This window comes from Lethenteron reissneri, chromosome 45, assembly GCF_015708825.2.
Source record: "Lethenteron reissneri isolate LAM-NWPU_2019-01 chromosome 45, ASM1570882v1, whole genome shotgun sequence".
NCBI lineage: Eukaryota > Metazoa > Chordata > Hyperoartia > Petromyzontiformes > Petromyzontidae > Lethenteron > Lethenteron reissneri.
The window spans coordinates 2,887,580-2,953,715 of NC_083823.1; the positions used below are offsets into that span (position 1 = coordinate 2,887,580).

At 48.9% G+C, this 66,136-nt stretch overlaps 1 protein-coding gene across 2 annotated transcripts; it reads left to right on the forward strand.

The window, feature by feature from the left end:
* Window positions 1-15,959: 15,959 nt before the first annotated feature.
* LOC133353848 (transcription factor Sox-1-like) lies at window positions 15,960-56,207 on the forward strand. 2 transcript variants are annotated; one of them, XM_061570289.1, is made up of 3 exons: window positions 15,960-16,368; window positions 20,549-21,747; window positions 55,373-56,207. In XM_061570289.1, the coding sequence occupies exon 2, from the start codon at window positions 20,736-20,738 to the stop codon at window positions 21,738-21,740; it is 1,005 nt and encodes a 334-aa protein (XP_061426273.1). In that variant the 5' UTR covers window positions 15,960-16,368; window positions 20,549-20,735; the 3' UTR covers window positions 21,741-21,747; window positions 55,373-56,207. The 2 variants fall into 2 exon arrangements, with proteins under 2 accessions (XP_061426273.1, XP_061426272.1); XM_061570288.1 differs by lacking the exon at window positions 55,373-56,207 and having other exon boundaries at window positions 20,549-22,361.
* The last annotated feature ends 9,929 nt before the right edge of the window (window positions 56,208-66,136 follow it).

A 66,136-nucleotide genomic window follows, 5' to 3' on the forward strand; every position in this document is an offset into this window, starting at 1 on the left:
GAGAGAGACAGAGGCGGCGACTCAGAGAGGACGACTCAGAGAGAGAGAGGACGACTTGGGGAGAGAGAGGACGACTCAGAGAGAGAGAGGAAGACTCACACAGAGAGAGAGGCCGACTCGGAGATAGGGGACGACTCAGATAGAGAGGACGACTCAGAGATAGGGGACGACTCACACAGAGAGAGAGGACGACTCAGAGAGAGAGGACGACTCACACAGAGACAGAGGACGACTCAGAGAGAGGAGACGACTCAGAGAGGGGACGACTCAGAGGGAGGACGACTCAAATAGAGAGGACGACTCAGATAGAGAGGACGACTCAGAGAGAGAGAGAGAGAGAGGGAGGACGACTTGGAGAGAGAGGACGACTTGGAGAGAGAGAGGACGACTCAGAGAGAGAGGACGACTCAGAGAGAGAGAGGACGACTCAGAGAGAGAGAGGACGACTCACACAGAGATAGGGGACGACTCAGAGATAGGGGACGACTCAGAGAGGACGACTCAGAGAGGGCGACTCAGATAGAGAGAGAGGATGACTCAGAGAGGACGACTCAGAGAGACGGGACGACTCAGAGTGAGAGAGAGGACGACTCAGAGAGGACGACTCAGAGAGAGGACGACTCAGAGAGAGAGAGGACGACTCAGAGAGAGGAGACGAATCATCTATATAAAATAAAATTTCTGACAATCAATGAGTGCTTACCTTACATGTTGGCAGGGAACCGAAGTAATCGGACAAAAGCCACGCGTGCGAGGGCGAAACACTCGATCCCTTCTCCTGGCTAACCAGGCTACGGCTCCTCCTCGACCCCCACGGGCAAAGGGAGTTTCACGCAACACGCACGGTGTGCGAAAGAAGTTCAACGCACATGCAACATCTGTGCGGTGACACACCAGCCCCTCGCTTGCCGCCTACACACAGCGCCCGGTTACAGGCAGCCGCGTGCGACACAGCCACCAACACCCGCCGAAACAATTCAAGAGGCCGAACTCCTGTCGATTACAACGTTGACAGCGCTGTTCATTGCTGGCCGCTTGGACGTTTTCTCTCGATGCAACTGTTCAAAAATAAATCACCATCAGCATCATCGCAATCATCAGTGACATCATCATCACCACCCTCTGCTTGTCCATCGTCATGATCGTCATCATCATCGTGAACGCCATCACGCATCGCCAGTGATCTCTTGACGTAGAGTTGGCAAAGGCGCAGCCCTGCAACTGCCCGTTCACGCCACTGCCGGCGAAAGGGTTTCCACTCGAGGCCGCTCGAGAGAGAGTCCACTCAAATGGCGTGTTGCTGGACCACTCTTTCACGCTGCATGGCCAAGCGTCTTGCAATATCCGTGTGTGTGTGTGTGTCTATACAGACTGCTAGTGTGTGTGTGTATGTCGGGGTGTGTTCGTGTGGACGTGGGGAGAGGTTGTGCAGCGACGACCCCAGGACGATTCCCGCTAACGGCCAACACCAGCGACGATTATCTGAACCGGTCCCGGGCCTCCCCTAGGTCGATTCAGCCTCAAATGAGTACCTGGCGCGGTGTGCAAACATCAACACCGAGGAGACAAAGGCGGCCGGGCGTGGTGTCGGCCCAACCGCCCGTCCACCCCGCGATGTGCCGTGCCAGCCTACTCTCGAACAGCACTTGCCCGTATAGCCTATACGGGGATCTTTGTTTTGTGTTTGTGTAGGCAGCACCTACATGTGTGAGTGTGCCCGCGCGCGTGTGTGTTGTTGTTATCCCCCCCCCATCCTCCACCTCCCCTGCACCCCCCTCCCCGCACTCTCTGCTTGTCTCCCCTGCGTTCCCCTTAAATCGCTCGGAGCGATGTCACCCGATTCCCCAAAACTACACGCGACACGGGCTATGAGCTACCACAGAGGCACGCGATAGAGGGATAGTGGCGCGCGTGTGTGTGTACCTGTGTGTGTGTACCTGTGTGTACCTGTGTGTATCTGTGTGTGTACCTGTGTGTGTGTACCTGCGTGTGTGTCTGTGTATACCTGTGTGTGTCTGTGTTTACCTGTGCGTGTACTTGTGTGTGTCTGTGTGTACCTGTGCGTGTACCTGTGTGTGTACCTGTGTGTATCTGTGTGTGTACCTGTGTGTGTCTGTGTGTACCTGTGTGTATCTGTGTGTGTACCTGTGTGTGTACCTGTGTGTGTCTTTGTTGTGGGGAGCGGTGGTGTAGCGGTTAGCGCGCAACGGCTACAAACCCGGCGACACGAGTTTGATTCCCGCTCACAGCCAACACCAAGTGACGATTATCTGAACCGGTCCCGGGCCTCCACTAGGTCGACTCAGCCTCAAATGAGTACCTGGTGCGGTGTGTAAACATCGCCACTAGGGAGACAAAGGCGGTCGGATGTGGTGCTGGCCACCCACCCCCTCGTGTACCGTTCCGGCCTTCATAGGTGCTCGCTAACAGCACTTTCCCCTACAATCTGTTAAGGCTACACGGGGGATCTTTGTCTTTGTCTGTGTACCTGGGGAGCCGTGGTGTAGCGGTTTGCGCGCTAGAGGAGGAACGACGCTCACAACAACGAGCAGAGCGCCGGGCAGATAAAACGCAGCCAGGTGGCACATTGGGGGGTACAGCTCGTGCATCTGCCAGTCAATCTCAGTCAGTCGATCCATGGCACCTGCGTGCGTCTATCCCAGCGAGCCTTCGACGCTTTACAAGGCCTCAAAGTGCACCTAGCTTGGCACGATAGCTATGGTTTCGTCACCGCCACTCTATTGGCGAAAGTCTGCTGTTGTTGTAGTATCTGTGTGTACCTGTTTGTGTACCTGTGTGTACCTGTTTGTGTACCTGTGTGTACCTGTGTGTATCTGTGTGTGTACCTGTTTGTGTGCCTGTGTGTGTACCTGTTTGTGTACCTGTGTGTACCTGTTTGTGTACCTGTGTGTACCTGTTTGTGTACCTGTGTGTACCTGTGTGTACCTGTTTGTGTACCTGTGTGTACCTGTTTGTGTACCTGTGTGTACCTGTTTGTGTGCCTGTGTGTGTACCTGTTTGTGTACCTGTGTGTACCTGTGTGTACCTGTTTGTGTACCTGTGTGTACCTGTTTGTGTACCTGTGTGTACCTGTGTGTGTACCTGTGCGTGCGAGTGTGGTGATCAGCGCATCGCGCCGTGAAACCGAGCGAGGCCGAAGCTGGGCCTCCCTCCCCTAGGTCGACTCAGCCTCAACTGAGTACCCGTGTCCCAACACGGTCCCTCGGCAGCGGTATGTTTTGTATATGTCGCTTGCATTGTGTACTGCAATGGTGCACTAACACAAGTCTACACACGTTAGTCCTTTCAAAATACAACCCCCACCTAGACCTTAATAATACCCCACAATTATGAATGCACTTATATCATTAACCCTCTGGAATTTCAGAGAGAGAGAAAAACATGCACACGCGCGCGCGCGAATGCACGCACACGTGCACACGTGCACACGTGCGCACACATGTACACACACACATGACCATAATGAGCGCCCACCCGCCCCACTATAGCCTGTAACAGACTGTAGGGGCAAGTGCTGTTAGCGAGCACCTATGAAAGCCGGCACGGTACACGAGGGGGTGGGTGGCCAGCACCACGCCCGACCGCCTTTGTCTCCCCAGTGGCGATGTTTACACATCGCATCAGATACTCATTTGAGGCTGAGTCGACCTAGGGGAGGCCCTGGTCGCGAGCGTTAACCGCTGCACTTCGACTCCCCCCCCACACACCACGTAACACACACACAGACGCATTGTATACAGACTGTCGCTTTTCTCGTGTTCCATCTGTGAGCGCATGTGCACGAGTGCGCAAGTCGCAGCGCGCTAACCACAGTGCCACCGCTCCAACTCATGCCCGCAGAACTGAAATCAATTCCACACACATACATACACACACATATACACACACATATACACACACACATACACACATACATGCACACACACATATACACACACATATACACACACACATACACACATACATACACACATACACAGATACACACACATACACACATACTCACACATACACACATACTCACACACATACACAGACACACACACATACACACACATACACATACACACACACATACACACACATATACACACACATACACAACAACAACAACAACCGCCATTCGCCACTAAGTGGCGGTGACGTCACCACGACGCTTGTGCCAGGCCAAGTGCACCTTTGTGCACACATACATACACACACACATACACACACACATACACACACACATACACACACACATACACACATACACATACAAGATCAATTCCAAACATACACACACGTACAAAATCAATTACACACACACACACATACAAAAGGCAAATGCAAAGGTCCCCCAGCCCAGGACCGGTTCAGATAATCGTCACCGGTGATGGCCGTGAGCGGTAACTCAACTCGGGTCGCCGTTTTCGTAGCGCAGCAGCGCGCTCACCGCTGCACCAACACACACACACATACACAAAGACAAAGATCCCCGTACAGCCTCAACAGACTGTTGGGGCAAGTGCCGTGAGCGAGCACCTACGAATTAGGTTCCTGCGCGGCACGAGAGAGGGTGGGGGAGAGGGCGGATGGACGCTCGCTCGCTCGCTCGACACCAGCGACACCTCAGCACACAAGAGAGACGCTCCCTGCGGAGGGCATGAACACCATCGCTCCAGTGTAACTTGCGCAACACTTGAGCAAGGTGGGGGGCGGCGGTGGGGTGGGGGTGGATTACATAATCCTCACGGAACCTCAAGGCAGAGGAGACCGTCAGTCAGCCATCCCAGCGCTCACGCCTAAACTTGTTATGCCAGTCCTGCCCAGTAGCACCCCCACCACGAACTGAGTCACGGCGGTAGCGATGCGCTGTGCTGTCTGCGTCGTCAGGCTACGTGGGACGAGGAATCCGTTTGGAATTCGGGGCAGCAGTGATGATGACGAGTGATAATAACAGTCATGATGATGAGGGCGATGATGATGAGTGACGATGACAGTGATGATGACGAGGATGATGATGATGTTGGTGCTGCTGTTGACGCGGCTATGTTTTCGGTGTAGCCCCCTCCACGCAGTGTAACGATCGTCACAGCACTACACTACTACACTACACTATACACTACACTATACACTACTATACCACTACACTATTACACTACACTATACACTACTATACACTACACTATACACTACACTATACACTACACTATACACTACTATACACTACTATACCACTACACTACTACACTATACACTAGTGCTGTACTAGTACAATATACTATACACTACACTATACACTACTATACACTACACTATACACTACACTATACACTACACTACTACACTACACTATACACTACTATACACTACTATACCAATACACTACTACACTATACACTAGTGCTGTACTAGTACAATACACTATACACTACACTATACACTAATATACACTACACTATACACTACTATACCAATACACTACTACACTACAGAACGAGCCCTGCCCTGAGCGGCGATTTGGCAACGGTTCACGAACCCGGCGGCCGGCAGAAGTTCGATTTCGCGACGAGCTTCGATGAAGGCGAACGCCGTTCCCCCCCCCCTCCTCTCTCGACCCCTACCCTACCGCTCCCCCATCCCCACCTTGAGATCACGAATATTTGTAAGTTTGTTGATATTCGCCGGAGACAATTTGTGGAATAAAATCCTTATTCTTGGTTCTTTCGGTAAAGTCACGTAGAAAGGAAATAATAAAATAATCGAGCATTTGTGGCCGGGTTCTTGCTGTGGATTTCACACCTGATGATGGTTGCTTGTGTTGCAGTCGAAACGTCGTGAGAATTTTTATTGTTTTTATAAATATTATTTTATTATTTCCCTTCTACGTGACTTTACCCAAAGAACCAAGAATATAAATCCCTGCAGTTACGAAAGCTTTAAATCGAAATAAAATGCTTGTTTCTGGGTGGAGCCGTCGCTGGGGAGACAAAGGCGGTCGGGCGTGGTGCTGGCCACCCACCCCCTCGTGTGCCGTACCGGCTTTCATAGGTGCTTGCTAACAGCAGGTTGGCTGCGTACGGTGCGAAAGAAGTTAAACATACCCTGCATACACATGGGAAGGGGAGTAGAGTTAGACAAACTCTTAGGTTTTTTTGGTAAAGTCACGTCGGTAAAAAATATAAATAATAATAGAAAGAAAAAAATTAAATTTATTATTATTTTTTTACCTACGTGACTTTACCGAAAAAAACCTAAGAGTATGAATCCTTGCAGTCACGAAAGCTTCAAATCTAGAATCAAAGAGTCATTCCTGCAGTCACGAAAGCTTCAAATCTAGAATCAAAGAGTCATTCCTGCAGTCACGAAAGCTTCAAATCTAGAGTCAGACACGCAACGGGGTCGACGGGTCAAGAGGACAGGGTGGCAGTCTTGTGCCGAGCATGGGCACGGCTCAAGACGAGCAGCAAGGAGGAGGATGAATGACCGGGACAAGATGTCTGGGATGAGAGGGTGCTGGTGGTGACGACGATGGTAGGAGAGGGACGCGAGGAAGGAGAGAGAATGAACGAGGATTTCGCGAGCAACGTCTCGTCTCACAGCGGCCGAGTGGGCACGAATGGGGAGGGCACACAGAAGACACGTGAGTTAGGGGAGGCTTGAGCTGATTCATATTAATAGATGATGTTTTATAGATGGTGTTTCATGTATTATTATTAATATTATTACAACTAATATTATTAATAATAATGTAGGGCCATATCTAACAAGCGCAACCTTGATTTAAAGCTTTCGTGACTGCAGGGACCTCTCTTTCACGCGAGCACGAGGCGACTATTCGCCGGCAGCCGGCGGTAGAGCAGCCGTACTTAATTTGGAGCTTTCGTGACTGCAGGGATTCATATGCTTGGTTCTTTACCGAAAGAACCAAGATTCTTTACCGACAGAACCAAGATTATGGTCCAACTTTGTGATGCATCAACAATTAGGCGAGTTTCAGGGTCTGTCCGTCACACAATTTGACGACTTGGTTCGTCATTTAGATTTTCAATTAACTTAGTTTTTGTTTGCGATTAATATAATTTACACGTGGCGTGAATCTGGAACACATACCGCTGTTCACGAATCATACTATTCAATAGAATAATCGATTCAAAGCAACTCAACTTAAAAAAAACTTTATTTGGAGCTTTCGTGACTGCAGGAATTACTCTTTGATTCTTTCGGTAAAGTCACGTATAAAGAGAAAATAATAAATGAAATACTAGCATACGACGTTTCGATTGCAACACAAGCAATCATCATCAGGTATAAATGAAATAGAAACACAAATCTAGTATACTTAGAAATGTAATGTAATACAACAGAGAGTCGGATAACATAACGGTCAACACCCTACCTGGTTGATTTCGTTCTTCCTGAGAATGCTAAATTTGAGAGAGAGATAAAAACACAGAACCAGAGACATATAGACAGACATATAAGCAGAGACAGATATCACAGATAGAGAGAGACACATACATAAATAAAATAGAAACACAAATCTAGTATACTCAGAAATGTAATGTAATACAACAGAGAGTCGGATAACTTAACAGTCAACACCCTACCTGGTTGATTACGTTCTTCCTGAGAATGCTAAATTTGACTTTACCGAAAGAACCAAAGAGTCAGTCATACCTAGCCACCGACCAAGGCCCACGATTACCATCCCTTGTGGGATGGCGCTGCTTCTGCTACTTCTGCTGCTGTCACCCATCCTGGAATCTCACCTAGGTCGGGAAGGACCCTGCTACTGCCGCTGCTGCTGCTGCTGCTGTGTGAACAGAGTGGCACGTGTGCATGTGCATGTGCGTTCAACTTCTTTCGCAGCATACGTAGCCAACCTGTGCTAATCGGAGGTGCAGGGGATATAATTCGTTCGGAATAAACACCTGCTCATTCCTACTCCTCCTCCTCCTGGAAGACACTGCATTGTGCGAGGAGTAACCGTATCAGAGCATCGACAGAAGAAAGACGACGAGCGCGCCTCATTCGTGAATGTAAAGCTAAAGGCACGAGCCACAGCAGCGAGCCTGGTGTCCATGCAGCCCCAGACGATGCACTGCCGTACGGTAAACGCAGAGACAGAGCGAGAGAGAGAGACTCAATGGGGAATCGAACTCGGGTCGCCGGATTCGGAGCGCAGCGCTGCGCTAACCGCTGCGCCACCGCTCCCCACACGCGCTCACACCGTAGAGGCGCGCACAACGACCGGGCAAGGCGGTCGCGTTCCATCTTCAAAGTGCCTGGCCACGACATCGCGCCGGACGTTGGCTTATTGCCAGGGGATGATGGCAGTACAGCAAGTGAGTTTATTTCCATCTTTATTGTGTACGGGGATTGAGAGTTAGCTCTCTGTCCCTCCTCACAACGGAGGGGGGGGGGGGGTTATCCGGGTATGTATGCACATACAAATATAGGAGCACAGAGCTTGGATATAATTGTTGGCGCCGGTTCTGGGCTGCCTTCCCGCTTGTCTGTGCGTTTCCCTGCGCCTCTGAATCATTATCCCCCCCCCTCTCTCTCTCTCTAAGAGTGAATAAACACTAAGTGGTTATTATATATTTGTGTTTTATTCAAACGCAGCGGTTTAGACTGCATTGTAGTCTCAGGCGTCCGGGCGTGAATGTTAGCAACAGAGTCGTGTGCCGTGACGGACCTTAATAGGTGGTCGCTAGCAACACTTGTCAGCAACGGCCCCGTTGGAGGTTACACGGAAGGGCCTAGGTCTTTTGTTCTCTCACGTGCGCGTGTGTGTGTGTGCGTGTGTGCGTGTGTGTGCATGTGTGTGCGTGTGTTCGTGTGTGCGTGTGTGTGTACGTGCGTGTGTGTGAGTGTATGCGTGCGTGCGCGTGTAATTGTGGGGAGCGGTAGTGTAGCAGTTTGCACTACGAACCCGGCGATCCGAGTTCGATTCCCGCTCACGGCCAACACCGGTGACGATTACCTGAACCGGTCCGGGGTCGACTCAGCCTCAAGTGAGTACCTGGTGCGGTGTGTAAACATCGCGATGGGGAGACAAAGGCGGCCGGGCGTGGTGCTGGCCACCCATCCCCCTCGTGCGCCGTGCCGGCCTTCATAGGTGCTCGCTAACAGCACTTGCTCTAAAAGTCTGGTAAGGCTACACGGGGGATCTTTGTATGTGTGCACTAGAGGGCAGCCCGTCCTGCAGCCGTGTCGACATGACACTCACCTTTCCTCTACCAGACACTCGCGATTACCAAAGACACAGATCCCCCGTGTAGCCTTAACAGAGTGTTGTGGCAAGTGCTGTTAGCGAGCACCTTTGAGTGAAGGCCGGCACGGCACACGATAGGGGTGGGTGGTGGCCAAACCTACGCCCGGCCGCCTTTGTCTCCCCAGCGCTGATGTTTATACACGGCGCCAGGTACAAATTTAAGGCTGAGTCGACCGATGGGAGGCCAGTGACCGGTTCGTATATTCTCTTATTGGTCGTAAGCGGGAATCGAACTCGGCTCGCTGGGTTCGTAGCGCAGCGCGCTGACCACTGCGCCACCGCTCCCCACAAGTGACACTCACCACGCACCCAAAGGCTCACAACTAATAACTCACCACCGCTCACCATGCAAACCAATGATGTTCATGTCTGGCCAATGAATGAACGCGAGGCAATAGGCGCTTTACTAACAGCAGGGCGCGCGCCAGCCATTGCGATGAGACTGCAGGACAGAGGTTTGATTTTTATTTATTTTCGAGGTCATAGGTCGAACATGACTCGAATGTAACAACGTCAGTCGCTGCATTCTGCTGGTCAGTAGGAGCCCCTACTGGGATCTGTAAGGACACAAATACGAGTCAAGTAAACACTGTGACTGACAGGACAGGTCACGTCCCACATTTGTTGTGTCATGTGCAGGTGGAGGCAGGTGCCCTTCAACGACAACGGAGGGCGGGAGGAGCTACGCTCACAACAAGGAGCGGTGCGCCGGGCGGATAAAGCTCAGAGATTTGGCGCAATGGGTGGTGGGGGGGGCATCGGTGGTGCCTCTGTCGGCTATCTCAGTCAGGCGACCCATGGCACCAGGGCCGTGTTACCCAATAGGCCGCAGTAGGCACTGTGTGCCTAGGGCCGACGAAAACTGAGAGGGCCTTGGAACAAAAAATGTTTGACACGTGTTTTTGTTTGTTTGTTTGTATGATAAAACAAATTTAACCCGTGATATCTTCTTGAATAAATATATTCATATAGCATGGATAGGCGCAGTGTTTATACAAAAAGGCAGAGTCATGTCAATCGGGTTTTTTTATAAGGTGACAGTGAGAAATTTACACCGGAGATGGTTTTTTCGAGATTTTCTCATTGCAAAAATTAGCAAATAACATCTTCAAATGGTATTTTTCGCCCAATCTCATTCTCAATAGAAAAGTCGTGCAAGGGAAGACAAGCGTTATCCTATGGTTGATCGGAGACAGTTTTTGTAAAAAAAATCAGTTTAAGCGAGTGGCAGCAGCAGTGGCAACTGTAGCAGTTGATCAATGAGGGCCTAGGAAACAGAAATGTTTGAGGCCTACAAGAGCCTTACTCCTGGCCCTGCCATAGGACCTGGGTGATTATGACCTGCGACCTACTGCACCAAGCCTGGCACAGCAGTCAACCCATAACACCTGGATCTGTCCCTCCCTCACAGCAGCGAACCGTCTTCCACACGTGATAGCCTCAAAGTGCACCTAGCCTGGCACAAGCTGCTGACGTCACTCAGTGGCGAATGGAGGTCGCTGATGTCAATGTGTCGATGTGAATTTAAAAACGATGGGCTGTATTCTGAGTGATGTACAAGCAGACGTTTTCATTACTCGGCACATCTGGCAGTATCACTTGTACCTTACAACAAACATATAGCTGGTTGACGTTTCGGGCTATGCCCCTAATTCAGAGCAGAGCGAAAATAAGATACATCGGCTGTGTTGAGAATAATGAACCGTTTGGGATTCACTATTAGACGTTCCAGACAGAGCGCACCCCAAACGCATGCTATGTGTCAAGATTACAAGACTCAGCCCCATCACAGGACGAAAGTTCGTCTTAATAATCTGGAATATACCGTGTGAGTGGACATTGAGTATACATCTTGACTTAAAGCTTTCGTGACTGCAGGAATTCATGTTCTTTGGGTCTTTCGGTAAAGCCACGTAAATATAATAAAAATTTAATAATGACAGTATCACGACGTTTCGATAGCAACACAAGCAATCGTCATCAGGTGAGCGCTGCTGAAGCTGGAAATAATATCTGTCGGGAGCGCTGCTCAGGCAGGAAGTTATAAAGGTTTGAGTTGGGTGTAACCCAAGGGTCATTGGGCGGGGAGAGAGATTCAATTTGCATGTAAATGTAAGATCGGATAAATCTTGACAAACGAAGCTGTGGGGGTGGCGATTGTATTGCGAGAGATTTGCATGTCAATGTAAGACATTTGTTTGTGAATGTAAGCTCGGAGAGAGCTTGGAAATAGACATCTCCAAGTGGAGGTGGACAAGGATGGCAGGTCGCCATTCACTAACACAGCGAACGGTGGCTGTGTTAGTGAATGCAACTCAGAGAGTCGAAAATAACTACTCAGATGGGTAGGTTTGCAAACCCACTGGCTATCAGCAAAGATTCGTCCATGAAGCCATCCAGATATTTAAACACAGACACAATTTCAACCGAGAAGATCGATACAAACTGAGCAATCATTGGAAGGACGTTATTAAGCAGTTTAGGTCATAACTGGCTGTGTTATTCCCTTCCTACCTACCGATGTTAGCAGTTATTTTAGACTCTCTGAGTTACATTCACTAAACGACGTGATACTGTCGTTATTATTATGTTTATTAAAAAAATTCTATCTACGTGGCTTTACAGAAAGACCCAAAGAATTGAGTTTACATCACTGAAACTGCGCACACTGAAATGCTGCATCTGGTCAATTTTGCTGTACGGAGTAGAGACGTGGACACTGACAACAACAGCAACAAAAAGGCTCGAAGCTTTCGAGATGTGGCTGTATCGAAGAATGCTGAAAATCCCATGGACAGCCAAAACCACCAATACACAAGGTATGCAAGATATGGGCACTGACAGGCAACTGCTGAAGACCATCATTAGCAGGAAGTGTTACTACCTAGGCCACATTGCCCGAAACGACCACCAATACCAGCTATTAAAGCAAATCCTGGAAGGAAAAATCGAAGGGAAAAAACGACCAGGACGGCCAAAAACGACATGGCTCAGTAACTTCAAAACATGGCTACAATTAACAACAGCACAAACTCTACACGCCGTGCTAGACCGGGACCAATATCATCGTGAAGTCGCACACGCCGTTAGGCAGCACTAAAGAAGAAGAATGACAAACACCACAAGTAGATATACAAACACATATATATATAAAACAATATATATTAACGTATGAATGTCTTTGCACGTGAGTGTGATTGGAGAGTGAGATTGACACGCGCCTGTAATCAGAATGTTTGAAATGGGCGTTAATTGTGCGTCAATTTGTAAGGAGCAGTGGCGCAGTGATTAGCGCAAACTACTTATTTGTTTTAATTCTCGGTCACGGTTAACATTCTTGGCAACGAGTATTCTCGGCCTTGATTGAGGACATCGTGCGGTTGTGTCAAAACGTCAGCACGAAGATGACGAACAGGGCCGGGCGTTGTTGATAGTCAAACCACCCCCTGTGTGCCTTAATAGGTGCTCGCTCACATAACTTTCCCCGAGAAAAAATATCTGCAGCTTGCAAATATTTTTTTTTTATTGACCGTGCGAGTGAAACTACGATACATTACATGAAACGTATCGGGCTATGTAACGCGTAAAAAAGACAAAGATCCCCTGTACAGCCCGTAGGGCAAGTGCTGTTAGCGAGCACCTATGAAGGCCGCTACAGCACAACACGACTTATTTGAGGCTGAGTCGACCTAGGGGAGGCCCAGGATCGGTTCGGATAATCGCTATAACTGGTGTTGGTCGTGAGCGGGAACCGAACCTCGGTCGCCGGATTCGTAGTGCAGCGCGCTAACCATTACCCCACCGCACCCCATATGCAATGCATCAACACACATGGCTACGTACATAGCAACACACACTAGCGTTGTAAGTGTGTTCAACTTATTTCGCACATAGCCAACCGTGCTAATCGGAGTTAGAGTTCAGTATTCGTACACAAAGACAAAGATTACCCCCCCCCCATAGCCTGTAACAGAACGTGAGTGCTGTTAGCGAGCACCTATTAAGGTCGGCACGGCAAAAGAGGAGCTGTGTGGGCAACATCACGCCCGGCCGCCTTTGTCTCCCAGTGCTGATCTTTACACAATGCACCAGGTACTCGTTTGAGGCTGAGGCGACCTAGGGGCGGTCTAGGAAAGGTTAACATATGGTCGTGAGCGGGAATTCAACTCGGGTTGCTGGATTCGTAGCGCAGTGTGCAAACCACTGTGCCACCGCTCACCATAACATACACGTACAGTCAGGATTCACACACACTCCGACACATGCTCACACATACACAGGATAGCACATATCAACACGCGCATACGCTTTAAACACTCACATAGCGACACACAAAGACAACGTTCTCCGTGTAACCTTCATTTATTTCTTTCGTACGAGACAGAATCCAGAACGTTTTTTTTATATTGGAGGAATGTGATGAGCGATAAAGCTCTTTTTTATAGATGTCCAGTAGGGGCAAAAAAATGAAATTAAAATTAATAAAACATTTAATAAGAATATATATATTTTTTTATTTCATTTTTTTTACCTACGTGACTTTACCGAAAAAACTAAGAGCATGAATCCTTGCAGTCACGAAAGCTTCAAATCTAGAATCCGGTAGGGGCGTCTTGGAGACGTCTTTATCCAGCAGTGGATTGAGCATGGCGCGTGTGGCTTTACTGCCAACAGAGCCATCATTTGCCTCCGTGTACACATGCCCTGGGTAAAGGAGCAGCCCTGAACACAACAATAATCGCCGAGCTCACGAAGACGCCGTTGGCAGGACGCTTGGCCTCCTCTAACCACGCTGTTCATCCCCACAGTCAGTGCCGGATGATCCCGGTAGCACAAGTAGCTACACACGATGCTACCGTCCCCGCACTTGCAAGGGCCACGCGCTAAATGCTTTCAAGCTATCAATTCCGGCTCAGTGATTTTGCACTTGCTCTATTACTATAGTACTATACCGCCTTCAGCTTTTACGAACGACTGGGTGTTTCAGATTAGCGATTTGTCGTATTATCTGGCTGTATAGCAAATGAAAAAAATACAATTACTTTACTATGCAAGTAAAATATTGTGTTTTAATATTTATGTTTGTGTGTTTAAAAAAACTAAATTTAGGGCCCCTTTAAAACATCATTGTAACAGGCCCCGCACTAACTTAGTCCGGCTCTGACCCACCGGCGGTACAGCGACCTGGCGACCTCAGTCGTCACTTCACTGTTGGCCGACGGTCCGAGCACCATGCCAACAGAGGCAAAGGCGGCGGCGGCGGTGGGACGAGGAGGTGGGGGGAGAGGTTCGTGAAACGCGCGTTCGATATTCCGCGCGAACGGCAGCAGCGAGCTGGAGGGCTCCACTCCGGCCGCTATTTACTGCTTTCGCCGTCACACTCCGCGCGAATCCAAATAAAAAAAGATCTCTCAGCACCGCGATGCCCACAGCCCCCCGAAGTCGGCGGAATTCCCTTCGCGAACTACATCGGCCCGACGGGGCGACTCCAAACAAAAACAAAAATGAACAAAAACAACCCCACGTGCAACCTTGGTTCGAACGCAAAGCCAACAACAACTGAATTTAACGCGCGCTCAGAAAGTTGTGCAGCCCTTTGTCGATCCACTACTGGATGAGACACGGGGGGGAACCGGACGTGCTTTTGGCCAAATCGCCCTCGTGGCGAGCCCCGTGACGAACCTTCAATGTAGCCGCCCGCTCGCTGCACTTGCCCGGGCAGTGCCGCGCAGAGGAGACCCCCGTGATCGTGTGCGGGTGAGGACGCGTGGGAGCACGAGGGAGGAGGGGAGAGCGGCAGGTTTGAAGATGTACGAAGAGGAGCGATGCAGAGGTAGGATAAGGTGGGAGCAGCAGAGAGGTAGGAGTCAGGTGCAGGGGGTACGTGGAGGGAGATTTAGTTACAATGAAAAACTGAACGCATTCGGACTTGAATAACCCCCCCCCTCCCACTATATAATAGGCGACGTTTCGGGCAATGGCCCTTTTTCGTGCTCTGCAGGAAACGTCGCCAATTGTGCAGGTTCCACTTTGACTGGCAACGCGGTGGCGATTGAGGGATGTGTCGACGTTGGTTGCTCGTTGTGCGCCACTGCCGACTCAGCAGCGGCACCCAACAACAAACGCCATTCACAGACAGATGAAGGTGGGAGGTTGGGACCAGGAGGGAGCAGCGGGTGAAGCGATAGAGGTGCAGGAGCCAGGGGAAGCATTCATCTGGAGGGAGGAGAAGGGGGGAGGAGGAGGGGGGAGGAGGAGGGAGGGAGGAAGAGGAGGGAGATAGGAGGAGGAGGAGGAGGAGGTAGGAGGATGAGGTAGGAAGAGGAGGGAGGTAGGAGAAGGGGGAAGGAGGATGGAGGAAGGAGATAGGAGGTGGAGGGGGTAGGAGGGGGAAGGAGGAGGAGGTAGGAGGGTGGAGGTAGGAGGAGGAGGAGGAACGCCCCAGTAATTATGGGAGGTGTTCTCGGTGCGAGGAGGCGTGCCCGCTGGGTTGTATCAACAGCACTGCGAGACGGAGGTAGGAGGGAGGAGACGAGAGGGAGGGAGGGAGGGAGGTAGGAGGGAGGGAGGAGAGAGGGAGGGAGGGAAACATACTCGTGTGAGTCTGGGTCCGCCAGAGACGTCGAGACGAGCAGTCGCGACGTCGCTCTCGCATCTACTCGCTGCCCCCCACCACCCTCAGCTCCTTGCTCAAGGTTTCTCTACACCGCCCCCCCTCTCTAGCCCCACGTGGTCGCTGGAAGAAGAAGGACATCGAGACTCATCAAGGACTAAGAGAGAGAGCGACCGTTCCTTCCTCGTGGCAGAGAAGTGACAACATCAGAAGGTTGCCATTTAGTTACAAAGAGGACAAGGGTCGTCACGGCTTGGCCGCGTTACCTGCTCACTGCGTGCCCTGGGAATCTCATCCCGCTGAGTTCCAATCCGACTCCGGGCAGCGGAGAGGGGGAGCGCTCGAGAAGGAGGAGGAGACGCGGCTGGTGGAGTGCGATTTGACGCGGAGTTTCCTGGCTCTCTGTTGTTGTCGCCGTCGCTACGAAGAGACGCGCACGGGAACGGCGCTGAGAGAGAGACACACTAAAAAAGTGAGTTGGTGAGCGAGTAAGTGGGTGGAGGAGTGAGAGAGGATGTGTGGGTGAGTGTCGAGCGAGTGAGTCGTAGGTGGGTGAGTGAGTTGGTGGGTGGATGGTCGAACGGGTGAGTGAATGAGTGAGCGGGTGAATGAGTGAGTGGGCGGCCGAGTGAATGAGTGAGTCAGTGGCTTTGCGAGTGAACAAGGGGTTGTTGCGTGGACGGGGGTGCGATTGGACGGGTGTGTAATTTGGTAGGGGAAGTGAGTGGGCCGAGCGACACGTACAAGGTGGAGTCCGTGACTGTTGGGTGGAGAAACGGAGACTGTGAAACGCAGCCAGCGAGCGCAGTGAGTCGACTACGAAGACAGCGAACGCGTGGGGAGCTGAGCGAGTCATTAGGGTCACTGGCGAGTTTGGTTTGTGGGTAGACGATTGGATGCAGATCCACGTAGACATAGCGGACGGATCGCGCGGGTGACAGAGAGACACGGCAAGGCAGAGGGAGGGAGACACGGCATCAGCTGCAGAGAGACAGAGAGAGAGAGAGACGCAGACGCACGCACACACGGGAACTAACTGTAGACACAACGGCCATGCAGAGAGACACGTGGAATATTCAATGACAGGGGGGATGTAAGATAGGCACAGAGGGAGAGATACATGCGCAGACGTTTGGGACCACATAGACACCTTCGATTCGGACAACGAGGCGGAGAGACACGAGTGAGACACGAGTGAGACACATTTGAGACACATTTGAGAGACAGACATCGGTATGGATACAGGGGGGGAGGACAGACAGACGTTCAGACGTAACTACACAGGGCGCTGGAGAACAACAGAAAACGTAACGAACACGCAGACGCATGAACAGACACAAGGACATATATCTGTATAGAGGGACACACACACACACGCTACAAAGATAAATACAAAGATCCCCCGTGTAGCCTTAACAGACTGTATGGGCAAGTGCTGTTAGCGAGCATCTATAACGGCCGGCACGGCACACGAGGGGGTGGGTGGCCAGCACCACGCCCGGCCGCCTTTGTCTCTCTAGCGGCGATGTTTACACACCGCACCAGGTACTCCTTTGAGACCGAGTCCACCTAGGGGAGGCCCAGGACCGAGTCTGATAATCATCACCGGTGTTGGCCGTGAGCGGGGAATCGAACCCGGGTCGCCAGGTATCTTAGCACAGCGCGATAACCACTACACCACCGCTCCCCACCCACACACACACACGCTGACCAGCTCACACACCACAGTGAACACAGCAAAACAATGCGTGTTAATATATCTATTTAAATTAACATTAGTAAAACAAATACAAAAGCGACATCACTGATCCTACACGCACACATAGATATACATACATACACACAGGCGTACAAACACTCGGACACACAAATGCGAGTCACTTAACACAGGGACAAATAAGACGCATGCGGATACTCGCACAAAGACAAAGGTTCCCCGTGTAGCCTGTAACGGACTTTTGGGGCAAGTGCTGTTAGCGAGCACCCTATGTCTGTACGTGTGTGTGTGCGCAGATGCAGTTAGCGCGCTGTTCCACCGACCGGTCTACCCGAGTTGGTATCCCACTCAGGGCAAACACCGGCGACGATTATATCCGAACCGGTCCTGGGCTACACACACGTCGCCTCAGCCTCAAATCGAGCACCCGCCGCAAAGTGCAGTAAACGTCAGCACTCGGGGAGACAAAGGCGGCCGGGCGTGGTGCTGGCCACCCACCCCCTCGTGTTGCCCGTACCGGCCTTCATAGGTGCTGCTCGCTAACGGCACTTGCCCCAACAGTCTGTTGAGGCTGTACGGGGGATCTTTGTCTTTGTTTGTGTGCGCGTGCGGTGAGCGGTGGTGCAGCGGTTAGCGCGCTGCGCCACGGAACCCCGAACCCCGAGTTCGTATCCCATTTACGGCCAATGCCAGTGACGATTATTCGAACCGGTGCTGTACGTCTCCTAAGTCGACTCAGCCTTAAATTAGTACCTGGTGCCTTTTGTCAATAACAGAATCGGGGAGACAAAGGCGGCCCGCCGAGGTGCCTGCCTTCATAGGTGGTGGTGCTCGCAAAACGGCACTTGCCCCAACAGTCAGCCAAGGCTATACAGGGGATCTTTGTCTTTTATATGTATGTATGAGTGTCGGTATGTGACTGTAAGACGATATATGGAATATTTGTTTTGTTTTTTTGTCTGTGAGTGAGAGTTGGGTGTCTTTGTGTATGAGTGTGTGAGTGTGTGTTTGCGAGTATTTGTGTGTGTGTGAGTGTGTGATTGTGAGTCTTTGTGTGTGTGATTGTAAGTGCGTGTCTTTGTGTGTGTGTATGAGTGTTTGTGATTGTGAGTCTTTGTGTGTGTATGAGTGTGTGTGATTGTGAGTCTTTGTGTGTGTATGAGTGTGTGTGTGGTTGTGAGTGCGTGTCTTTGTGTGTGTGTATGAGTGTGTGTGTGATCGTGAGTCTTTGTGTGTGTATGAGTGTGTGTGTTATTGTGAGTTGCGTGTCCTTGTGTGTGTGTATGAGTGTGTGTTTGATTGTAAGTGCGTGTCTTTGTGTGTGTGTATGAGTGTGTGTGTGATTGTGTATGAGTGTGTGTGTTTGTGTGTGTGTGTATGAGTGTGTGTGTGATTGTGAGTTGCGTGTCTTTGTGTGTGTATGTATGAGTGTGTGTGTGATTGTGAGTCTTTGTGTGTGTATGAGTGTGTGTGTGGTTGTGTGTGTGTGTGTGATTGTGTATGAGTGTGTGTTTGATTGTGAGTGCGTGTCTTTGTGTGTGTATGAGTGTGTGTGTGATTATGTATGAGTGTGTGTGTGATTGTGAGTGCGTATCTTTGTGTGTGTGTATGAGTGTGTGTGTGATTGTGAGTGCGTATCTTTGTGTGTATATGAGTGTGTGTGTGATTGTGAGTGCGTATCTTTGTGTGTATATGAGTGTGTGTGTGATTGTGAGTGCGTATCTTTGTGTGAATATGAGTGTGTGTGTGATTGTGAGTCTTTGTGTGTGTGTGAGTGTGTGTGTATGAGTGTGTGTTTGATTGTGAGTGCGTATCTTTGTGTGTATATGAGTGTGTGTGTGTGATTGTGAGTCTTTGTGTGTGTGTGAGTGTGTGTTTGATGGTGAGTGCGTGTCTTTGTGTGTGTGTGAGTGTGTATGTGATTGTGAGTTGCGTGTCTTTGTGTGTGTATGAGTGTGTGTGTGGTTGTGAGTGCGTGTCTTTGTGTGTGTATGAGTGTGTGTGATTGTGTATGAGTGTGTGTGATTGTGAGTCTTTGTGTGTGTGTGATTGTGAGTGCGTGTCTTTGTGTGTGTATGAGTGTGTGTGTGATAGTGAGTGTGTGTGTGATTGTGTACGAGTGTGTGTGTGATCGTGAGTTGCGTGTCTTTGTGTGTGTGTATGAGTGTGTGTGAGTCTTTGTGTGTGTATGAGTGTGTGTGTGATTGTGAGTGCGTGTCTTTGTGTGTGTGTGTATGAGTGTGTGTGTGTATGAGTGTGTGTGTGTATGAGTGTGTGTGTTTGTGAGTGCCTGTCTCTCTGTACGCGTGTGTTATGCACGTGTGTCACTACGTGTGCGTGTTTATGTGTGTCTCGGTGTGCATGTGTATCTGTACATACATATAATGTTACGTGTATGTTTGAGTGTATGCCCGCGTGTGTGTGCGCGTTGTTGAGTGTGTGTCTTTACGTCTGTGTGTTTGTGAATTAATCCGCATCTGCGTGTCTGTGTGTATACTGCTATATCTGTGTGTTCACGTGCGTGTGAACATCTCTCTGTGTGAGTATATATATGGACATCTGTATGTGTGATTATATATATGTGTGTGTTAATATCCGTGAGTGTATATACAGTATACGTGTGGGGAGCGGTGAGCGCGTAGCGCTACGAATCCAGCGACCCGAGTTCGATTCTCGCTCACGGCCACCAACAGCAGTTGACGATTATCTGAACCGGTCCTGGGCCTCCCCTATGTCGACTCAGCTGTGTAAACATCGTCACAGGGGAGACAAAAAGGCGACCGGACCACCCCCTCGTGTGCTGCGCCGGCCTTCATAAGTGCTGCTCGCTAACAGCACTTGCCCCAACAGTCTTTTGAGGGTGTACGGGGGATCTTTGTATTTTTTTTAAATCTCTCCGTTAAAACACACACACCCCGCCTTTCTCCTCCCCCAGTGACCATCTCATCGACTGTCTGAGCCCCTACTCAGAGAGTTCGCAATCGGCACCAAGCCATCAAGAAGCCACCAACCCAAACACAACCGCACCGTGGCTGACATCTACCTCCATCACCCCACCCAGCACCACGACCACCACCACCAACCACGACCACCACCATCAACCACGACCAGAACTCCCGGCGATGACCACCAAACCAGGCGGGGCCACGGCAGTCCTGGGCGACGCTCACGTGAAGCGCCCCATGAACGCGTTCATGGTTTGGTCGAAGGGCGAACGCCGCAAGTTGGCTCAGGACAACCCCAAGATGCACAACTCGGAGATCTCCAAGCGTCTCGGCGCCGAGTGGAAGCTCCTCACCGAGGCCGAGAAGAGGCCCTTCATCGACGAGGCGAAGCGACTGCGTGCCCAGCACATGAAGGAACACCCCGACTACAAGTACCGGCCGCGCCGCAAGCCCAAGTCCATGCTGGCGCTCAAGAAGGACCGCTTCGCTTTCCCTTTCCCTTACTTCGCGGCCGACGCTGACCACGTGGCCAAGTTGCATCACCAGCACCAGCAGCACCAGCAGCATCAGCAGCATCATCAGCAGCACCATCAGCAGCAGCAGCAGCAGGCGGCAGCGGCGGCGATCCTTTGTCCGAGGTCGCCCTCCGGAGCGGACCACCCTCTGCAGCAGTGTCTGCAGGGCATGGACGATCACCACAAGATTCGCGCGCTGCTGCCCCACTACTCACTGCTGCCCCGCGGCGTCGCGGACCTCTCCCCTGCGCCGCCTGGATCCGGGGCAGCGGGAGGAGCAGCAGGAGGCGGTGGCGGTGGTGGAGCTGCAACTGCAACTGCTGCGGCCGCAGCAGCAGCAGCAGCGTTCGCCTACCAGCATCACTTCGGACATCACCATCATCAGCAGCAGCAGCAAGAGCAGCAGCAGCAGCAGCACCACGTGCTGGCGGGACATGCCCACTCGCCTCACCACCACCCCCACCACCCTCACCACCCTCACCACCACGTCCCCGCTCCCCCCGGGTACCTCGTGCCTTACAGTTGGGCAGCAGCAGCAGCGATGGCCGGGGGAGCGGCGATGCAAAACAGCCCCCACCTCGCCTACCTCCTCTTCCCACCGGCGCCGCCGGCGAGCCTGGCTAAGCCCACCGCCATCGAGCCTCTCCGGGCCTCCCCCTACCCGTGACGTGCCGGTGCGTTCCCCGCGCGCGCCGCGCTGTGAGGTTGCGTGGTCTGTGCGTACGCGTGTCGGGGCATTCTGTGGCACAGGTGCGGGGGCTCAGCCGGTGCTAGATCGGAGGTGCGGGGAAAGGGAAAGCGGGCTAAGGACAAAGACGGCGGTTCTAAAGAAATGCGTTTGTCAATCTGGATGACGATTTGAAACGCTGCACAGCTCCGGTTGCTTGCTAACATCGGAAGGAAGAGCGTTCCAGACGGCCGCGGAAGCGCATCCGAAAGCGCGCGACGATGCGGGCAAACAAAGTAAGATGGGCCAGCCAAAAGACGCTGCTGCTGCTGTTGCGATGATGATGGCCCGAGTTCACGTGGTGGTTTTGTGCCCCTTGACGAGATCAGCGAGATTGGCGCGGGGATTGTTAGGGTCAGGCGAGAGCCAGCGGGGTCACGGGCAGGAGCTGTCCAGGGTACTGACCTCCGCAATGTCCACTCAATTGATTCTGAGTGGACTGCAAATCGTCAAGCCCCGTGGGGCTGCTGATGCGTTGCGAAGTCGCCGCTGTGCGTGTATGGTTGGTGGTTTGTTCGTGTTGATTGATGATTTGTTTCGGACGGAGTTGTCCTGGGTAGAGTTGCGGAAAAAAATATTTCCCTGTCATCGGCGGGAGGGAGGGAGGGCGGGGGGAGCAGAGACGTTGTTTTGTGGGACTCAGGTGGTCCGTAAATATTTCGCGAGAAATCCTCCGGCCCTGGAGAAGTGGGGGGGGGGGGGTTAGCGATGTGCCTGAGAGTTCGTGTCCTGTGCCACGAGAGCGAAGAACTAAACTATTTACTTAATTTGTTTAATTTACCACGTAAGGCCCCCCGCTGAGCTGTGTAGCCCTTTATCGGAAGTGGTTCATCATCATTGTGTGGGAATGTATAGCAGCCGCCAATTACTCTAAACGCGTGATGTTGATTGTAAACATGGAGGGAAACACCGGGGGACCCGGAGACAAATCCACGAGACCACGAGGGGAGAGAAAGAGAGAAAGAAACAGAGAGAGAGAGAGAGAGAGGAGAGACACGCAAACTACAAATATTCGGCAGGCGTCAGGGTCGGGATCGCCGTGCGGGCCACGGCAGCGTGGAGTTTGATTCAACAAACCGTACGACCACAGCGACACCACGAGGGATGACCAGTACAGGGGTTAGGCGAAGGTGGAGAGCATAGACCTGACGTGGGCACGCGTAGCAGTGCAGCACATCCGTGGATATTGCTGCACCTCGCTGTTCATTACGTGCCGTCCTCCACGCCGCAGTCACCCATTGTGCATCATGGTCACACAATACAAAGACTAAGATCCCCTGTGCAGCCGTAACATACTGTTTGGGGCAAGTGGTGTTGCTAGCGAGCGCCTATGAAGGCCGGCACGCAACACGAGGGGGTGGGTGGCCAGCGCCACGCCATAGCGATATTGACACACCGCATCGGGTACTCGTTTGAGGCTGAGTCGACCTAGGGGAGGACCCAGGTCCGGTTAAGATAATCGCCACGGATGTTGCTGGCCGCGAGCTGGAATCGAACTCGTGTCGCCGGTCTTCGTAGCGCTGTGCGCGATCCGTTGCACCGTCCTCTCCCCACGCACACGCAGACGTTTGTCTGGGCTAACAGAGATTCTCATCGTCAGCCATCATCATCATCTTCTTCTTCAGCCATGATCTATCCGCTGCTGAATTAATCCGCCTTCACATTCCTCGCGGTCTCGCGATGCCAACGATCCACCCGGATTGTGTAATAGGATCCGATTTTGGGGCTCCATCTCTACCAGGGATGTGTTTACCTGCCCCTCTCCTGATTTAAAATAAGTAAATATTTACATGAGCGAGCGGTGGTGGTGCTGTGGGGAACGCTTATTGCGCCACGAACCCAAGTTCGATTCCCGGCCACGTCTCACATCAGTGGTGAGTTACCTGTGAACCACTCATTAGTCGCTGCCCCCCCCCACCCCCCACTCCCCGCTTTCTACCAACCCGCACCGCCCAGCGTGGTGAAGTATGGTCAAACGACCCCAGTAAACGACGGCGCAGTGCGGGGAGATATGTCATGCGGTCGTGGATTGACAAATATCAGAGAATTATTTTATATTTGATCGATAACTACTATAAGCTATGGAAATCTAAGGGCAACGCGTGTTGTGAAAGCTTCGTCAATGAGATGAATCACGAAAGAAGAAATACTTTGAAGGGACTTACACGAGCGCTCCAGTGAGGCCACCGCCGTCAAACTTTGCTGAACGCGAAGCGACGTCACTGGAGGGTGGTGGAAGAAATTAAACTCCTTAAAATTGTATTTTTATAAACAACGGTTTTATTCACAACTTTGTTTAACTCACCCTCGAGAAGTACGTCAATGATGCGGCAACTGCTCCCACATCAACGCTTACTTGAAATAATTGGTTATTTTATAAATGAATCTTCAATGTACAAGTTGTTTTGTTTGCGCGAGGCGATTTCACAGTTTAGGGACCGCGTCGTTTTTTTGACCGACACAAAAATATATCATTAATAAGCCGTCCATACTAAAATTGTAATTGCATGGCATTGTCACCGGATCTGAGCACGTGGGCAAAATGTCGAATTGATTACACAATAGGAAGTAGACAACATTTTTGATTACAAGATTTGACCACGACAAACAGGGGTCAAGTTAAATTAAACCATTCTAGATTTGAAGCTTTCGTGACCGCAAGGATTCATACATTTTTCGGTAAAGTCACGTAGGTAAAAATAAATAATAATAAATAAATAATAGAAATAATAATAGAAATAAAATAATAAATCACGACGCTTCGGGCGCTAAAGAGCTCTTTTTCCAACTTCAGCAATTGTTTCTTGCTGTAGTTGTCCCACCTGATGACGGACGCTTGTGTTGCGCCCGAAACGTCGTGATTTATTCTATTATTTCTATTATTATTTATATAAATAGTACTATTTATTTATTATTATTTATTTTACCTACGTGACTTTACCGAAAAAACCTAAGAGTTTAAATAAAACCGTTGAAGAAAATCGGAGCCGATCTTCTGAAAGTGCCACCCCTTCTTACAGGAAGCGTCGCACACCCCCCCCCCCGCCTCCACCCGCGTGCGTGGCGGGTCGAGGCGCGTGTCTGTCTCTCGCCAAGCGGGGCTCCACCACCGGGGTGACAATCGGAGATCCGATCCATGTGGTTCTCTCTGTAAATCAGCCCGAGCCTTACCGTAAATGACGCGAATTCGCAGAGCCAGTGCGACCCTTCACGTCATAGAAAACAGCCCGCGGAAGTGGCTATCACAGAATTACGCCTTAGATCCTCGCTCTCACCTCCACCCCCCGCCGCCCGTATAGCCTCAACCGACTGTTGGGGCAAGTGCTGTGAACGAGCAGATTGTTAAAGCCAACTCGGTACACGCGGGGTCGGGTGGCCAACACCACGCCCGGCCGCCTTTGTCTCCCCAATGCTGCCGTTTACACACTTGCTCGTTTGAGGCTGAATCAACCTAGGGGAGGCTCAGGACCGGTTCAAATATTCGCTGTCACTTTTTTGTTGGTGAGAGGGATTCCAACTCGGCAGGCCGGGTTCGTGACTACCGGTGCGCTAACCACTACGCCACTGTTCCCCGTACGTACAAATAAAATAATTACATATATGTGTCTGTAGAACTCCATTCTGTGTATCTGCATATCAATAAAATCGACGTATTTGTTAAACTTCTTTGGCACCGTACGTGGCCAATTGTGATAATCGCAGCTTGCGGATTATTTCAAATACATTTAGTAACGGAATATAAGACGCTCCCAAAATACTTGCTTAGAAATATGAGAGAAAAGTGCGTCTTATAATCCGGTGTATACGGGATATTGTAGTGTACATTTGCCACTTTGTTTCAATTGCATGTATCGAGAAAAAATAGGAATTGGAAATATTTATCCTGGTAATGAATTCGATAATTTGTTTAAAAAATACAATTTTAGAACGACGTTTTTGATTTTTGATTTTATGTTATCCGGGCGGAGCATTTTATGCTAACTTTTAAATCATCGACTTATCTGCACTTATTCGAGCAAAAACCTGGGTAATTGGAAACCCAGTGACTTTGAACTTTAAACAAAAAACAGATCAATGAAAGGATGGAACTCACGTGTGTGCATGTCGAGGCGCAGTGGTTAGGGTTACGCTGCACTATGAACCTGGCGACCCGAGTTCGATTCTCGGTCACGGCCAACACCGCCAGTCCTGGGCCTCCCCTAGGTCGACTCAGCCTCAAATGAGTATCTGCTGCGGTGTGTAAACATCGCCATTGGGGAGACAAAGGCGGCCACCCACCCCCTCGTGTGCCGTGTCGGCCTTCATAGCTACTCGTTAAACAGCACTTGCCTCAACAGTCCGTTAAAGGCTATACGGGGGATCTTTGCCTTTGTGTCTGTTAAAAAAAACTCTCATGCCCAACTGAAAAGCAATGTCAACTCAAAGTTGTCTCATTAACTTGAATATGGGTGAACTTGACTTCGTTGTGAACTTATAACCTTACAACATCTCGGCTGTGTATTACTATTATTTAATTGCGTACACACATAAAAAACAAAGTGAAACTTGACGAAGTGGTAATAGCTCAGCACATTCCGTCAACAGCACTGTGGCACCTAAAAAAAACTGAAATATATCACAGGCAACGTCTCGAGCAGTAACCCTCCTTCATCACAGCGCAACACGGGTCATGCAGATAACGCATAACAAGGGGAAATGTTCCATCGTGTTGGCTATTACACACACACACACGTATTTACATATGTCTCTGTGTGTGTGTGTGTGATCTTCATAGGGCCACGGTTTTATTGACAGCTGTGTTGAGTGTAGCGGTTAGTGGTGGTGTAGCGGTGAAAGCGCTGCGCTACGAACCTGGCCACCCTGGTTCGATTCCCGCTCACGGCCGACACCAGTGACGAATATCTGAACCGGTTCTGGGCCTCCCCTAGGTCGACTCGGCCTCAAATGCGTACCTGTTGCGGTGTGTAAAGACATCGCCACTAGGGAGACAAAGGCGGCCTGGCATGGTGCTGGCCACCCACCCCCTCGTGTGCCGTCCTGGTGCTCGCTAACAGCACTTGCCCCAACAGTCTGTTAAGGCTATACGGGGGATCTTTGTCTTTTTATCTTTGATCCGTATCGAGCCGCGGTTTTATTGACGGCTGTGTTGAGTTTTCGTATTTGTGTAAATGCGCCACTGCCAACGCGGTATGGCAACGCTGTTTGTTTATATAACAGCTCTCGCAAAAAGGCACTAACTACTACTACTACAACCGCTCACATCGCACATGTATTTTTAAAAAATATAAAATACGTGAAAAAAAATCAGAAGTCTGTCCTATCGGAAACACATCGTGAAAAATATATTTACGTCCATCCACAAACGACAGTAGACGTATCCTGGTGCTAATGCCTGCACGCGGGATTGGGTCGACTGAACAAAGTCGACTTTGGAGCGGTTTGTGACTTTTGTTGGGCTCGTAAGCGCAGTGTGTTGGTCATTGAAATAAATGCGGCTGATGTACATTGTTTATTGTTCGTGCGCGTGTGTGGTAGACATTGTCCAGGATATTGTGCGTGTCTGTGATGTACATTATGCGTGTGATATGCATTGTATATTCTGCGTGTGTGATGTACATTGTGTATGCGTGATGTACATTGTGTGTGCGTGTCTGTGATGTACATTATGCGTGTGATATGCATTGTATATTCTGCATGTGTGATGTACATTGTGCGTGTGTGATGTACATTGTATGTGTGTGATGTACATTGCATATTGTGCGTGTGATGTACATTGTGTGTACGTGTGTGATGTACATTGTGCGTGTGTGATGTACATTGTATGTGTGTGATGTACATTGCATATTGTGCGTGTGTGTGATGTACATTGTGCGTGTGTGATGTACATTGTGCGTGTGTGATGTACATTGTGCGTGTGTGTGATGTACATTGTGCGTGTGTGATGTACATTGTATATTATATGTATGCGTAATGCGCATTGTATGTTGTGCGTGTGTGATATACATCGCATGTTGTGCGTTGCGCTTATGCGATGTAAATTACGACTGTGATAACAAAATATATATATGTAAATGTGAACACGTGCTTGGTCGATTGATTCTTTGCTGTAACAAATAATTGGGCGAGACAAGAAACGTGCAGAGCACCTCTCTTGGTAGCCACGCGAGCCGCGTCAAAGTGTCACGAAACGAGAAATCCAGTCGGGACATCTGCGAATGGAGCAGCAGCAGCAGTAGCAGCAGTAGCAGCAGCAGGAGCAGTAGCAGTAGTAGCAGCAGTAGCAGCAGTAGCAGCAGCAGTAGCAGCAACAGCAGCAGTAGTAGCAGTAGCAGCAGCAGTAGCAGCAGTAGCAGCAGCAGTAGCAGCAGCAGTAGCAGCAGTAGCTGCAGCAGCAGTATCAGCAGCAGTAGCAGCAGCAGTAGCAGCAGTAGCAGTAGCAGCAGCAGTAGCAGCAGCAGTAGCAGCAGTAGCAGCAGTAGCTGCAGCAGCAGTATCAGCAGCAGTAGCAGCAGCAGTAGCAGCAGTAGCAGCAGCAGTAGCAGCAGCAGTAGCAGCAGTAGCAGCAGTAGCTGCAGCAGCAGTAGCAGCAGCAGTAGCAGCAGCAGCAGTAGCAGCAGCAGCAGTAGCAGCAGCAGTAGCAGTAGCAGCAGCAGCAGTAGCAGCAGCAGTAGCAGCAGCAGCAGCAGTAGCAGCAGCAGCAGTAGCAGCAGCAGCAGCAGTAGCAGCAGCAGCAGTAGCAGCAGCAGTAGAGCAGCAGCAGCAGTAGCAGCAGCAGTAGCAGCAGCAGCAGTAGCAGCAGCAGCAGTAGCAGCAGTAGCAGTAGTAGCAGCAGTAGCAGTAGCAGCAGTAGCAGCAGTAGCAGCAGTAGCAGCAGCAGTAGCAGCAGCAGTAGCAGCAGCAGTAGCAGCAGCAGTAGCAGCAGTAGCAGCAGTAGCTGCAGCAGCAGTAGCAGCAGTACAGCAGCAGCAGTAGCAGCAGTAGCAGCAGTAGCTGCAGCAGCAGTAGCAGCAGCAGTAGCAGCAGCAGCAGTAGCAGTAGCAGCAGTAGCAGCAGTAGTAGCAGTAGTAGCAGCAGCAGTAGCAGCAGCAGCAGCAGCAGCAGTAGCAGCAGCAGTAGCAGTAGCAGCACGTGGTGGGTTCCTCGTGTCAGGAGGGCGGCAATAGACGAGAATCAGAGAGAGATATTTAATGGAGAACTTCTCCAGCAATAATCCAACAAGTGGCATCCCCGTTCCTTTACATCGTAGGAGGAGGGGGGGGGGGCGCGCACATACCCGCAAACCCTGATAAGAGATTATTTTTTCGTAGGACAGCCAGCGAGTATGTTACACATTTTGTGTGCTCGAATTTGGCAAGAATTTAATCAAAAGCCGCGTTTAATGTGGTGGGATTTGTCGTCATGTGCAGATGTCAATCACCGGTGCTGATCCGATCAACGCGTTACAATTGAGAGCCCCGGTTCAATCGCGGGGCGGGTGAAACCTGAATTCGAACCCAGGTCCTCGAAGTTTCTGGCCCAGTGTCTCTGACCCTTGAGCCAACGCGGCGATATGAAAGAACAACAACAACAAACACGCGCACACACAACACCAACTTTAACTGGACGTCCCGGGACGTCCCAATGAAGACAGAGTGGATGTGCCCTGCCATTAACTTATTCTTAGGTTTTTTCGGTAAAGTCACGTAGGTAAAAAATTAAAATTAATAAAAGTAAAATAAAATAAAAATAAAATAAAAATCACGACGTTTCGGAGGCAACACAAGCTTCCGTCTTCAGGTGGAACCGTCACAGCTAACTTTCTCAACATAGCTAACTTTCTCAATTTAACAACACACCAACGATGCCACAGCAACTGCACGTGCACTATGACCAAAGCTCTCACTCAGCCTTGTGCAAACCACCAGGCTCGACAGAACTGCATTGTGCTCATACTTGGGTCTCAGAGCGCCAACTGAAAAAATAAAAATGCCACGTACAAGCGGAACGCTTTACAGATTTAAAATCGCCGAAGCACCGGTGACGTTTTTTTTATTATTGGTTCTTTCGGTAAAGTCACGTAGAAGGGAAATAATAAAATAATAAAAATAAAACATAATATTATTTTATTATTTTTTATTTGTATTATTTCATTTTTTATTCTTTTATTATTTCCATTCTACGTGACTTTACCGAAAGAACCAAGAAGATGAATCCCTGCGGTCACGAAAGCTTTAAGTCGAAAGTTACTGAAGTGCTTTGGGCCGACGATGCAATTTTTAAAAAGTCACTTCTTGAAGTATATTTTTTAAATATTCTGGTTAATTACAAAAATATCGCGTGGGACATCATGAATATATTTCCGATTGCCCGAATAGTGATCACGGTGTATCTCTGTCCACGGGTTTATGGTTAGCTATAGTTGTTAGTGTTTGGGATAGGGTTGTATGGGTGATGCCAGGGGTTATCTTAGTGTTCCTGAGGGTGTTTGGGGTACGGTTAGTAGGGTTAATGTTAGGTGTAGGATTAGTGTAGGGAGTAGGATTCGTGTTAATGTTGGTGGTTGTGGTTAATTTTGGGGGTAGAGTTTGGGGTATAGTTAGTATTGGGGCTAGTGTGTGGTGTATGGTTAGTATTGGGGGCAGTGTTTTGGGTATGATTGGTGTTGGGTGTAGTGTTTGGGGTAGGGGTAGTATTAGGGGGTAGTATTTGGGGTAGGAGTTGTATTGGGGTATTTTTTGGGTAGTATTAGGGGGTAGTATTAGGGGTAGGGTTGGAGTCGGGCAAGGACTTTAGCGCCAGGGATGGTATTGTGGGTAGAAGTGGTGTGGGCGTTAGTCGTGTTAGGGGTATATTGTTAGTGCCTGGCGTTAGTAGCGTTAACCACTGGACCTATGGATAGGAGTTGGAAGTGATCGTTTGATTCATCGGTTAATTGGTTAGGGGGCAGCAGGAGGTTAACGTGAACGCATTGACGTTTGATCGGATGGATTTGGGCAAAACCACAAATTTACATTTTGATGTGAAACGGATCGAGCTGTAATAATGTACTGTAACTATAATATCACGGCACAATGAATACACACACAGGCACCATGCACGCACAGACCCTACACCCAAATACACACACGCAGGCGTGAAGCAAAAGACAAAGATGCCCTGGGAATCATACTCGGTTCTGGGAGTTCGTACCGCAGTGCGCTAACCACTGCGCCACCGCTCCCCTTGCACACGTACAAAACAAAGACCCCCCGTATAGCCTTAACAGACTGTTGGGGAAATTGTTGTTAGCGAGCAACTATGAAGGCTGGCACGGCACACGAGAAAGTTGGTGGCCAACACCACGCCCGGCCGCCTTTGTCTCCCTAGTGACGATGTTTATACACTGCACCAGGTGCTCATTTGAGGCTGAGTCGACCTAAGGGAGGCCCGGGACCGGTTCAGATAATCGTCACTGGTGTTGGCCGTGAGCGGGAATCGAACCCGGGTCGCCAGGTTCGTAGCGCAGTGTAGCGCTAACCACTACACCACCGATCCCCCCACACACACATACACACATACATACACACTCATACACTCATATACACATACACACACACACCGTACACACACACGTACACACACACGTACACACACGTACAACAAAGACAAAGATCCCCATATAGCCTTAACAGACTGTAGGGGCAAGTGCTGTTAGCGAGCACCTATGAAGGCCGGAACGGTACACGAGGGGGTGGGTGAGGCCAGCACCACGCCCGACCGCCTTTGTCTCCCTAGTGGCAATGTTTACACACCGCACCAGGTACTCATTTGAGGCTGAGTCGACCTAGGGGAGGCCCAGGACCGGTTCAGATAATCGTCACTGGGTGTTGGCCGTGAGCGGGAATCGAACTCGGGTCGCCGGGTTCATAGCGCAGCGCGCTGACCGCTACACTGTCGCTCCCGTCACACACGTACACACACATACAGACACACATACACACATACACACACACACGCAGAAACGTGCGCACGAATCCACCCATGTACGCATGTAGACTTGCTCAAGTGTACGTGTGTGTACTGTGTCGTGTGTATACTGTGTACTATATATACTGGTGCTTGCTAACAACACTTGCACCAAAGAGTCTGTGCAGCCTACACGGGGGACCTTTGTCAAACGCTGCGTGTATGCTGATGCCGACACACGCACACAAAGACAAAGATCCCCCGCATAGCCTTAACAGACTGTTGGGGCAAGTGCTGTTAGCGAGTAGCACCCGTGAAGGTCGGCACGGCAACACGGGGGGGGGGGGTGCCTAGCGCCAGTGGCGATGTTTGTACACATCGCCCGAGGGACTTATTTGAGGTTGAGTCGACCTAGTGGAAGCCCAGGACTGGCTGATACAATCGTGACCGAAGTTGGCCGTTAGCGGGAATCGAACTCGGGTCGCGGGCTTCGTAGCGCTAACCGCTGCACCACCGCTCCCCCCACACACGCACACACAGGCCACGTAACACACACAGAGACGCATTGTATATAGACTGTCGATTTTCTCGTGTTATATCCGTGCGCAGCGCGCTAACCACAGTGCCACCGCTCCAACTCATGCCCGGTAGAACTTAAATCAATTCCACACACACATACATACACACACCACATACACACATACACAAAGACAAAGATCCCCCGTATAGCCTTAACAGACTGTAGGGGCACACACACATACACAAAGACAAATACAAAGATCGCCCCCCACCCGTATAGCCTCAACAGACTCTTGTGGCAAGTGCATTTAGCGAGTTCACCTGAAGGACGGCAGTGCACACGAGGGGGGTGACCCCCACCTCACGCCGAGCCGCCTTTGTCTCCCCAATGCCTATGTTTACACACCACGCCAGGCACTCATTTAATGCTGAGTGGACGTAAATTTCGCACACGAGAATATGAAACTCTCCACAGCCTAAGCAAATGGCCTGCACGTATAGCAACAACAATAATTTAACAAAATGTTTCTTAAAATAATTACGGCCATAACTCATTGAAACATTTCAAAGCGCATTTGTTCAGCCTAGGGGACTGCCTAGAGGCAGCTTGTCTTGCAGACAGATCCACACGTCCTAGCTGTCAGTCGGATACCAGTTTGAATGGTCGGTATTCACACAAAAAATTATTTCGGTTTTGTTCATGAACCTTTGAAAGTGTAAGGGGAGGCATCGCAGAGAGAGAGAGACGGCGTTGTTTGAGCGACGCAGACTCAGGGGCTCGAGTTAGCATCGTGGAGGAGGGAGAGGGGGGGGGCATTGCTGCTCACCTCCCGCACGAAGTGGTACCTGTTTTATCGACCACCCCCAACTCTCTCCCTTGTGGAGGGAGGTGGGGGGGGGGGTGGTCCACCTTCACCCGACCGGGATTTGAACTCGTAACCTTTCGAGTACGGATCGTTCCCTTTACCACTGGGCCACCTGGGCCGGATGCAGAGAGGCATTGGGTTCACAATTGTGCCAACAACAACAAAAAAACACCATGCCAATTGAAGATAACTGCACTGTACTCTCTATATATATTGCGTGTCGGAATCTTACAAGCGACCGATTGATCAATGCGTAAATGGTAACGTCGTTCTATATTAGGATATACGCGTAAGGCTCCAACAAACTTACAGACACACCTATATTTATGTAAATGCCGGCACGCGTTTATATATATACAAAGATCCCCCCTATAGCCTTTAACAGACTGTTGGGGCAAGTGCTGTTAGCGAGTGGCACCTATGAAGGACGGCACGGCACCCGGCCGCCTTCGTCTCCCCGGTGGTGATGTTTTAAACACACCGCGTAAGCTACTCATTTGAGGCTGAGTCGACCTAGGGGATGCCCAGGACAGGTTCATATACAATATTTGCTACTGATGTTGGCCGTGAGACTGCATAGGCTGTTGGAGCAAGTGCTATGAGCTACTCGCACACGCTGCACAAACACACGCTTATGCACTGATTGCGGTCAATATTTACGTGAATTAAATTAACGTTGAACACTTAAACACTGGTATGTACGTTTAACTTCTTTTGCACCGTACGTAGCCAACCGTGTTAGTCGGAGGTGCGCTCAATTAGTCCCCGATATGACGTTCAAATAAACGTTTTTGGCTTTAGATCGCGTTATTTATAAATGTGTCGTTACCCTCCACCACCCGACACGGCCAATCAGCAAAAAAGTGTCACGTTGACAAAAGACAAAATAGTTCATTACTTTAGCCCACCGGTGTGTTGATATGACGTTCCAATAAAGCGACCGATTCAACTTGTGTGCTTACACGTGTGTACGTATCTGTGTGTACGTGTGTGTGTATGTCAGTGTGTATGTGTGTGTGTTGGGGAGCGGTGGTGCAGCGGTTAGCGCTACGAACTCGGCGACCCGAGTTCGATTCCCGCTCACGGCCACCAACACCCAGTGACGAGGACCAGTTGGGGAGACAAAGGCAGCTGGGCGTGGTACCGACCCATATGTACTCGCTAAAAGTACTGGCTCACAACAGATCGCGTGTGTGTGTGCATGAACATGTGTCAATGATTATTATCCGAACCGATTATCTGAAACGGTCATGGGCCTCCCCTAGGTCCATTCAGCCTCAAATGAGTACCTGGTGCGGTGTGTAAACATCGCTACTAGGGAGACAAAGGCGGTCGGGCGTGGTGCTTGGCACCAATCCCCTCGTGTGCCGTGCCGGCCTTCAGAAGTGCTCGCTAACAGCACTTGCCTCCAACAGTCTGCTAAGGCTACACGGGGGATCTTTGTCTTTGTCTTTGTCTTTGTGTATTGTCTCTCTGCGTTTCCACGTGATCGCGTCTCGGTGTGTCGAAATCTCTGACCTCTTGTCATAGCGTGCAGACCCTGACATTGTCATTTGCTGTGATCATTCACAAGAGCAGACTCATTTCTCTTTGTGTCTGCGTGTCTTTATTTTGTTTCTTGTTGTTTAAATCTGCGTCTCATTGTCTCCCTTGTGTGTGTTTCTCTGTTTCCGTGTCTGTCTGTCTGTCTCCCTCGGCAATCATAGCAAGACATTACACTCGCCACAATGCACATCGACACATATGACATGTAAATTATTCCTAACATTATTAGTTACAGCTTTTACAAACACACACACTCAGATAGAGGAATAGATACTGACACACTTAACATTTTAAGTAATTTTATTTTGATCCAAGACATTTTTTTCCGAATAGTAATCATTTTGTATTGCAATTTATAATGTATTCTTAGGTTTTTTCGGTAAAGTCACGTAGGTAAAAACATTAAAAAGTAAAATAAAATAAAAATCACGACGTTTCGGAGGCAACACAAGCTTCCGTCTTCAGGTGGTACCGTCACAGCCACGACAGCTGTGTTTTGTAAAAGCTGTAACTAATAATAAATAAAATTATATATAATTATATAAACGGAGTGGTAGCTCCTGCAATCTCTCATTTACTTGATACAGCTGTCGTGGCTGTGACGGTACCACCTGAAGACGGAAGCTTGTGTTGCCTCCGAAACGTCGTGATTTTTATTTTATTTTACTTTTTAATGTTTTTACCTACACGGTGACTTTACCGAAAAAACCTAAGAATATGAATCATTGCAGTCACGAAAGCTTAAAATCTAGAATTTATGTTTTTCTTTTGGGCTGGATTTTCTAAGTAGAAATGTGTCGTAAACCCTCCTCCACCCAACGCAGTAGGAAATACATTTCGCTCGTTTGATTCACGTGACCTCTTTCATCAAATTTCGATTTAAAGCTTCTTTCGTGACTGCAGGGATTCATCTTCTTGGTTCTTTCGGTAAAGTCACGTAGAAGGGAAGTAACGTGACTTTACCGAAAGAACCAAGAAGACTCTTTCATCAAGTGGCTACGTCAGGTGGTGAAGGGTTGACCACACACAATATTACTTAAACAACTATCTCAGGGGCCGTCCATAAATGACGTCACGCACCTGGGGGGGGGGGGGGTCAGACATTTGTGACAATGTGTGACGAGGAGGGGGGGGGGGGGGTGAGAAATGTGACGTCACATCAAAATGCGCAACTTTAAATGAATATAGACAACACGTTCTACTTAATTAAATAGACTTTGTAATAAATGTTTTCTCCTACAACATGAGAGTGCAGCGCCACATTAAATACGCACTACAATGACAATAGTTTAAAGCGATTTGAAGCGTGTTTTTTTTTGGGGGGGGGGCAGAGCTTTGTGACGTCATATTTGAGGGGGGGGTCTGACTTTTTGTGACGCCGTGTGACAATGGGGGGGGGGGGGGGGGTCAAAAATCGTCCAAAATCGCGTGACGTCATTTATGGACGGCCCCTCACCCAAAATAAGCCAATTACGAATCATACATATTGGTCGGGGAAAGTCTACGTATACATTGCATATTTTATTATAGCAAGTGACAATATTACACGATTTACAAGCAAGCACCTGGCTTACGATGTCAACTCTATGTCGGGTGAAGCGTGCACACTGCACAAGTATCCGTGCGTGTGTATGTCTGCGTGTCTGTGTGTGTGTCTGTGCGTGTGTGTCTGTGTGTGCGTGTGTGTCTGCGTGTCTGTGTGTGTGTCTGTGTGTGCGTGTGTGTCTGCGTGTCTGTGTGTGTGTCTGTGTGTCTGTGTGTGCGTGTGTGTCTGCGTGTCTGTGTCTGTGTGTGTATGTGTGCGTGTGTGTCTGCGTGTCTGTGTGTGCGTGTCTGTGTGTATGTGTGTGTGTCTGTGTGTGCGTGTGTGTCTGCGTGTCTGTGTGTGTGTCTGTGTGTCTGTGTGTGCGTGTGTGTCTGCGTGTCTGTGTGTGTGTCTGTGTGTGCGTGTGTGTCTGCGTGTCTGTGTGTGTGTCTGTGTGTCTGTGTGTGCGTGTGTGTCTGCGTGTCTGTGTCTGTGTGTGTGTATGTGTGCGTGTGTGTCTGCGTGTCTGTGTCTGCGTGTCTGCGTGTGTGTCTGCGTGTCTGTCTGTGTGTGCGTGTCATCGAAATAAGTGCCCGAGTCGTGGATTTTAAGGCGAAATTTCCGAAAAATCAGACCTCGATTCGAACATATCGGACAATCCAATTTTTGTTTATTTCGGACCGACACAAAATCGCACGCATTTCCCGCCAAAAAGTGGCGTCACGTGGCATCCGGAGACGTCACTATAGGGTGAGCACGTGGATCATTATTAGCCAATCGTATCAGTGATCCGAAAATAATCCAACGTTCCGAAGTTGTAAAATAAAAAAACCCGAAAGTCATTCTCAACACAACAACAACCACCGAGTGGCGGTGACGTCAACACAGCACTTGTGCCAGGCTAGGTGCACATTGATGCCACGCAAAGTGTGAAGACTCGCTGCCGGTAGGAGGTCACGGGACAGACCCAGGTGTGATCCCTAACAAACACACACGCGTACAAGTGTAGGTTCTTCAGGGTCTGTGCATCTAGCCTGACACAAGCGCTGTGATGGAGTCTGTGGCTACCGAATGACTACTGCTGTTGCAAAGTAGCCGGTCAACTGGCTAAATGGTGCAGTGATCAGGCTGAGAACACCATCAATTTACTGCATGGCGGAGTTCGAACCCAGCCTTAGATTTTCTTATTTTTCGATTGAAAGCTTTCATGACTGCAGGGATTCATCTTCTTGGTTCTTTCGGTAAAGTCACGTAGAAGGGAAATAATAAAAGAATAAAAATAAAATATAATTCTCACGACGTTTCGGCCACAACGCAAGCAGCCGTCTTCAGGTGAAGAACAGGTCTGTCGGAAAGACAACGCAAGCAGCCGTCTTCAGGTGAAGAACAGGTCTGTCAGACAGACGCTGTCTTTCCGACAGACCTGTTCTTCACCTGAAGACGGCTGCTTGCGTTGTGGCCGAAACGTCGTGAGAATTGGCTGTCTTTCCGACAGACCTGTTCTTCACCTGAAGACGGCTGCTTGCGTTGTGGCCGAAACGTCGTGAGAATTAATTTATTATGTTTTATTTTTATTATTTCATTATTTCCCTTCTACGTGACTTTACCGAAAGAACCAACAAGATTTCTAATTTTTGTTGCTCTTAGAGGAGCCGATTCAGCATCTCTCTGCTGACCTTTGTGGGTCTTTGGTGGGGGGGGGGGGGGGTCTCTATGGGTCTCTGACCTTCACGTGGCCACACTACTGGCGGAAGGGCAAGGGGAGGGGTGGGTGGGTGGGGGGTGAGGTCAAGGAAGCCTCTTTGAGAGGAGGGTATTTGGCCTGTACCAAGGGGGTCGGCGACCATTCAGCTAAGCAGAAGTAGAGACACGTGTTTTTGTTGTTGTTTTCGTCTTTGACCAAAATAGTTCGAGAGCCGCATCACACGCGCACAGCAACTTGTACACAAACACAACAGCAGCAGGTATACAGCAGATGGTAAACAACAACAACACACTTTTATGATTTAAATAAACAAAATAGGTGATGGAATAAACTCCGTATATTTAGTCCCCCCCCCACTCCGCCTTTAGTGATTCTTTAACAACGCAGTTTCTACTGTTGTAGATGTTGTTATCACGACCAAGACACTCCATATTGATTCTAGATTTGAAGCTTTCGTGACTGCAAAGATTCATATTCTTAGGTTTTTTCGGTAAAGTCACGTAGGTAAAAAAAACGTGACATTACCGAAAAAAACGAAAAAACCTAAGAATATGACTCCATAGTGACTCATTCCCGGTCAAACTTAATGAATTAATTATCTTTACGCAACAATTTTTTATTAAAGATTTACGTTTTATTTATTTAAAAAAACACCGCTGTCAGCAAGGGGGAAGCCCCAGAGCCAGAAGTCCTCCAAACACTCCCCACGACGCTGGCCAGACGCAGTCACTCCTCACTCCACTCCTCCACTCTCGCTCTTCTCACTCCACCACTCTCTTCTCACTCCACCACACTCTCTCTCCACTCCACCACACTCTCTCTCCACTCCACCACACTCTCCTCACTCCACCACACTCTCTCTCCACTCCACCACACTCTCCTCACTCCTCCACACTCTCTCTTCTCACTCCTCAACACTCTCTCTCTACTCCGCCACACTCTCTTCACTCCACCACACTCTTCTCACTCCACCACGCTACCCCGCGACCCACTCTCTCTCTCTCTCTCTCTCCCCTACCGTACCACTTGTAGCTCCCGCTGGGTTCATAGAGGCGGGCGTTCGGTGGTGGGTGTGGAAATTTAAGAATTTAAGAAACTCTGACACCCGCTCTATCAGGGGTGGGGGGTAAGGGCGTTGGTCATGAATCAGCTGGAAGCCACCCGTTGTGTTACAGACATTGAAATGCTCTCTCACTCCCTGTGCGGTTTACCGAACAAAGACTCAAAGTTGATTGAATATTGTAAATACAAATGCATAGGTAAAAAAATTATATATATATTTTAAAAAACGAAATCGTGAAATTAACACTCGCACGCTGCCGTGTTGTATGTATGATGGAGCGAGCGCGTGTTGTAAGTGTGCGCGTGTGTGTGTGGAGGGCGGTCTGTGCGTGGGTGTGTGTGCGTGGGTGTGTGTGCGTGAGTGTGTGTGCGTGGGTGTGTGTGGGTGTGTGCGTGGGTGTGTGTGCGTGAGTGCGTGTGCGTGTGGGGAGCGGTGGCAGAGCGCTTAGCGCGCTGCGCTATGAACCCGGCAACCCGAGTTCGGATTCCCGCTCACGGCCAACACCGGTCCTGGGCCTCCCACAGGTCGACTCAGACTCAAATGAGTACCCGGTGCGGTGTGTAAACATCGCCACTGGGTAGACAAAGGCGGTCGGGCGTTGCGCTGGCCTTCATAGGTGCTACTGGTCAACAGCACTTCAGGCAATAGGGAGGATCGTTGTCTTGTGTGTGAGTGCGCGTGTGTAATTGCATTAATAGGCGCTTGGAATTACACAGAGAGATAGGATAGAGGAGTGCGCGGATTAGGGAACACGCGCAATTGAGACATCGCAATGCCTGAGAGGAGAGAGGCAGGAGAGTGCGTGGTAGGTAATAGAGCGAGGTGAGAGATGAGAGGTAGGAGAGTGCGTGGAGGAGAGGGGAGAGGTAGGAGAGTGCGTGGAGGTGGAGTGAGACGAGAGGGGAGAGGTAGGAGAGTGCGTGGAGGAGAGTGAGATGAGAGGGGAGAGGTAGGAGAGTGCGTGGTGGGTAATAGAGCGAGGTGAGAGGGGAGAGGTAGGAGAGTGCGTGGAGGGTAATAGAGCGAGGTGAGAGGGGAGAGGTAGGAGAGTGTGTGGAGGAGAGTGAGAGGAGAGGGGAGAGGTAGGAGAGTGCGTGGTGGGTAATAGAGCGAGGTGACAGAGGAGAGGTAAGAGAGTGCGTGGAGGAGAGGGGAGAGGTAGGAGAGTGCGTGGAGGTGGAGTGAGATGAGAGGAGAGAGGCAGGAGAGAGCGTGGAGGAGAGTGAGATGAGAGGGGAGAGGTAGGAGAGTGCGTGGAGGAGAGTGAGAGGAGAGGGGAGAGGTAAAAGAGTGCGTGGAGGAGAGTGAGAGGAGAGGGGAGAGGTAGGAGAGTGCGTGGAGGTGGAGTGAGACGAGAGGTAGGAGAGGTAGGAGAGTGCGTGGAGGTGGAGTGAGACGAGAGGGGAGAGGTAGGAGAGTGCGTGGAGGTGGAGTGAGACGAGAGGGGAGAGGTAGGAGAGTGCGTGGAGGTGGAGTGAGACGAGAGGGGAGAGGTAGGAGAGTGCGTGGAGGTGGAGTGAGACGAGAGGGGAGAGGTAGGAGAGTGCGTGGAGGTGGAGTGAGACGAGAGGTAGGAGAGGTAGGAGAGTGCGTGCAGGTGGAGTGAGATGAGAGGGGAGAGGTAGGAGAGTGCGTGGAGGTGGAGTGAGACGAGAGGGGAGAGGTAGGAGAGTGCGTGGAGGTGGAGTGAGATGAAAGGGAGGAGGTAGGAGAGTGCGTGGAGGTGGAGTGAGACGAGAGGGGAGAGGTAGGAGAGTGCGTGGAGGTGGAGTGAGATGAAAGGGGAGAGGTAGGAGAGTGCGTGGAGGTGGAGTGAGATGAAAGGGAGGAGGTAGGAGAGTGCGTGGAGGTGGAGTGAGACGAGAGGGGGAGTGCACGGAGGATGGTGAAGGCGCTTAATGCGATCTGGGAGTTCAGTGGAGGGACGATCAGATGTTTTTTTTTTGGGGGGGGGGGGGAAACGATGCGAATCGTGATGCACGCTTACAAGCACTGTCACGGGTAACGTGTTGATGTAATCGGATTAGCAAAGGGCATATATATTTTTGGTTTTTGCACTCATCATCTGATTTAAATTCATAGAACGCCTTCAAAATATCACCACGAAGTAGCAGTTTCGATTCCCTCGTTGCATTGTACGGTACGTCTATGCTCCCTGCCTTCTGCACCGACTCTGTCGCGCATGTGACCGGCTCCATGAGAAGAAGCCTGCCGAAAGTCACTCACACACACACGTGGGGTGGTGGAGATGGGGCAGGCGGGGGGGGGGGGGGGTCATCCAGCAGTGGATTTACGTACAGGGATCTCTCTCTCCCGCTCTGCACGAACTCTAAAGCACGTGTGCAGAGGACACACCAAACACGTGATTTGAACTCGGGTAATTAGGACCCGCAGCAAACAGCCCCTGGTAATTTGTGTAATTACTGGAGTAACGCTTCAATGCAAGGGCACCGTTACTTAGCAGGTACCAGTCGATTACCGTTCAGGATTACTTTTCGTTTATGATTCGAGAAAACGAAATCAGTTGGAAGGCACTGAAAATCCCAAAACGAAACAAAAACACGCCGTGATTTTGTTGAGTTCCAATCAACAATCAGATGACGATATTCTAGCATCACCAAAATAGTCAAATCACTGTATTATGACGTTGCCAGCGTAATCATACGACTAGATTTTAACATGACCAAAGTAATCCGATTACAATAGTATAACATTGCCAAAATAATCAAAGTATGATTATTTCAACGTTACCAAAAGCAATGGGTTTGCCATATTTTCAGTTAGATCAATGTAATCCGATGACGACAGCTGTATTCGAACACGAGTACAGCACGTGTCGTCTTCGTGTGCACACCTCGCGAGCAGGACACGTGGGTGTGGTTTGGAAGGACAAACACATTTGTCTCCATCCCATCGACTTTCCAACGAACATTTTATTTCGATTTAAAGCTTTCGTGACTGCAGGGATTCATCTTCTTGGTTCTTTCGGTAAAGTCACGCAGAATGGAAATAAGAAAATAATACAAATAAAACATAATAAAATATTTTATTATGTTTTATTTTTATTACTTTTATTATTAACATAATAAAATATTTTATTATTCCCATTCTACGTGACTTTACCGAAACAACCAAGAAGATGAAAAGTTTATATTTTCTTGTCGGAGTGGGTAGTATGTAAAACTATTTTACTCGACAATGCAGAACTTTAATTCGATAACAATAATAATAAATATATACCCGGCTCTTTTACAATCCACTGCTGGATGAGGGCCTCTCTACACCGTGTTGGCCAGGGGGATTGTTTGACCTCGTTGGCCGGTGCAATGTTGGTGAAGTGGGTCAGTGGTGCCAGTGGCATCTGTCGCCACTGATGTGCGCCGTGACCGGGGCCCGGGGAGATCGAACTTAGACCGCTGGGTTCGTATTTGGAGTTTGTATATTTTGAGTGTGCGTGTGTCTCTCTCTCTCTCTCTCCGTGGTTGTTGTTGTGGTTCTCAGAGTCCTCCGACTTTTCCCTCCACATTTAGAAACGTAGATAATGTAGATAATTTTGATAATTTAGATTATTTTGCTGTTATAAATGTCCACGTGATAAGCCACTTTGCGTTGAGTTATCATTTGTGGCTAGGTCGCTTCTGAAAAAAAATAATAGCTCAAGTTGGCCTTAGCTGGTAAGATAAAAAAAAAGTTTAGTTTTGTTTGTATATACTTCTGCAAACCATTTGTTTAACTTTCCTTTACTTTGCACTCCGATCGTGTTTTTTTGTTGTTGTTGTAACGTTCTGACATGCCCCTTACTGGACATCTGTGAAACAGAGCTTTACAGCTCATCGATTCCTCCCGTATAAAATAAATATTCTGGTTCTGATATCACGCTGCGCCAACCACTGCACCACCGCTCCCCTCCCCTGCGTACGGAGGACACGCGGTACGAGCTGACAATCTGCCGAGTTCCACTTCCCCGCCACATTTGCAAAGTTTCGCCTCCGACTCGATTCACATCTCACGTGGCGCGCTACAATAACAACAACAGCAGCAGCAGCAATGATAATGACGAACGGGAACTGGAAGCCTCGCAACGGAACGCGTCTGAGAGCGATGCCCGCCGGGGAGATTTGCAGCGACGAGTCCGCGCGTGGCTACCTCGGGTCGAGTCATCAACAGCGCAGCATCGTGAGAGGTGACGGCAGTGGCGACGGCGGCGGCGGTCTTAATCCACGGCTGATGATGATCACGATGATTGATGACGGTCATGATGATCGTCGTAATCATTGTGATAGGGGAGTTGTGAATTGTTGCCACGTGTCACCGTGTGCCCTGCGTTCCAGCCGGTCTCACGTGGGAAAATATGTCTTACACACCAAAGGCAAAGGTCCCCCGTGTAGCCTTTAACGGCGTTTTGGAGCAAGAGCTGTTAGAGAACCACGCATGAAGGCTGTCACGGCGCAGGACGGGGCAGTGTGCCCAGTATCACGCTCGGCCGCCTTTGTCTCCCCGGTGCCAGGTACTCGTTTGTGGCTTAGGGGAGTCGCGAAACTAGGTTCACGTATTTCGATTTAAAGCTTTCGTAACTGCAGGGATTCATCTTCTTGGTTCTTTCGGTAAAGTCACGTAGAAGAGAAGTAATAAAATAATAAAAATAAAACAGAAACGTCGTGAGAATTAATTTATCATGTTTTATTTTTATTATGTTATTACTTCCCTTCTACGTGACTTTACCGAAAGATCCAAGAAGATAGGTTCACGAATTCGCCACTGATGTTGAAATGAACTTAGATCGCCGCAGTGCCGCTAGCCACTGCACAGGTGACTCCCCCCATACAAGACAAATACAAAGACAAAGATCCCCCGTGTAGCCTGTAACAGACTGTAGGGGCAAGTGCTGTTAGCGAGCACCTATGAAGGCCGGCACGGCACACGAGGGGGTGGGTGGCCAGCACCTAGTGCTGATGCTTTACACACCGCACCGGGTAAACACGTTTTCACAGACACTTTCAACTTGCTGCTTCAGTGAACCGATGCTACCATGTACACACACAGATAGATAGATGGATGGTGGAGCGGTGGCGCAGTGGTTAGCGCACTGCACTCATAACCTCGTCAACATGAGTTCGACCCTGGACCACAGCTAACATCATGAGGCCAGTGAGACCCAAACTGGGCCCTGTGTGCAGCGTGATGTGCGTTGCGTGTACGTGAGGATATGTTTCGGTACGTAGCAGCCTTTATCAGCACTTGCCAGAAGTCTGTTGAGGCTGTACGGGGGATCTTTGTCTTTATATGTTGAGGTATGTGTGTGTGTGTGTATATATGTGTGTGTCTGTATACGGGTAAAATTTTTAATTTAATCCGTGTTTAATAATCACGCACAATGCACCATCAACTATCATCGATCTACTGATGGATGAAAGTCTCATGTAAGCCATAAAAATACATACTTAATGTAAATATGCGTGTGTGTGTGTGTGTACTGTGTGTGTGTCACATGGCCTTGACATATAAAGATCCCCCATATAGCCTTAACAGACTGCAGGGGCAAGTGCTGTTAGCGAGCACCTATGAAGACCGCAACGGCACACGAGGGGGTGGGTGGCCAGCACCACGCCCGGCCGCCTTTGTCTCCCCAGTGGCGATGTTTACACACCGCACCAGGTACTAATTTGAGGCTGAGTCGACCTAGGGGAGGCCCAGGACCGGTTCAGATAATCGTCACTGGTGTTGGCCGTGAGCGGGAATCAACATATACACACATATACACACACACACACATATATCATTGTTGCGACATCATCTATACAACGGAACAAATTAGATGCGTGATCCATTTTCAGACACCCCACCGATGTCGAGATGACCCAATAATGACGTCTCAATTCCTCGGCAAGTGATTGAGGATGCCTCCGTATCTTGTTACACAGAGGAGGGGAGTGCTGAAGGATTTAACGCGTGTTTTGACATGGGGTGGGATACGAGAGTAGGCAGTGGCTCTTAAATAAAATGTTCTTTAAAAAAAAAAATTCTAGACGTGTAATTTGTCCACGTTATTTGAGTGGGGTATCTGTAGATGGATCACCCCCTACGCGATGCTACACCCTACAACGAATAAAAAAAAGTTAAACATCATTTTCGTAATTCTATACATTCTCAAATGCGTTGGCTTTTAAATAAGAATGTATATGTACGGTACTATGAAAGGCGACGTTTCAGGCAATGGACCTTCTTCATAGCACTACAGCACAACAATTCGAATGATGTTCTGCACGAATGATTCAAATCTAGAATTCAAATCTCGAATCGAATGATGTTCTGCACGGGCTATGGAGCGTACGGTTGTCACAACTCTAGCCGAAGTGTCATTGTTTTACGAAAGTCATTCTTAAGTTGTAAATGATCAGATTTTAAATCTAAATATCAGTCGTAGCTTTGTGCAGTTTTTTGGCGCCAAAACTGAGAAGTCATCTTAAACTCTGTTAATTTTTGTTGTTATTTGTTTGTTTAACCTATGCGCCTAAGGACGTTGTCAATGTGCAGGTGTTCGTGGAAGGTCGTAGCTAAATCATAAATCTTATTGGCACGTCAGATTTTGAGCTTTTCTTGTTCTCCCTTCGGAGTCACCTTTTTGGGGGGCGAGTGTGACGCCCAAGCAGATAAAAAGCGGGTCGAGCCAATTGTCTTAAGCACCGGATTATAAGACGCACCCCCCCCCCTTCCCACCCTTCTATTATAATTGTTTTTTTTAAGTAAACGTCAGATGTTGCGTCTTTATAATACGCTAGACGTGGTCTACTTTTCAGGTTAATGTGACGTACAACCGTTTCAATAGGGCAAAATAAATAATTTTAGTCGTATAAATGTGTGTCTATTTGTTTGTGTTACTCCCTTGCGATGGGTCTTTGTGGGATGAACGTTGAGATGTATAAGGGCACCACGGGGTGAGCAATACGGTCCGAATTTGTTTGTAGTAAGGTAGGGCACTGATCAGGGGTTGACAGGTATGGTATAGTGTAGTGTATAATGTAGTGTATAGTGCAGTGTATAATGTAGTGTATAGTAGTGTATAGTGTAGTGTATAGTAGTGTATAGTGTAGTGTATAATGTAGTGTATAGTGTAGTGTGTAGTGTAGTGTGTAGTATAGTGTAGTGTATAATGTAGTGTATAGTGTTGTGTATAGTGTAGTGTATAGTGTAGTGTATAGCGTAGTGTATAATGTAGTGTATAATGTAGTGTATAGTGTAGTGTATAATGTAGTGTATAATGTAGTGTATAGTGTAGTGTGTAGTATAGTGTAGTGTATAGTGTAGTGTATAGTGTAGTGTATAATGTCGTGTATAGTGTAGTGTATAGTGTAGTGTGTAGTATAGTGTAGTGTATAGTGTAGTGTATAGTAGTGTATAGTTTAGTGTATAGTGTAGTGTAGTGTGTAGTATAGTGTAGTGTATAGTGTAGTGTGTAGTGTATAGTGTAGTGTATAGTGTAGTATATAGTGTAGTGTATAGTGTAGTGTAGTGTGTAGTATAGTGTAGTAGTATAGTGGAGTGTGTAGTATAGTGTAGTGTATAATGTAGTGTATAGTGTAGTGTGTAGTGTAGTGTGTAGTATAGTGTAGTGTATAATGTAGTGTATAGTGTTGTGTATAGTGTAGTGTATAGTGTAGTGTATAGCGTAGTGTATAATGTAGTGTATAATGTAGTGTATAATGTAGTGTATAATGTAGTGTATAATGTAGTGTGTAGTATAGTGTAGTGTATAGTGTAGTGTATAGTGTAGTGTATAATGTAGTGTATAATGTAGTGTATAGTGTAGTGTATAGTGTAGTGTGTAGTATAGTGTAGTGTATAGTGTAGTGTATAGTAGTGTATAGTTTAGTGTATAGTGTAGTGTAGTGTGTAGTATAGTGTAGTGTATAGTGTAGTGTGTAGTGTATAGTGTAGTGTATAGTGTAGTATATAGTGTAGTGTATAGTGTAGTGTAGTGTGTAGTGTGTAGTATATAGTGTAGTGTATAGTGTAGTGTATAGTGTAGTGTGTAGTGTAGTGTGTAGTATAGTGTATAGTGTAGTGTATAGTGTAGTGTATAGTGTATAGCATGCCTATCAACCCATACGCTTTACCCGTATTCTTGTACAGGGAAATTTAGTTTTCAGGTCCAAACGGCGTACAGCCGTTTCAATACGGGCAACACAAAAATAAAATAAAATCTGTGTCTATGTGTTTGTGTTTCTCCGTTGCGATGGGACTTTGTGAGATAAACGTTGAGATTTCTAAGGGCACAGGATGACCAATACGTTCTGAACTAGTCTGTAATAAGTTATTTGTGGTGACCAAAATTGTGCAACTTTATTGACACGAGGTAAACTTTTGAAGCGCGTCTTATAAATGGGCGAAATATGATAACAATAACTGGCATATGTACACACAGCCACGATACTGTGTATACATACATGTACATATGCAGTACGCATAGCTCTATAGTTATAGAAGTATAGCGTATACATATAATTATTTGGTGATATTTATACATATACATATGAGATATGAATAAATGTATTTTTCTATTTTCCTCTATGTAGTTTTTTTGGTTTAAATAGAGTTATTATCTTCAGATTTTCGGATCTTTTGCAATTTGTCGAACGGTTTTGCGTTTTCCGAGATTACAAAAGTGACGTCACTCGACGTCACGAAATAATTGGCGGGAAAGCAGCTGAAGTGACGTCGTCTATTGTGACGTCATTCATTAGTGACGTCGATTTTCTTATTCGGAATATTTATAAAATAAACGCCCATTGTCTCGTATCCATTGGAAGTTCACGCGTACACGCAACACGCGTACACGCAAACAAAGACAAAGACCCCCCCTATAGCCTGTAACAGACTGTTGGGGCAAGTGCAGTTAGCGAGCACTTATGAAGGCCAGCACGGCACACGAGGGGGTGGGTGGCCAGCACCACGCCCGACCGCCTTTGTCTCCCCAGTGGCGATGTTTTTAGACACCGCACCGTATACACAGTACACACACACACCGTACACACAGTACACATACAGAGTACACACACAGTACACACACAGTGTTGCCCCACGTCCGACCGCATAGCCTCGTGTAGAGTCAACACAATCCGTATACCATTGGAACCTCCTTTGCCAGTAGCAAAATATGATGATTGTTTTTTTACCCTTTTATCTGGCAACAAAACTGAAACCTTTTTTACGAGGAGTCATGTTTGCATTGACCACAATACCTGCAGTCATAATGCAAACAAAAAACATAACTCTGATAATGTATGCACTGTCCTTGAAGTTGATTGGTCCACACCCGAGACAGCTTTCCTTAGAGCCTAGTCTCACATGGGTTGGACCAGATGACGCCAAACAACATGTGAGACTAGGCTCTAAGGAAAGCTGTCTCGGGTGTGGACCAATCAACTTCAAGGACAGTGCACATACATTATCAGAGTTATGTTTTTGTTTGCATTATGACTGCAGGTATTGTGGTCAATGCAAACATGACTCCTCGTTAAAAAGATGTCAGTTTTGTTGCCAGATAAAAGGGTAAAAAAACAATTATCATAATCCGCATAGTTGAGCGAATTTTTGGTAGAGTTAGGTTAGCCGCATATACAGAACGCGAAGTCGCACAAACCGAACCAGTATAGAGCTAGGAGAACCTGTCCTATATGCTGAAGTGCTTTTGGAAACAATGAGCTTTAGCAATACAAACTTGCGTGCGCTCCAATCTCGCTCACGGCTAACATCAGTGGTGAGCATCTGAACTGCCTCTGCGCCTCCTGTAGGTCAACTACAGCCTGACCACAACAATCGTCGTCAGCTCGCTCACCATCACTCTTAACATCGCTACTCCCTATGATAGCATGGCACCAAGGAACTCCACTCCTTGTTGCCATCTCCCACGCCGAGGACTCGATGTGTGTGTGTGTACGTATTTGCGTTGGACTTCTTTCGCACCGTACGTAGCCAACCTGCCAGATGCAGCCAGCCCTCCCACACTGTTCAACCACCACACTTTGGAATTTCCTCCCATCGACTGTGCGAGTGAATATGGAGCTCTGTGCGAGTCTATGGATCTCTGTGTGAGTCTATGGCTCTCTGTGTGAGTCTATGGATCTCTGTGTGAGTCTATGGATCTCTGTGTGAGTATATGGATCTCTGTGTGAGTCTATGGAGCTCTGTGTGAGTCTATGGGTCTCTGTGCGAGTCTATGGGTCTCTGTGTGAGTCTATGGATATCTGTGTGAGTCTGTGGATCTCTGTGTGAGTGTATGGAGCTCTGTGCGAGTCTATGGCTCTCTGTGTGAGTCTATGGATCTCTGTGTGAGTGTATGGAGCTCTGTGCGAGTCTATGGATATCTGTGTGAGTCTATGGATCTCTGTGTGAGTTTATGGATCTTTGTGTGAGTATATGGATCTCTGTACGAGTCTATGGCTCTCTGTGTGAGTCTATGGGTCTCTGTGTGAGTCTATGGATCTCTGTGTGAATCTATGGAGCTCTGTGCGAGTCTATGGATATCTGTGTGAGTCTATGGATCTCTGTGTGAGTCTATGGATCTCTATGTGAGTCTATGGATCTCTGTGCGAGTCTATGGGTCTCTGTGCGAGTCTATGGATCTCTGTGTGAGTCTATGGATCTCTGTGTGAGTCTATGGATCTCTGTGCGAGTCTATGGATCTCTGTGCGAGTCTATGGATCTCTGTGCGAGTCTATGGCTCTCTGTGTGAGTCTATGGATCTCTGTGTGAGTCTATGGATTTCCGTGCGAGTCTATGAATCTCTGTGCGAGTCTATGGCTCTCTGTGCGAGTCTATGGATCTCTGTGTGAGTCCATGGGTCTCTGTGTGAGTCTATGGATCTCTGTGCGAGTCTATGGGTCTCTGTGCGAGTCTATGGCTCTCTGCGCGAGTTTATGTCTCTCCGTGAGAGGCTATGGCTCTTCGTGCGAGTCTATGGATCTCTGTGCGAGTCTATGCGTCTCGGTGGGGTCTCTATGCGAGTCCATGGGTCTCTATTGCGAGTGTTAATTGTTATCGGTTTCAACTTTTAATTGTGCCGTTGACGCTCGCTTACTATTTGGGCTCTTGGGCCTGTGCTCAACAACCGTAATAAAATATAAATATATAAGCAAGTACATGTGCATTCAATTTACATACTGTATGTGTGCGTGTGTGTATCTGCAAGTACACGTGTTGTGTATATGTTCACAGCGGGCGATCCATCTACAGACACCCCACTAAAAGAATTACAGAGTTTTCTAAGCGCGCTCATCTCAACACACGCGTCGAAATCCTTCAGCGACCGCCCCTCCTCCTCTGCACAAGAAGATACGCGAACCATCACTCTCCCAGCAGTCACCTGTCGAGATGAGAGATTATTGGGGTCATTCGGAATCGGTGGGGTTATCTGTAAATGGATCACCCCGAACTTTGCGCCGTTCTACAGATTGTGTCGTTGCAGTGGTATAAATGTCTAGGCCATGTGACACACACACACCCAATATATACACACACACACGCAGTTTCATATTCGTATGAAGTATATATTTTGAAGGCGAAGGGAAGCTTTCATCCAGCAGCGAATTAATGGTCGTTCGTGAAGATGATAATGTTGTTTTGGACAGTCGTGCAGATGGGAGCGGTGGCGCAGTGATTAGCGCACTGCGCTACGAACCCGGCGCCGCTCACGGCTAACATCAGCGACGATTATCTAAACCGGCTGTGGGTGGGCGCTCCCTTAGGTCGACTTCAGCCTTAAGCACGAGTACCTGGTGTGCTGTGCCAACATCACCACTGGCGAGACAAAGGCGGCCGTGCCGATGCTCGCAAACGGTACTTGCCCCAATGGCCTGCAGAGGCTATCGGGGGGATCTTTGTCTTTGTGTCACCGTGTTCCTGTGAGTGAGTGTGTAACGCACGGAGCTCTGGGGGATGTTTTCTGTTTTCAATTACTCCCTCTGGCGTGTTTCGCGTGATTACAATGCGTACTTAAAAAAAAAACACACGCACAAAGGGATTGTAAGCGAGAACCTTTGGTTACTCGGCCTGTAAGCGGTAACAATGCGGCCTTGTGATACGCAGCGCTTGGGGTTTGACTCCTATCCCGGGTTTCTGAGCCGGGCTCTCAAGGGCAGCGTGTTAACGGTGTCAGCACGCGGACACCAATGAATTGCGTACAGATGATCGACTGAATCACATCGACAACCCCATAGAGACCCTAGAAACTCACGTAGGAAGCCACAGGCTCGCACCGGAGATCTGTAGACCCAAAGTTAATTGTAACTCGCTGAACGAAAAGTTCGTCGACAAAACCTCAATAACGTCCGAACAATGCGAAAGAAGCTAAAAAGAAGAGCCGTTGCACGACGTTTCGGGCAATGGCTCTTCTTCACATCACACAGAGAAGCTTTCTATTCAATGGGGCCTGATAGTAATTCGATTTAAATAAGTATAACTCGTAAAAACAAAGTTTTTCACTATAAATCCTTTATATGCGTGGCGGCTAGAGTCCGCTCGTCCTCTGGCTTGAGATGGCTGCCACCTATGGGTCAGATGATGGTCTGCAGTATTAAACAATTGGTAATTAAATATTTAATTTGTTTTCCCTAAACAGTGTAAAATTTTGGAAAACATTTTCACGAACATTAATTGTCTCGCACAACGAGTCTGTGTGCAAAATGTCAGCTCGATTGGATCACGGGAAGTGGGTTAAAAAACGACCGAAAGGTTTGCACGGTCGTAAGCAAGCAAGCAAGCACGCAAGCACGCAAGCAAGCAAGCGAACTTAATATAAAGGATTTAAAAAGACGTGTTACTCCAACAAGCTTTGTTGCAGACTGGTGATCATCGCTTGGTTACAGCCGTGCAGAGCAAGTGGTGGAAATTCCACATTCCTACGGGGGGGAAGGAGCGAGTCGATCAACTTTTTACATCTCCACAAAGTGTATGGTATCTTCTTGGTTCTTTTGGTAAAGTCATGTAGAAGGGAAATAATAAAAATAATAAAAATAAAACATAATAAAATTATTTTCTTATGTTTAATAGTTTTATTATTTTATTATTTCCCTTCTACGTGACTTTACCGAAAGAACCAAGAAGATGAATCCCTGCAGTCACGAAAGCTTTAAATCGAAATTCAAAGTGTATGGTACTTATTTTATCGACCGAGGGTTAGGGATGATGGGCTGAGCCAATCGGCCGGTTGTCAAAGAGCTTCACAGCGCATCGGATTCCTCCAGTATGAATATACACATGGACACGTGTACTAATATACACGTGTAGAACGATGCGTTTACATACATTACTCAAATTGTAAATGTTGCGGCTTTAACACACCGGTGGGCTAAAGCAGTGAACTATTTGTCTTTTGTCAACGTGACACATTTTTACTGATTGGCCGTGTCGGGTGGTGGAGGGTTACGACACATTTATAAATAACGCGATCTAAACCCAAAAACGTTGATTATGAATAACAGAGATATTACATTCTCACAGACCTCCCTCTGTATTGCCGATGCAGTCTGTTAGTGTAGTCGGCGAGCACCTATTAGTTCCTATACGGGGCACGTGAGTGTTTCGTGGGGGCCACAACCACACACGACCGCCTTTGTCTCCCCCAGTGCAGACGTGTACTGTACATACCGCACCAGGTACTCGTTTAAGTCTGAGTCGAGGAGAGCCACAGACAAAGAACCCGCGTATAGCCTTCACAGACTGTTGGGGCAAGTGCTGTTAGCGAGCAGACTATGAAGGCCGGCACGGCACAGGAGGGGATGGGTGGCCAGCACCACGCCCGGACCGCCTTTGTCTCCCGAGGTCACGATGTTTACACGCCGCACCCAGGTACTCATTTGAGGCTGAGTCAAAAGTCAAAGACGCACACAAGCACAACGTTGCCCCCGTTAAGGTCTCGAACAGATTGTTGGGGCAAAGTCAGTGTCGGATTAGCATGTAGCATGATGTTATAAATGGGCCCTAAATGAAAAATACACGTAAATATTAAAACACGTAAATGTTTAACTTGCATAGTAAAGTAATTGTATTTTTTCATTTGCTATACAGCCATATAATACGACAAATAGCTAACCTTAAACACCCAGTCGTTCGTAAAAGTTGAAGGCGGTATAGTACTATAGTAATAGAGCAAGTGCAGAATCACTCAACCGGAATTGATAGCTTGAAAGCATTTAGCGCGGGGCCCTTGAACGTGCGGAGCCCTTTAGCATCATGTGTAGCTACTTGTGCTACTAGGATAATCCGGCAATGGGCAAAGTTCAGTTCCCAAACCTCTATTCCACAGAGAACAACACGCACACAAATACAGACGCACACATTTAGAGAGACACAGGAATAGAGACAGACGCACGGTGACATGAAAACACCGAGAGACATAGCAACATGAAACTGCCGTTCGCAGCTGAGTAGCGGTGACATCGCCACTGCGCTTGTGCCAGGCTTGGTGCGCCTTGAGACGAGTACGCAAAGTTCAAAGTTCATTTATTAGGTAGAGCCCTGTGAGCCATTCGGCTCTTGAATCGGGTGCAACCGCAACAAACAAAAAGCAAAAACATGAACAAGAAAACATCTTAAAGTGACTATGTGCAAACAGAAAATCCAAGAAAAGACAGCAAAATATTGCAGAACAATCACCGTACACCAACGCTGTGCAAATATCCCAGTGGGATGCAAGTCAAACAACAACAACCACAAGACCTACTCTTAGTTCTTTCGGTAAAGTCACGTAGGTAAAAAATGAAATTAAATTAATAAAAATAAAACAATTAAAACGATAAAAATCACGACATTTCGGAGGCAACACAAGCTTCCGTCTTCAGGTGAAACCGTCACAGCAAAATCACCTGAAGACGGAAGCTTGTGTTGCCTCCGAAACGTCGTGATTTTGAATGTTTTTATTATTTTATTTTATATTAATTTTTATTTCATTTTTTACCTACGTGACTTTACCGAAAGAACTAAGAGTATGAATCCTTGCAGTCACGAAAGCTTCAAATCTTGAACCACAAGACAACTTAGATTAGGGTCATCAGTCTAACATTACACACGCGCACATAGACACGCGAACTTACAGAGAAACACACTAACAACGAAGAGATAGACCGGTTCTTAAAGACACACACACAAACACAGACAGGTAGAAGGTACACATCGAGACTGAGAAGTCTGCAACACACCCAGAGCATCACTCATCCCCTCCATTCTTTCCCCACGTGGTCGCCATTGTCTACATTCTATTGTGCGAGTCAATGGCCAATTAACGCAGTTAAAGGGAGGATCGGTCTGGTCACGTTTAGCAGGAGGATGGAGGAGGTGTGGCGGTGCAGAGTGTGAGATGTGTGTGTGTATGCATTGTTGAATTTTGTTTCGCACCGGACCAGAGCCAGCAAGTCGTTCTAATCGTAGGTGCGGTGGCTAGGAGATGTTAACTACCTCGCCTGGTATACGAGAGGCCGTGGGTTCGATACGACGCCTGCTGCTGTATTTTTGGAGTTTGTGTGTATCTCTCCCCGTTGTCGCGTGGATTTTTATCTGGGTCCTCCGGTCCCCCCCCCCCCACCACCACATTAGGAATCAACAAGTATTTGTCGGCTATACATCTGTACGCGATAAGCCACTACGTTGACGCTTTCATTTGTGACCATGTCGCTTCAGAAAAAAGAACTGTAGAGCTCAGTGGGCATTACCTGGTAAAATCAAAATAGTTCAGATGTTGACCTAAAGCTTTCGTGACTGTAGGAATTCATATTCTTTGTGTCTTTCGGTAAAGTCACGTAGATAGAAAATAAAATAAATAAAATGCAAAAATACAAAAATATATAAAAATATAAAAAAAACTCGCGACGTTTCGATCGCAACACACGCGATCGTCTACGTGACTTTACCGAAAGAACCGAAGAATAGGAGACTGGTTTCTAGTGTACACACACCTCCGTTTGTCTATCACCCTCCCCTCCTCTTCACCCCACCCCCCACTTCGTCTGTACCCATCCCTGGACTCCCTCGGCCACGTCCCGACGGTTATCCCATTAATGTCGCTCGCGAAATGGGATATCATTGAACCGACGTGGGGAGAGAGAGAGCCACGCGCACATCGCTCATCGCACAGTGCAGCCCTGGCCCTTGCTGGGTACGGCTCAGGAGCGCTGGTTGTGGTTCTTTTTTCCCACTGCACAAGCCGAGCCGTGCCGAGCCGTGCCGCTGGTGTCACTCGCAACGGACACATCGAGATGCATGTAGATGCCCCGAGTGTGATGATTGGTCACCAGTCCCAGCACTATCCAGGCTCAACCCCGCTTAGCTTTCCGATATCTTTGTGGGTAACTTACATAATGATTATTCCCCCCCCTACCACTTACTCATTCCCGCCCTCTCACCCCCCCTCCCTTCTCTCCCCGCCCCTTCCAGGAGCGATTCCACTCAGATCGATGGTGGAATTGGACGACGAAAGGCAAGCCGTCCTCCTACTACGCCTCCCTCGTCACGGGCAACACGTGAAAGTCGCTTTGCAATCGTTCTTTAAAGAAGAAACATCACTGACACGGATCTCCATGCCCGCGTCGGACATTACGAGACGCGCAGCCAGGGATTGTAACCACGATGGGTGCCGCGATAATCGCGACGACCGCGATAATCGCGACGACCACGATAATCGTGATACAGCAGCGCGCGATACGATATCCACGATAATCGTATCGTCGTTCAGTCGTGCAGAATATCTCTGCGCGCCCTCGTGGTGACGGTGGTGACGGTGGTGGTGGTGGCGGCGGTCGCTTCTCGTCCTTGAAAGAAAAATAAATAAATATTATTTAATCCCCTGGCAAAATATTTATGAAATTACAAACTCGGCAATTAAAGTTGTAAGTAAATACGGGTTTACCCGTTTAAATTAGTGCTTCGCAAAACGTTCTGAGAGTAATTAATGGCATCGCAATTAGATGACGGCATCATTTCGGTAGTTAGTTTAATCATCTCGGTATTTCTGGTGTAACTAGCTGCATGTGAGGATGTTGGTCCACTCTTGCCCATTTGCCTGTGACTTGATCCTTTTTTCAATTAGGTGCACCGAGCCTGGCACCCCCGTTTTTACTTTAACATCCCCTCCCTCCCTTTATCGTCTCCCATCCGTTTCCCTTCTACTACCCCACTAAACAAACACAACTCACAGATTGTTCTGCCCCATCCCGTATCTGTCCCTCCACATAAAATAAGAATCCAAGTTTCTTTTTCGATTTAAAGCTTTTGTGACTGCAGGGATTCATCTTCTTGGTTCTTTCGGTAAAGTCACGTAGAATGGAAATGATAAAATAATAAAAATAATAATGGAAATAAAAAAAAAATAATTTTTAATTATATTATATTATTTCATTATGTTACATTTTTATTCTTTTTATTATTTTATTACTTCCATTCTACGTGACTTTACCGAAAGAACCAAGAAGATGAATCCAAGTTTTTTTTTCGACTCATCACATCAGCCCCCAATCGCCTTGTTGGGAGTATTATTTATTTTCCTTCAGCGGCAAACTCTGGACCGGTTTCCACGTTTCTGTCTCTCATCAGCAGAGTGCCGTTGTCAAGGCTCGCTTTTTGATTTTCTTCAGCAGTATTTGATTATTAAATGCCAAACTCTGGACCGGTTTCGACGTTTCGGTGCTCGCTTCAACCAATGCTGATGAACTGCCCAGATGTTTGGGAAGGTAAGGGCACTGTCCTTCTCTCCGTTGTCAGATAGGGGGAGGGGGGTCCTTGATTTGACGCAAGCCTCTACGATACAACGCAGAACAAGCAGCATCAGAACCTGCGTTTATACGGCAGGAGGAATCCGATGAGCTATGAAGCTCTTGATCAGATATGTCTATTAGGGGCGGGTTAAAAATAAATATTCTGATTCTATGATACAACGCAGAACAATCACCGCTCGCGGCGCTGTGGAGAATATACATATAAGTTACCACGGTTTTTTCTGCATTTTGTCGTTTCTGTATCGTTACTGAAAAAAAAACGAAATAAAAATATATATATATACTGTATATATAACAACAAAAATACATCGAAATAAAAACCGCTGGAGTCTTTGTCGAAGTCGACATTGGATGTGAATGTGAAAACGGACTGGCACTTTCCATGATAATGTGGAATGTCCACACACCGGCTCAGGGCCACCAAGAGTAGAAACATGTGTGAGCCTCCTGCGCCCCCCCCCACGACCACCCACCCCCCATCGGCACGCGGAGGAGGGAAGAACCTCCTCTGACCACGACGCTGTCTTGTCGCGTCTTCATCGCGTGTTTCAGCAGCAACAAACAACAACAACAAACAACACAAACAACAACAACAAAACAGAAAGTCGACTTTGACCTGACGACGAGAGACGCTGACCATTCGGACGAGTTGTCTGAGATCCGCTGCCTGCGTTGCCGCAACGGCGTCTCACGATGCCGAGTCGAACCAACACAGACAAACAAACAAACAAAGGCGAGTGGCCTCGTGACGTTCGGCTTCGTACGGTGCGAAAGAAGTTCGACACACCGTGCGTACGGCGCGCGGATCCCAAGTGCAGGAAGAGGTCGAATGCGACCGCGTGGTCCGGGAATCGTAGTCGCGTCGTCTCCCTCGTCGTCATGCACGCGAATACTCGCTCTCAGCACTTGCCCCGATATTCTGTTGAGGCTATACGGGGGATTCATCTTCTTGGTTTCATTCGGTAAAGTCACGTAGAATGGAAATAATAAAATAATGAAAATAAAGCATAATTAAATAATTCTCACGACGTTTCGGCCACAACGCAAGCAGCCGTCCTCGGGTGAAGAACAGGTCTGTCGAGAAGACAGAGTCTGAAACGTCGTGAGAATTATTTTATTACGTTAAATTTTTATTATTTTATTATTTCCCTTCTACGTGACTTTACCGAAAGAACCAAGAAGATGAATCCCTGCAGTCACGAAAGAAGCTTGAAATCGAAATTTATACGAGGGATCTTTGTCTTTGGCTTCCTTTGTGCGATTGTATACGTATCCACGTATGTCTCGAAGCAAATACGTCCCTTGCAAACACGACGCATGCACAGCACAAGGATCCGTAACAAAGACAAAGATTTCACGGAGAGAATGTGAAGGATGTTGGGGTAAACGTCGCGAGCGAGCTCCATAGAAGGCCGGAACGGGCCACCAACAAGACGACACGGCCAGCACCACGCCCGACCGCCTTTGTCTCCCCATTGATGACGTACACACGCACCGCACTTGGTGGTGTCCTCAATTTTAAGGCTGAGTCGACCTCGGGAAGGGCCAACATCGGTTCAGATATTCGCCACTCAATGTGAGCGGCAGTGGGGAATTGAACTCGGGTGAAACATACTCAGCTGTGTGTGTCGCTCATACACACGCACATCTCTGTGTATGTCACTCACATGTGCGTATGATTACGTGTGTACGTATGTTGTTTGTGTTTGTATGTATGTGCCTGTGCGTATGTTGGGGGGGGGGGGTGCGTCGCGCACACAGGCACGCACACTCACCCATCAAAAACAAAAGATCAACAAACTCGTGTTGCCTTGACAGACATGGCTAGCGAGTAAACTATGAATGCCGGTTCGCACGGCGGCGTGGGGAGCCAGCACCACGCCCGCTCGCCGTTGTCTCCCCAGCGCGTGACGTGTCACACCGCATTGAATCGACATAGAGGAAGGAGGGATGACCAGCACGAGTTGAGATTTTTCGTCACCGGTAGTCGCCGGACGTGGTAGGGGTAAGTGCGCTAACCACTACACGACCGCTACAAAGATAAAGATCCCCCGTATAGGCTTAACAGACTGTAGGGGCAAGTGCTGTTAGCGAGCACCTATGAAGGCCGGAACGGTACACGAATGAGGGGGTGGGTGGCCAGCACCACGCCCGACCGCCTTTGTCTCCCCAGTGGCGATGTTTACACACCGCACCAGGTACTCATTTAAGGATGAGTCGACCTAGAGGAGGCCCGGGACCGGCTCAGAAAATCGTCACTGGTGTTAGCCGTGAGCGGGAATCAAACCCGGGTCGCCGGGTTCGTAGCGCAGCGCGCTAACCGCTACACCACCGCTCCCCACACACATACACACACACACATCGTTGTGCGTGTCGCTTCACACACACAGACACAGATCGCTCATATAGCCTACACAGACCGTTGGGGCAATTGCTGTTTGTGAGGTCGCCGTGGAACACGAGGGGTGGGTGGGTGGCCAGCACCACGCCCGCCCGCCCGCCTTGACACACCGCACCGGCTACTCATTTGAGGCTGAGTCGACGTAGGGGAGGCCCAGGACCGCTCCAGATAATCGTCACTGGTGGTGTTCGCCGTGAGCGGGAATCGAACTCGGGTGGCCGGGTTTGTAGCGCTAACCGCTACACCACCGCTCCCCACACACACACAGACAAAGATCCCCCGTATATCTGTTTGCGAGTAGCAGCACCTGATTAGCATCATCATCATCAGCATCGTCATGAGCATCATGAGCATCATACTTTCTCCTGGCGCAGTGAAGGGAACACAATCGAGTAACATTTGCGATAAAGGCCGCCACGGGACACGAGGCGAGAGTGGGTGTCCAACACTACGCCCGGCACGCTAACCGCTACACTACCGCTCCCCAAAACACAACAGACACAATTCTAGATTTGAAGCTTTCGTGACTGCAAGGATTCATACTCTTAGGGATTTTTTCGGTAAAAGTCACGTAGGTAAAAAATATTAAAATTAATAAAAGTAATAATAGAAGAAAAAAAATCACGACGTTTCGGAGGCAACACAAGTCTCCGTCATCAGGTGGGACCATCACAGCCAGATTAGTAAATCAAGATTAGTAAATCTATCTGTGACGGTCCCACCTGATGACGGAGACTTGTGGTGGCTCCGAAACGCCGTGATTTATTCTTTTATTTTATTTCTACTATTACTTTTATTAATTTTAATTTTATTTTTTACCAACGAGACTTTACTGAAAAAATCTAAGAGTGCAACAGACACACACACACGCACACAGGTGCACACAGGCACACACAGCGAAATGAACACACACAGACGCGTAGAAAAACACACACAAGCACACACAGCGATACACACACATAAAGATCCCCCGTATAACCTTAACAGACTGTAGGGGCAAGTGCTGTTAGCGAGCACCTATGAAGGCCGGAACGGTACACGAGGGGGTGGGTGGCCAGCACCACGCCCGACCGCCTTTGTCTCCCCAGTGGCGATGTTTACACAACGCACCAGGTACTCATTTAAGGCTGAAGTGACCTAGGGGAGGCCCAGGACCGGTTCAGATAATCGTCACTGGTGTTAGCCGTGAGCGGAAATCGAACCCGGGTCGCCAGGTTCATAGCGCAGCGCGCTAACCGCTACACTACCGCTCCCCACATATACACACACACAGGCACGCACAGGCACACACCACCCACACACAGGCACACACAGCGACACACACACACGCAGAGCCGTATGCGCGGAGTACGGATTAGTCCCTGACACGCGGTAATTCCAGCATTTTTTTTCCAATTAAAGCTCTGAACCAATACCCCTGTCCCCCCTCCCCCCCAAGCCACAGCCACTTATCAGACGCGAACATATGTTCACTTAGGGTGGGGGCTTAAGGAATTCTGCTGCCATTTCACGCTTATTCGCCTTCTTATCCAAGAGAGTAGCGACGCAAAAAACGTCCGTTTTTATTTTTTGTGCTGAATTGAATATTTTTTTCAAAACTATATGTGAATTTTATATTATTGCTACTGCTACAGGACGCGTAGTTAAACGTTTTATTTTATGTGCGTGTCCGTCCGAATATTGTCGCCACGTTTGATGGTTTAAAGGCGGAGCGTGCAAGCACATGGCTCGGCAGAGAAGATTGTGTGATGAGCTGATAGCCCTTCGCAAGGCGTCTTCGAGCGAAGCTTCAGTAGCAGAAGACACATTTGCAGGCGTCACGGTGCTACGGTAGGAATGGGTCACGGCACGTGGTAAACGATACAGACGCACATATACGGAGTGTATATATTATACACACGGTGCGTACACTATTTCGGCGCCTACGATTTTCACGGTCGGCTACGTACGGCGCGAAAGAAGTTCAGCGGTTCAGAATTTTTGCCGGATTATAAGACGCACCCTTCCTTACCACCCCCTCTCCCTCGCTATTTGAAAAACTAAAGTTGGTGGGAGTTGCGTCTTTTTTTTTACGATCAGAGGAAACAAGAAGATGCTCGGTGTAGTCGACACTTTGCTTCGTGATAGTGAACACATCATCATCAGCATCATCAGCAGCAGCATCATCAGCATCATAATTATCATCAGCATCATCATCATCAGCAGCATCATCATCAGCATCATCATTATCATCACCATCATGATTAGCATCATCATCAGGATCATCATGAGTATCATCAGCATCATCATTATCATCATCATCAGCATCATCATTAGCAGCATCATGATTAGCATCATCATGAGCATCATCAGCATCATCATTCTTTCTCCTGGCGCAGTGAAGAGAACACGACCGAGTAACATTTGCCGTGCCAATTCTGGCAAGTCGCGCTTTTAAACAACTCTGTTGCTCTTAAGAGCCTTGGGTGTCTGGGTTCGGGGTGGCGTGTGGGCTTCGTGAGCGAACAGCTGGCGGCCCACTCAACAATGGTGCTTGATTGCACTGTAAAATCAACGTTATCATCATCATCATCATCACCAACATCATCATCACCAGCATCGCTAGCGTCGTCAACATCATAATCACCAGCATCATCTTTGTCGTCTTCATCATCATCATCGTTATAATCACCAACACAAATATTATCACCATCGCCATTATCATCATCACCAACATCATCATGGTGATCGTGACCATCACCACCATCCTTACAGACATCGTCATATGCATCATCATCGTCAAGATGATAGACATCATCACCTTCATAATCACTACCACCATCATCATCATCAAGATGATGGACATCGTCACACTCATCATCACTACCACCATCATCATCATCAAGATGATGGACATCATCACCCTCATCATCACTACCATCATCATCGTCAATATGATGGACATCATCACCCTCATCATCACTACCACCATCGTCATCATTCCCAGCATTGTCATCGTTATCTTCATCAAAATCATCATCCTCATCATAATAATTATCACCGCCATCACCACCACCTCCACCACCCCCACCACCCCCACCCCGCCACCACCCACCCCCCCACCCCCCCCACCACTACCACGACCACCCCCACCACCACCCCCACCACCACCACCACCACCTCCTCCACCACCCCCACCACCACCCCCACCACCACCCCCACCACCACCACCTCCTCCACCACCACCACCACCACCCCCACCATCACCTCCTCCTCCACCCCCACCACCACCCTTCTGCTAGAGGCCGCAACGCAGGCACCACCTGAGTGACAATTGACGACGGTTACAATGCTGAGAACTCCTCGCGACATCAAGGAGACGAAGCGACGAGGGGTGGTGCGGCTGGATCCGTCGTCAGAGTATTTGAATCCGCAGTCTGCGGCCAACAACCCCAACGGGCGTGAGCGTGGGTTTGTGGAGAAACAGCTGTCTCACACAATAGTGCTTAATTACACTGTGTCATTGTGTGTGTAGGTGTGTGAGTGTGTGTGTAGGTGTGCGGGTGTGTGTAGGTGTGTGAGTGTGTGTAGGTGTGTGAGTGTGTGTGTAGGTGTGTGTAGGTGCGTGGGTGTGTGTGTAAGTGTGTCGGTGTGTGTGTAGGTTTGTGTGTAAGTGTGTCGGTGTGTGTGTAGGTGTGTGGGTTTGTGCATAAACAGCTGTCTCACACAATGGCGCTTAATTACACTGTGTCATTGTGTGTGTAGGTGTGTGGGTGTGTATGGGTGAGGATGTGAGTGTGGGTGTGAGTGTGTATAGGTGTGTATAGGTGTGTGAGTGAGTGTGTAGGTGTGTGGGTGTGTGGATGTGTGTGTAGGTGTGTGGGTGTGAGCGTGTGTGTGGGTGTGTGTAGGTGTGTGGGTGTGAGTGTGTGTGTAGGTGTGTGTGAGTGTGTGTGCGTGTGTGAATGGGGAGCGGTGGTGTAGCGGTTAGCGCGCTGCGCTACGAACCTGGCGACTCGCGTTCGATTCCAGCTCACGGCCAACACCGGTGACGATTATCTGAACCGGTCCTGGGACCTCCCCTAGGTCGACTCAGTCTCAAATGAGTACCCGGTGCGGTGCGTAAACATCGCCACTAGAGAGACAAAGGCGGCCGGGCGTGGTGTTGGCCACCCACCCCCTCGCGTGCCGTGTCGGCCTTCATAGGTGCTCGCGAACAGCACTTGCCCCAGCAGTCTGTTAAGTTTACACGGGGGGCCTTTGTCTTTGTTGTGTGTGTGCCTGCGCCAAGCGTGACACGAGTGAATTGATGTACGGGAGGGGGGGAGGGGGGAGACCGCTCAGAATGGGAGCATCAACAGGCACGGGAACCCGCGCACATCAAAGGGCACAACAACAACGACAACAACAACGACAACAACAACGACAACAACAACGACAACAACAATGACAACAATGACAACAACAACGACAACAACGACAACAACAACAACAACAGCGACGACAACAATGACAACAACAACAATGACAACAACAACGACGGGCGCATGGCACAACGGGCGGATCGGCACCGCTCGTGTCGCGATCTCACGCCCCGCGCATCTCTCCCTCTCTCTCCCCATCTCCCTTTTATATTTATTTGTTTACTATCAGAGGAAACAAGAAGATGGTCGGTGTAGTCGGCACTTTGCTTCGTTCATCATTTCGGTTTAAAAAAAAATATTTTTTCAATGTTTTGCTTTATGTGCCTCCCCCTCCTGTTTAAATGAAAGATTTCACAAAAGATGTCACGCTCTGCTCTCCTCCTTCTTACCCCTTCTCTCTCTCTCTACCCCCTCTCTCTACCCCCCCTCTCTCTCTATCCCCTCTCTCCCTACTCCATGTCTATGTTCCCCCTGTTTTCTATGTAATATTTAGATTTGTTTTACGACAACAAGTGCTGCATCTGCACCCAGTCCTTCTCGCAGTCCTACGGCCTCCGACGGGTAGCTCATATCTCCATGCAGAGCTCCCCGTGTCTTCTGCCACCGAGCACACGGCCTCCTCCATCGCCCACTGCTTCTTGAAGGCCGGCACGGCGTGGGTCAGCCGCGCATGGCGGAACTCCAGCCCACACACCCTGGGGCTCCGACCAGAGCGCGGAAGATGCCCAGGCTGCTGGCCGGACGTTTCCTCTCCAGGGCCACCTTCCTCGCCCTGTGCATGGCGAGCTTGGCATAGCCGACTGGCACGTTGACCAACCCGTGAAGATGTTGGGATCTGTCGCCCTTCGGCTATCCAAAGATGAGGACCGTCGGGGAGAAGTGGGAGGCTGAACCTTAGGAGGATGTTTCTCAGGACCTTGAACAGCGAGTCCAGGCTCTTGCACTCCACGTATTGGTGCGCCACCGTCTCCACTTTACCGCAGAACCGACACGCCTCTCCCCCCCCCCCCCTCTCTCATTCTCTCTACTTCTCTCTTCTTTGTTCACCTTTGTTCTGGTGCTGAATGGGGAGACAAGAAAGGAACTTGTGAACGGCGCGACGATGATGCCCGAGATTGGTTATTTGTGTTCGTGATTTGCTCACCCTTACCTGGACCTTGCACTGATGTCGTGTTTTCGTCACGTTTGTCGTCGTCGTCGTTGTCAATTTGGTGACCCGCATTTGCGAAAGAGCTTTATAGGTCATCGGATTCCTCCTGTAGCCTCGACAGAGACTCTGATTCTCGTTGTGCCCCACGTGTACACCTGTGGCCAGGAACAATTGCGATTCGAAGAGGGACAGTTTGGACGCGCTGGGGTTATTCACGAAACGCGACTTTACCGAAAAAAACTAAGAATATGAATCTTTGCAGTCACGAAAGCTTCAAATCTAGAAGATCTGAAAAGTAAATTTCGGTTTAAAGCTTTCGTGACTGCAGGGATTCATCTTCTTGTTCTTTCGGTAAAGTCACATAGAATGGAAATAATAAAATAATAAAAATAAACCAATAAAATAATAAAAATAAACCAATAAAATAATTCTCACGACATTTCGGCCACAACGCAAGCAGCCGTCCTCAGGTGTCTTGCCGACAGACCTGTTCTTCACCTGAGGACGGCTGCTTGCGTTGTGGCCGAAACGTCGTGAGAATTATTTTATTAGGTTTTATTTTTATTATTTTATTATTTCCATTCTACGTGACTTTACCGAAAGAACCAAGAAGATCTGAAAACTACACAAAGTAGCGCGGAGCGAGGGCTTTCCTCGCACACAGTGCAGGCAGCGAGCGTCATGTGACCATACTTCACCCCGCTGGTCACTGCGCGTGGGTGCGGCATGTGGAGGATGACAACAATGGGTCTGGCTGCACTGCCCCCTACTGCCCCATAACACCTACCTGGACATACCTGCACATACCTGGACCTACCACATCTACCTGGACCTACCTGGACCTTCCTGGACCTACCTGGACCGATCACACCTACCACACCTACCACACCTATCACACTTACTACACCTACCTGCACCCACCACACCTGCCACACACCTACCGCGCGTACCCGCACAGAGAGCAAATATTGGCACGGCAAAGTGAGCAGGGCGAGGGAGGGGGCGCTGGGAAAGATGTCGCATTGCTTACAAATACAATGCCAAGCTAATGAGGGGCGACACGCGGAGTCACGTGAACAGGTGCAGGTAGGTGTGGTAGGTGTGGTAGGTCCAGGTAAGTGTAGTAGGTGTGGTAGGAGTGGTGGTGTAGCGGTTAGCGCCGCGCTGCGTTACGAAACACGGTGACCCGGCTTCGATTCCCGCTCACGACCAACATCGGTGACGATTATCTGAACCGGTCTTGGGCCTCCACCTTGGTCGACTCAGCCTCAAATGAGGTGTGTAAACATCGCCACTGGGGAGACGAAGGCGGCCGGGCGTGGTGTTGGCCACCCACCCCCTCGTGTGCCGTGTCGGCCTTCATAGGTGCTCGCTAACAGCACTTGCCCCTACAGTCTCTTAAGGCTACACGTTGGCTCAGCTGGTGCATCTACCGGTCATCTCAGTCAGCCAAACCATGGCACATGCTGGTTC

Excerpts from the sequence above, each read along its gene's own strand:
- LOC133353848 (XM_061570289.1), top strand. The coding sequence starts at position 20,736 with ATGACCACCAAACCAGGCGGGGCCACGGCAGTCCTGGGCGACGCTCAC.